At 35.3% G+C, this 72,089-nt stretch overlaps 1 long non-coding RNA gene across 1 annotated transcript; it reads left to right on the forward strand.

Moving 5' to 3' along the window:
* The first annotated feature begins 21,796 nt into the window (after positions 1-21,796).
* LOC140846110 (uncharacterized) lies at positions 21,797-40,979 on the forward strand. The gene is made up of 3 exons (XR_012125007.1): positions 21,797-21,877; positions 23,667-23,799; positions 40,904-40,979. It is a non-coding gene; the product is annotated as an uncharacterized lncRNA (long non-coding RNA).
* The last annotated feature ends 31,110 nt before the right edge of the window (positions 40,980-72,089 follow it).

Genomic DNA, 72,089 nt, shown 5'->3' on the forward strand with positions numbered 1-72,089 from the left:
TTATTTGCTCTCAGAGATGATGAGCTTCAAGAATGAGTAGTGTTTTGGGAGTTCAGAATTTAAACACTGAATTTAAGGTCTTTTTTCCTCTTATGTTAATCAGGGCTATACCTAAATATACAGACCCCATTTTAAAAATGCCTACACCTACAAAATCCAAACATACATGACATTTAGAGAGGCATGAAAAGTGCTATCTTAACCCATTTTTTTTTTTTTGTTCCAAAGATACCAATGAATAGGGCATCAGAAAGACTATCAAATGAGAGGAATCAGGCACTCAGGCCTCTCTAAAGTCACCAGCTTTGTATAAACCTAAATTGGCTGTCAAATGTGGAAGCTATCTTAAGGGATTTCTTATAGGCATGCATTATGAAACTAATAACAAAATGGTCTTGAGCAAGGCAGTAATGCTCTGGAGACTTAGAATTTTCCTTAGTAAAATGAAGTAAATGTAAGTATATGTAAAATAGTTCATTACTGTCCTAAATGTCCAGGATTCTATTCAGGAGAACTGTGATGGATTTTTTTTTCCAAATTGAAAATCTCTTTGCAAGGCAAATATTTGAAAACATTTAATTTATTATTTTTAACATACTTGCACTTACACTTTGTATTATAACTCTACTTCACCTATACAAATTTAAAATACACAATAAAAGTATGTTTTTTAAAAGCATCACTTATTAAAACTTGTAGTACTAGTTTAATGCATTTTAAAATATTAATTCTGGCACTTGGAGGAATATCTAGTCAGAATATTTTTTCCCATTTTTTAAAATCATACTATTTTAGAAACCCTGAATTAATATGAAAGGAAAAAAAAATTGAAATCTTCCTTTGATTTGACCTAAGCAGATTCCCAAAGATTTGCCTTAACATATACCAGGAAAGCATCTCATATTTTTCATACCAAAATTAATCAGGAAAAGATTAAGGTCATTGTATCTTCCATGAGCTATGAAAATGCTGAAAAATTAAATTTTACTTTGAACTGAAATGTTCTTGAAAAATTAATTTCCATTCTTTGTGTATTTTTATGTATAAAATAGTAATGGTAGACATTTTTCTGGTCTCTTCTGTTCATTTTGGCAAAGAAGGAAATTTAAGTTCATCCTCATAAATTTCCTCTGGGATCTAATATATAATCACTGTCAAGATATTTTGCTAGATGGCAGTTTGGAAAGATTAAGTGATTCATCTAATGTGACATAATGAAGTCCCTGGGCAGAGCTGAGAATGGAATTCAGATCACTGGGGTAATCATTAAGAAATCTTCTTTACCTTTTATTTTAAAATGGATTTTATTTCTCTCTCAGAATTAAACCATTTGCTGTAAGCCATTGGTTAAATGTGAGTTGTTTAGTTCATACATGGATCCGCCTTCCAGACTTCTCATAGAGGGTAAATTCTCATTCTCTTTCCTCAGTTACTTAAAACAAATTAACTTTCATTATAATGTTTTCTGAATATATACATATAGACACATTGCTGAGCAAATGCTATCCATGTCCTAAGAAATTCTTTTCCCCAGTCTCCTCCATGAACTTGCTGATACTGGCCATTTTACCAAATCCTAATAAAACATCCTGTCAGCATATTATCCATTCTCAGGACTTTAGCCATTGGAGCCTCAGGACGGTGTCTTGTTCATCTTTATGTCATCAGCCCCTGCTTAGTGTGGACATAAACTAAATGACAAATATATATTTGTTGAAAATCTAGAAATTGCAGGAAAACAATGAAAAGAGCAAAATATTTCACTAAGTGTATTACTAGGAAATCATCAACTTTAACGTTTTGTTTAATTCTAAACTACTTAGTGATTTTTTTTTTTGAGAGGGCATCTCTCATGTTTATTGATCAAATTGTTGTTAACAACAATAAAATTCTGTATAGGGGACTCAATGCACAGTCATTAATCAACCCGAAGCCTAATTCTCATCAGTCTCCGATCTTCTGAAGCATAACGAACAAGTTCTTACATGGTGAACAAATTCTTACATAGTGAATAGGTCCTTACCTGGTGAACAGTACAAGGGCAGTCATCACAGAAACTTTCGGTTTTGATCATGCATCATGAACTATAAACAATTAGGTCAAATATGAATATTTGTTTGATTTTTATACTTGATTTATATGTGAATCCCACATTTCTCCATTATTATTATTATTATTATTATTATTTTTAATAAAATGGTGAAGTGGTAGGTAGATGCAAGATAAAGGTAGAAAACATAGTTTAGTGCTGTAAGAGGGCAAATGTAGATGATCAGGTGTGTGCCTGTAGACTAAGTATTAATCCAAGCCAGACAAGGGCAACAAAACACCCACGGATGCAGAAGATTTCTCTCAAAACATCGGGGGGGGGTGAGGTTCTAAGCCTCACCTCTGTTGATCCCCAATTTCTCACCTGATGGCCCCGCTGCGACTGTGCCATCTTAGGTTGTTCCTCCCTTGAGGAATCTTACCCGTCTCTGACTAACCAGTCATCCTCCGGGGCCATACAGGGAAATGTAAAGTTGGTAAGTGAGAGAGAAGCAATATTGTTTGAAAAGGTTAGCTTTTTGCTTCTTTGCAGATTTATGCCCTGTGGCTTTAATGACCAGCATTTTTCTTGAGGTATCTTTACCACTTGGAAGAGTTATGATACTTGGTAAATTCGATATGAGGCACAAATTCTATTTAAGGGTTGTAATTAGGAAGGAAGAAGAAAAGCTATAGAATTAGCAGATGGAAGAAAACATGGGCAGATTGATTATTTCTTTGACATATCTTCTTGTAGAGAAACTTAAGCATGTGTAGGTTTTAAACTACTAATTAAACTGCGCACACACATCAACATAATAGGAATACAGTTACATAACCAAAGCAGACCTACAATTACCAGCCATCTCCAGTGAAACCAAGAAAACCAGTTAGGCACCCTAAGCATTTGTGAAAACTTATCAATGATATGATGGATATTGTCTAACTGAATTTAAATAATTTGAGAAAAATCAGACAAATTAAAACAACACATTCCTGGGAACTGTTCACATCCCATATGTTCTTTTAACAGTACATAGTCTGTAGTCTCAAGATTTTGGAGTGCTGCAACTTGTACTTCTCCTAATTCATGGTTGAGTTCCAACAGTATAGATCCAGTCAAGTTTGTTGTTTTACTGTATGCACAGGCCAGCTTAGATATCTCCTTCATTCCAATGGCAATTCCATGAACCAGTCGGATGAATACAGCTACAACTGCAACAGTGCCAGAATCTTTGTTGAAGTGTTTGATGATTATCTTCTGGAATGACTCTTCCAGAGTGTGTTGATGTTGGAACTTCTTCTTCATATCATATCTTAGTTTGTTTTCTGGGTAGCCAAATTAGACTTTAATCCTCTGTATAAACACAAACAGACCCTTTGCCCACACTTTGATATGCCCTTTATACCATTGTGAAGAACTTATTGGAGGTCACCACACAGGAACTGCTTTTTTTTTTAAGAGAAAGGAATATTATCAGAAAAATGTACTTCCATAGCTGATCATCTGACACCCTTTAAATTATCAAAATTCAGGATATTTAAAGCATGCATTAATCATTGATTTGCAGTTAGTTTTATCCTATCAGGGAGTAATCCCCATTTCCTATCTTTCTTTTTTTTTTGTTATCATCAATCTACAATTACATGAAGAATATTATGTTTACTAGGCTCTCCCCTGTAAACCCCTTTACAGTCACTGTCCATCAGCATAGCAAACTGCTGTAGAATCACTACTTGTCTTCTCCGTGTTGTACAGCCCTCCCCTTTCTCCCCCACATTATGCATGCTAATCTTAATACCCCCCTTCATCTTCCCCCACTTATCCCTCCCTACCCACCCATCCTCCCCAGTCCCTTTCCCTTTGGTACCTGTTAGTCCATTCTTGGGTTCCATGATTCTGCTGCTGTTTTGCTCCTTCAGTTTTCCTTTGTTCTTATACTCCACAGATGTGTGAAATCATTTGGTATTTCACTTTCTCCACTTGGCTTATTTCACTGAGCATAATACCCTCTAGCTCCATCCATGTTGTTGCAAATGGTAGGATTTGTTTTCTTCTTATGGCTGAGTAGTATTCCATTGTGTATATGTACCACATCTTCTTTATCCAATCACCTAATGATGGACACTTAAGTTGCTTCCAATTCTTGGCTATTGTAAATAGTGCTGCGATAAACATAGGGGTGCATCTGTCTTTTTCACACTTGAGTGCTGCATTCTTAGGGTAAACTCCTAGGAGTGGAATTCATGGGTCAAATGGTAAGTTTATTTTGAGAATTTTGATGAACCTCCATACTGCTTTCCACAATGGTTGAACTAATTTACATTCCCACCAGCAGTGTAGGAGGGTTCCCCTTACTCCACAGCCTCGCCAACATTTGGTGTTGTTTGTCTTTTGAATGGTAGCCATCCTTACTGGTGTGAGGTGATACCTCATTGTGGTTTTAATTTGCATTTCTTTGATAATTAGCACTGCGGAGCATCTTTTCATGTGTCTGTTGGCCATCTGTATTTCTTTTTTAGAGAACTGTCTGTTCAGTTCCTCTGCCCATTTTTTAATTGGATTGTTTGTTTTTTGTTTGTTGAGGTGTGTGAGCTCTTTATGTATTTTGGATGTCAAGTCTTTATTGGATCTGCCATTTTCAAATATATTCTCCCATACTGTAGGGTTCCTTTTTGTTCTATTGATGGTGTCTTTTGCTGTACAGAAGCTTTTCAGCTTAATATAGTCCCACTTGTTCATTTTTACTGTTGTTTTCCTTGCCTGGGGAGATACGTTCAAGAAGAGGTCACTCATGTTTAGGTCTAAGAGATTTTTGCCTATGTTTTTTTCTAAGAGTTTTATGGCTTTATGACTTACATTCAGGTCTTTGATCCATTTTGAATTTACTTTTGTGTAAGGGGGTACACAATGGTCCAGTTTCATTCTCCTACATGTAGCTGTCCAGTTTTGCCAGCACCATCTGTTGAAGAGACTGTCATTTTGCCATTGTATGTCCATGGCTTCTTTATCAAATATTAATTGACCATGTATTTTGGATTAATGTCTGGAGTCGCTAATCTGTTCCACTGGTCTGTGGTTCTGTTCTTGTGCCAGTACCAAATTGTCTTGATTACTATGGCTTTGTAGTAGAGCTTGAAGTTGGGGAGTGAGATCCCCCCTACGTTATTCTTCTTTCTCAGGATTGCTTTGGCTCTTCAGGGTCTATGGTGTTTCCATATGAATTTTTGAATTATTTTTTCCAGTTCATTGAAGAATGTTGCTGGTAATTTGATAGAGATTGCATCAAATCTGTATATTGCTTTGGGTAGGACAGCCATTTTGATTATATTAATTCTTCCTAGCCACGAGCATGGGATGAATTTCCATTTGTTAGTATCCCCTTTAATTTCTCTTAAGAGTAACTTGTAGTTTTCAGGGTATAGGTCTTTCACTTCTTTGGTTAGGTTTATTCCTAGGTATTTTATTCTTTTTGATGCAATTGTGAATGGAATTGTTTTCCTGATTTCTCTTTCTATTCGTTCATTGTTAGTGTATAGGAAAGCCACAGATTTCTGTGTGTTAATTTTGTATCCTGCAACTTTGCTGTATTCCAATATCAGTTCTAGTAGTTTTGGAGTGGAGTCTTTAGGGTTTTTTATGTACAATATCATGTCATCTGAAAATAGTGACAGTTTAACTTCTTCTTTACCAATCTGGGTTCCTTGTGTTTCTTTGTTTTGTCTAATTGCCATGGCTAGGACCTCCAGTACTCTGTTAAATAACAGTGGGGAGAGTGGGCATCCCTGTCTAGTTCCCGATCGCAGAGGAAAAGCTTTCAGCTTCTCGCTGTTCAGTATAATGTTGGCTGTGGGTTTATGATATATGGCCTTTATTATGTTGAGCAACTTGCCGTCTATTCCCATTTTGCTGAGAGTTTTTATCATTAATGGATGTTGAATTTTGTCAAATGCTTTTACAGCATCTATGGAGATGATCATGTGGTTTTTATCTTTCTTTTTTTGATGCGGTGGATGATGTTGATGGATTTTCGAATGTTGTACCATCCTTGCATCCCTGGGATGAATCCCACTTGGTCATGGTGTATGATCCTTTTGATATATTTTTGAATTCTGTTTGCTAATATTTTATTGAGTATTTTCGCATCTACATTCATCAGGGATATTGGTCTGTAATTTTCTTTTTTTGGTGGGGTCTTTGCCTGGTTTTGGTATTAGGGTGATGTTGGCTTCATAGAATGAGTTTGGGAGTATTCCCTCCTCTTCTATTTTTTGGAAAACTTTAAGGAGAATGGCTATTATATCTTCTCTGTGTGTCTGATAAAATTCCGAGGTATATCCATCCGGCCCGGGTGTTTTGTTCTTGGGTAGTTTTTTGATTACCGTTTCAATGTCTTTGCTCGTAATTGGTTTGTTTAACTTTTGTGTTTCTTCCTTGGTCAATCTGGGAAAGTTGTATTTTTCTAGGAAGTTGTCCATTTCTCCTAGGTTTTCCAGCTTGTTGGCATATAGGTTTTCATAGTACTCTAATAATTCTTTGTATTTCTGTGGGGTCCATCGTGATTTTTCCTTTCTCATTTCTTATTCTGTTGATTTGTGTTGACTCTCTTTTCCTCTTAACAAGTCCGGCTAGAGGCTTATCTATTTTGTTTATTATCTCGAAGAACCAGCTCTTGGTTTCATGGATTTTTGCTATTGTTTTATTCTTCTCAATTTTGTTTATTTCTTCTCTGATCTTTATTATGTCCCTCCTTCTGCTGACTTTAGGCCTCATTTGTTCTTCTTTTTCCAGTTTCGATAATTGTGATGTTAGACTATTCATTTGGGATTGTTCTTCCTTCTTCAAGTGTGCCTGGATCGCTATATACTTTCCTCTTAAGACTGCCTACACTGCGTCCTACAGAAGTTGGGGCTTTTTGTCGTTGTTGTCATTTGTTTCTATATATTCCTTGATCTCTGTTTTAATTTGTTCATTTTTCCATTGATAATTTAGGAGCATATTGTTAAGCCTCCATGTGTTTGTGAGCCTTTTTGTTTTCTTTGTAGAATTTATTTCTAGTTTTATACCTTTGTGGTCTGAAAAATTGACTGGTAGAATTTCAATATTTTGGAATTTACTGAGGCTCTTTTTGTGAGCTACTATGTGGTCTATCCTGGAGAATGTTCCATGTGCACTTGAGAAGAATGTATATCCTGTTGCTTTTGGATGTAGAGTTCTGTAGATGTCTATTAGGTCCATCTGTTCTAGTGTGTTGTTCAGTGCCTGTGTGTCCTTACTTATTTTCTGCCCGGTGGATCTATCCTTTGGGGTGAGTTGTGTGTTGAAGTCTCCTAAAATGAATGCATTGCAGTCTATTTCCCCCTTTAGTTCTGTTAGTATTTGTTTCACATATACTGGTGCTACTGTGTTGGGTGCACATATATTTAGAATGGTTATATCCTCTTGTTGGACTGAGCCCTTTATCATTATGTAGTGTCCTTCTTTATCTCTTGTTACTTTCTTTGTTTTGAAGTCTATTTTGTCTGACATTAGTACTACAACCCCTCCTTTCTTCTCGCTGTTGTTTGCCAGAAATATGTTTTTCCATCCCTTGATTTTTAGTCTGTGCATTTCTTTGGGTTTGAGGTGAGTTTCTTGTGAGCAGCATATAGATGGGTCTTGCGTTTTTAACCATTCTATTACTCTGTGACTTTTGATTGGTGCATTAAGTCCATTTACATATAGGGTGACTATTGAGAGATATGTACTTATTGCCATTGCAGGCTTTAAATTCGTGGTTACCAAAGGTTCAAGTTTAGCCTCTTTAGTAGTCTTACTGCCTAACTTAGCTCACTTATTGAGCTGTTATATACACTCTCCAGACCTTCTTTTCTTTTCTCCCTTGTTATTCCTCCTCCTCCATTCTTCATATGTTTGGAGTTTTGTTCTGTGCTCTTTTTAGGAGTGCTCCCATCTAGAGCAGTCCCTGTAAGATGCCCTGTAGAGGTGGTTTGTGGGAACCAAATTACCTCAGCTTTTGCTTGTCTGGGAATTGTTTAATCCCGCCATCATATTTAAATGATAGTCGTGCTGGATACAGTATCCTTGGTTCAAGGCCCTTCTGTTTCATTGCATTAAGTATATCATGCCATTCTCTTCTGGCCTGTAGGGTTTCTGTCGAGAAGTCTGATGTTAGCCTGATGGGTTTTCCTTTATAGGTGACCTTTTTCTCTCTAGCTGCCTTTAAAACTCTTTCCTTGTCCTTGATCTTTGCCATTTTAATTATTATGTGTCTTGGTGTTGTCCTCCTTGGATCCTTTCTGTTGCGGGTTCTGTGTATTTCCGTGGTCTGTTCGATTATTTCCTCCCCCAGTTTGGGGATGTTTTCAGCAATTATTTCTTCAAAGACACTTTCTATCCCTTTTCCTCTCTCTTCTTCTTCTGGTACACCTGTAATACAGATATTGTTCCGTTTGGATTGGTCACACAGTTCTCTTTATATTGTTTCTTTCCTGGAGATCCTTTTATCTCTCTCTATGTCAGCTTCTATGCGTTCCTGTTCTCTGGTTTCTATTCCATCAATGGCCTGTTGCATCTTATCCATTCTGCTTATAAATCCTTCCAGGGATTGTTTCACTTCTGTAATCTCCTTCCTGGCATCTGTGATGTCCTTTCAGACTTCATTCCATTGCTCTTGCATATTTCTCTGCATCTCTGTCAGCATGTTTGTGATTTTTATTTTGAATTCTTTTTCAGGAAGAGTGGTTAGGTCTTTCTCCTTCTCTGGTGTTGCCTCTGTGATCTTGGTTTGCCTGTAATTTTGCCTCTTCATGGTGATAGAAATAGTTTGCAGAGCTGGAACAAATGATGGCTGGAAGAACTTCCTTTCTTGTTGGTTTGTGGCCTTCCTCTCCTTGGAGAACAGTGACCTCTAGTGGCTTGTGCTGGGCAGCTGCACGCAGACAGGGCTTCTGATTTCTGCCCGGCTGCTATGGAGTTTATCTCTGCTGTAGCTTTGGGTGTGACCTGGCTGGGGCTGCTCCTCCAAAATGGTGGAGCTGCTTTGGAGCGGGAGCGGCCAGGAGGCTATTTATCTCCGTAAGGGGCCTCCGTGCTCCCTGCTGCCCTGGGGTTTAGAGTGCCCAGAGATCCCCAGATTCCCTACCTCTGGACTAAGTGTCCCGCCCTGACCCGTTAAGACTTCCAAAAAGCACTCGCCAAAACAAAACAAAAACAACAACAAAAAATTAAATAAATAATTTAAAAAAACCAAAACCACTCACTTTTCTTTGTCCTCAGGCACCAGCCTCAGGCACCTGCTCACCGGTCTTGCTGCCCTGTTTCCCTAGTATTGGGGTCCCAGTCCCTTTAAGACTTCCAAAAAGCACTCACCAAAAAAAAAGAAAAAATGGCCGCTTGCTTTTCTTTGTTCTCTGGCTCTGGCCTCAGGCACCCGCTCACCAGTCTTGCTGCCCTCTTTCCCTCGTATTGTGGTCCCTGTCCCTTTAAGATTTCCAAAAAGCACTCGCCAAAAAAAAAGAAAAGAAAAACAAAATGGCCGCTTGCTTTTCTTTGTTCTACAGCGCCGGCCTCAGGCACCCACTCATCGGTCTTGCTGGCCTGTTTCCCTAGTTTCCAGCACCCCACACATGCACTGTGTCTGCGCTCTGGTCCGGATGTGGCTGGGGCTGGGTGTTCACCCCCCCCCCCCCCGCTCCGACTTCTCTCCTCTTGCTGGGAGCTTGGGGGAGGGGCACTTGGGTCCCACAGGGCTGGGGCTCGTATCTTACCCCCTGCGCAAGATGCTGGGTTCTCGCAGGTGTGGATGTGGTCTGGATGTTGTCCTATATCCTCTGGTCTCTATTCTAGGAAGAGTTGTCTTTGTTATATTTTTATAGATATATGTGGTTTTGGGAGGAGATTTCCGCTGCTCTACTCACGCTGCCATCTTGGCCCCGCCCCTCTACTTAGTGAGTTTTTAAATCTAATCCATAAATACATGCATTCTGTTATCTAGCCATAGTATCTGTTTTGCTGTTTAGTTATATTGCTATTAAACTAATAAAGTAAAATATGAACAGACCCCATGTAGAATTTTTTCAATCCTCTCCATTAAAAATGAACAACTTATCATACATAATTACTTATCTATACAAATCCATATATAGATTTATATATATATATATATTTATATAAATTATGTACGTCTGTATTTCTCTACATCAATTTTAAATGTTTAACAGTTTCAGTTAGAGGGCATTTGTTTAAGCAATTTAATATTGTTTATTTAATATTTTAAATATTAAATTTTCAAATATTTGATATGATAAAGCTGTGACGAACATGGCTGTGAACGAATTGTCTTTTTTGGGTGGGTGGCACATAATTGGTGCATAATACATCTGTTGGATGCATTCATGAATGATCAAAAATCATAATGCTTATTTCTCTTGTTTTGTAAGATAATTAATTAAAGTCATATTGAAACTATTTAATAAACAGGAGCTAAAAAGCTCCTGGAAATATTTAATTGTATTTTCATGGTACAGTATTATTTAAATCTCACAGGAACCAGGAAAAAAAAAAGATTATTTGATTGAAATTTCTTTGATCATGTGTTCATATTTCATCAAAAAGCAAAAAACAGACTTCTCTATTTTAGATAGTTAAGTTTCTAGGTAGTCCCTAGGTTAGCTGTAATGATATAGCAAAAGATTTAAAGACATATAGTGTTTTTTCTATGTGTAACCATGTAGTAATTGATTTTTTCTCTCTCTGCTGGGTCAGTTAGTAACTAGGGAAAACATTTTCTCAACATCAATAATGCTATTTGAGAACAGAGACCTTTCTTGACCAACTTAAAGTCTTGGATTAGTGTTTAAAGCACTTTTGTTTAATTATTCAAATAATATTTCATTTCTTATATATGGAATTAATAGGTGGTATGATTACCTAAAACTATTCATTTACTTATTCAAACATGTTTAAGGAACACCTAAAAGGTGTCAAGCCCTCAGTGTCACCTGCTGAGTCCATAACTATTCCTTGAAAAATCTAGATAGTATCTATGCTATATTTTAATTGGGAAAAAGAGACAAAATTAGAATGTTGTGCAGTAATTTTATATTAAACAAATTAATATTACAATGCACATTAATCCTATAAGTATCATATTCACAAACAATTCTTTTGGGATGAGAAGACCATTCACATAAGCAGATGGCCTTACTTTAGCATGACTTATCTACTCCAACTTTCTGTTAACTACCTATTCGATATTTAAAAACAAAACAAGACAGAAAACAGAAACTGTAAGTGCATTGGATCTTTCTGGACATGTTATTACCTGTTTTTTTTAAGTGGTTTTGCCTTGAAAGGATTTTTCATAGATTTTAGTAGTTTTCCAGTAAATGGTCACATTTTTAGGAAATATTAGACATTTCAATAGGGTTGCAGATGAAATAGGATTGACCAGTTTCCATATAATGATGCACAAGAAAAAAGGAAAGAAAGAGGGCTCAAACCTCAGAAGATAAAAGCTAAGAGCTGCGATGATTGATGTCTCAAACATTTTGAAGGATGCATCCACAGCAACTTCACATCTCTTTATTTGATCTCTGATTACCAGAATGAGAGTTACCTTTCACACTTGAAAGGAATTATAAACATATAAAAGTCTTTTCCCAGAAAGGTGATGTTGTTGAAAGATAGAGATTCAGGAATAGTTCAGATAAATTAATTGATAGCAGATGCATGTCAGGCTGTCAAAGGAAGTTAAGTCTTCAGTGTAACATTTTGAGAAACCACTTACTGGAATGCTTAAATGATTGATCTGCTCCAGGATGACATTTTCCCATATTATTACACTTTTACTGGTAATAGAGACATTTAATGTTTCTTGTCAATTTTTCCAATAATTGTATGACTGCTAATTATTCGTTACTTTGCCAGCAAGTCATAACCCTAGTTTTTTCCTTCCTTAATCCCAAAGCGGTCTTTAAAGCAAGAACGACCCTGAATACTGCATCTGCAATGGTCTCTTTTTCAAATTTAATATGGGGCAGATAGCATCTGCCCTGTGCCATTAGCTTTTTGGGGAGTGGGTGCCTCCTCTGCTTAAAGAAAGCAAGGAGGTTTCCATAAAGAAGATGCTCCAAGCACACTGACCTATTGCTTGTTCGGAATGATTTTCTTTTTTCTCTCCAACTTTAACCTTCAGCCATCTCTTTTGCTTGTGTATTTCACGATGCTCATAGATACAGGATTTATAGTTGATGCCACACCATTTTTATATAGCATTTCTACTCTTAGTAATAGCGTTCTTCATATGTATATGCAGATGTACATATCACTATGGTGACACTGTACAGAAGAGCCTGTCATAACCAACTAAATGAGTTTATCTGTGTGTATATTTTCTTTCCATTCATATTGCAAATTCATCTATGGAGGAAAATCTCTTACAGTCCTACCATTGTCTTACCTGAATAGTTTTTGAAGGAAGATTAAATGTATCAGGAAACTGAAATCTAGATTTTGTTATGTTTCACTTCTGTGATTTTGACCAGGCTATACGTAATTTCAGTGTTTGAGCCTCAACATCTTTAAAATCACAATTTTGCAGTATAATCTCTGAAGCCCCCTTCTCCCCTAAAATTTTATGACACTGTTATTCTCAGGAAATTCCAAAAATATACATATTATATTGTGATCGGGAATGATAACTCTGGGAGGAGGAAAGCTGGTGGTACAGAGGGAAGTAGATTCATGTAGAATGACCATGTGTCATTGCATAACATGAAAATCAATGTGTCTTCAAAAGACTTTCATGCTCATAACTGTTGTTCAAGAAACGGAAAATAGAAAACTTTAGGAGGGATGGGATTTTGTGAACTTTAGTAACAAGAATATGAAACTGTCTCACAAGATCAATAAATTGAGGGTGGAACTGCCTTCTTTTTTATCACATTGCTTTTGGTTTTAGCTATGTTAGTTAATTAAACATCATTATGTATTTACTGATTAATTTAACATATAGATGATTATGGGGACAATTTTTTTCACTCCAAAATACACAAATGACATCAACTAATATTGAAAGCCAAAGTGTAAACATTTTTCATTTGCCAAATTTAAATTGATTCATGGGGAAACTGGTAAGGTGCAAAGAAAGTAGACAAGAAGGTTGGGGTCCTAACCAGGCTCTGTCAGATAATAGAGGCATCATCTTTGGCAAGTCAAAAGTTATTTCCTAGTGTTATTCTGAGAAGCAAATGCTGTATCAAAGAATTTAGCCATGTGCTCATCGTGTGGCAAATACACAGTATTTTACACAGATTATATTTAAAAGCAAATTTTAACTGAGTTCTGATGGGATTTTTGTGCTTACTTTTCTTGCGTTTGTGTAGTCTATGTATTAGTGGCATCTTGCTTCTGATAAAATGATGGACTGACGAAGCCAGAAGCAACTTGGGCTGATGTTGCCGACTTTTCAGTGAAATGGAAGAAATTTTGGAACACAGATTCAATCTGGAAGTTACATTTTTTATCAAAGCATGCAGAGGAAAATAACCTTCTTTAATGAATTTAGTGGGAAAATAAGGTATAATAATGACTAGCGGCTAAATATTTTGAGAATTTATCATATGACAGATACAATGCCAAGCTCTTTATATGTATATTATTTCAGCAAATCCTCACAATACTCTAATGAGTTCAGAATGAGCACTCTGCCTCTTACAATGATAAAGTTTAGAGAGTTTTAATAATTTCTTTTCACAAATCTAGCAAAGGAGTGGAGCCAGGATTTGAATGCAGACAGTTTGACACCAGAGTCTGCATAACTACTCAGTATTGTAATTCTGGAAACTAGCCGCTTGGCATCACTGATACCTAAAATTTTATTTTGCCTCTGCTGTGTATCTAATCTATTAAAACTTGGACAAACTAAGAGCCTGAATTTTCTAACCTATAAAGAACACATTATCACATCGATTTTATAGGTTTCTTGTGATAATTTAGAAAACAAAGAACATGAATATAAAATACTTAGCAATACAGCTGGTGTATAGAGTGTATAATAATTAAGACTATCATTTGAGAACCTGCACAGTGTCATATGCCCTTCAAAAGTGACAGAAATAGGGAAATGCAAGTGGGGGACAAAAGCAAGAACATAAATGGTTGTTATTGGGCATTAACCACAGCACTGGGGCAAGGAGCTACTTACCAATGTAGCTGATGTGTGTCTATTTAAGTATAATGTCTCTCTTTAAAATATAAAAGAATGTCCCTATGCAAATATAATGTCTCTATTTAAAAGCCGAGTTTTGAAAATAGAGGAAAGAGATGCCAACATTATGTAACAATGATTAAGGTACCTGACAAAAGGAAATTTCTAAACTACCAGAAGGGCATGAAATGTTTGAAACCCATACATAGAAGTTAGTCAACATGGAAAATGCAAGAAGAAAAATCTTTTCTCAGTTAAGAGATAAACATTTTTATAGCCACACTTCACCAAAGGTTTCTACCAAACTATCAAATGATAGTACAAAAATTCAGATCATAACTCCTTTGTGCTATCTGTAGCTCTGAAATATAATGCTATGTAAACTAACAGGTAGTGTGCACTCTCTGATTAATTTTCATTGTGCTCGTTCAGGACCCATTCAGGTATTACTGTAAATTGATATGTAACTATGTAGTAGCTTATGAAACCCTCAAGAATCTGTTATCCAGAATGGGCAAAACTTGATAGATGAAATCCCTAGATAATTTTGTTTGCCATGAAATCATTCCTACCAGTGTGTGCTTCAATGGGTTTACAAAAAGAAATGAATTAATTTTGAAATTTGAAGTCCCCAGGACTTTGTAGGCATTATACAAATGGAGGCAACTTAGTGTGTTCATTTTCTATATCACTTCTCAATGCTAACTATTATCCACAATATCCGCATCTATTATCCACAATAATCAATGCTCTTCATTATAAAGAAACCCAGGTGAAATAACATTCTGTATCTTGAAGTTCATTGAAGGGTATCATAGTCAGATGAACTAGAAAACTTGACTTCAGCAAGACAAGAACAAGTACCTTTAAAAAACGTTGATCTCTTGTTTTGGCTTTCAAAAGCAATGAATAACAATTACAGCCCATCGAGAGTGGCCAGTTAAAATTAGTAAGATATTCAACTTATATGTTTTGTTGCTTGTTTCACAAATACAAATAGTTTGGAGCATTCTCATAAATAATACACTTATTAAAAATTTAGTGATTATTTTCTCATTAAAATTAAAATTAAATCTATGGGTAATATGTTTGAAATATTGCTAACTTAAGCTCTTGTGATAACAGAGAAAAGTAAATTATAATATATTTTTATGAATGATAATCAATTCAGAAAAATAGGGTAGAAATCCAGGTTCCTTTAGAAGAGTAAAGAATTTGTTGTGTAGAGAAAGATAAGAAGAAGTATGATTTCTACATATTTTGTGATATGTGGCCTACTGAACATGTACAGATTTAAGTGAAGAAATAAGTTGTTCACTTTTAGGAGTGAAATGAGGAATGAGATTAGGGGTGACATTTGAAACCAGGAAAAAAGGAATTTAACATTTACTAGGTCTTCCCTTAGAGAAAAAATGTAGAAGAATCAAATACACATCTATTACAGAGAACATCTTTCTTTATTAGCATCCACATCATTAATTAGGGAGATACTAACTTCAGGATAGAAGTTAATTAACTGTGAGATCAATACAGAATGCTGATTTCACTTTTTACATCTCTCTAACAGAACCAAACCAATAAAAGCAGTCATGTTTATGAGTAGAACCTGTCTGACCAGAACCTCAAAGTGAATAGTTCCTGAGGCTTTCATTAAGAAGGAATAAATGGTTGAGTTAGTAAAACTTGAGTGTTCACTAATAGCTAAGAAAAGCTAGGAAGATTATATGATAAGCCAAATTATTAGAGTTATACAAATATTATATCCTTAAGACATTTGCCATAAATAAGATCATTCATTATTTCATCATGCATTTGTGTATGGATAGATAGTCAAATTCAGTCTGTTTATGTCATGCTCAGAATCCTTTTCATGGGTAGAGAGCTCACATCTTCCTCTCAGTAAGATGAGTTCTCTCATTTGAAGTTAGCACTTTAAGGTCCTTGAGGAAATTCTCATTTTATTGCAGGGAAAGATTTTGGTCCAACTTGGGTCTACATCAGAGGGGAGTATGATTATCCATTATACAGCATTTTTAAATGTACTTGGTAGAATTCTAATTATGGGAACTTCATTCTACAGGCAGTGGCATCAGGAAGTATCTGCTTATTGTTATCAACCACTACCCATGTCCCGATTGTCTTTTAAGGAATACTAATGTTAGAGGACAAACATTAACCATCCTGAAGCCTGGCATGTAACTGAAGTGCAGAACGTACTTAAAGTCATTCACTTGCTTTGTTTCTCTCTCTCTGAACCAAGGACTTGGCATTCTTCCCCCAAGGCACAGCGACTTTTCTTTTTTCCAAGCTAATTACTTTAGAATGCTCTGTTACATTTTGCATTTTTATGATCCTCTTGATACAGACCTAAGTTAATACATGGAAGGCACTTAGAAAACTGTCTTACATGTGGGAAGTATTTAATATGTGCATGCTGTTGTTATTATAATAAAAGCAATTATTATTATTTGAATTTTTTCACTGACTAGTTTGTGAGAATGTATGTAAAATGGGATATGTAACATAGGGTATATGGGGAATTGGACACGGGAAGAAGTACACACCAAAATGTAAGCAAACATAGGGGATCTGAGAAGATGGTGAGTACAGCAAGTGTATCTTCAGAATCCATCCATTAGAAAAACAGAGCACACAAATAGAAAAATCAAAGATATACAGACACCATTTAAAACAAAACTGGTTGGCAATGCAAGTTGGAGAGACATCCATATAAAGGTTGGTGTGGTTATTAAATATTAAATATTTATTTATATTTAGAACTAAGATGTTTCATTGGAGATCATGCAGAATGTGAAGGCTATATTCTCTAACGAGCTAGTGTGTATGGGAAAAAAGAAGAGGTGTTCATAGAAGGCAGAATACGCTTCCTAATTGCCTTGTGAATATATTCTAGTAACTAATCAAAATAAATGATAAAGTATAATCTATTTTCACAAACCATTTTACATAAATAGATAAAGGAAATGAATACTCGTGGCTGATAACCTCACAGAAAAGAATCAAACCAACATCACAGACCTTTTGATGAAAGAACACATAGGATTTCATCTTTGAAGCAGGCATATTGAAGTAGGTGAGGCTGTATAGTTTCTTTATCAAAAGGTCTGTGTGGCTCCTTCAGTCATTAGTTCAATAAATTATTATCAAGCCCCAACTATGTGCCAGGCACAATGATGGGTACTGAGCACAACGACTTACAAAACTAAACACAACAAACAAACAGTAACAAACCATCCTGTCCCTGTGCCCATGGAACGTACCATAAAATAGAAAATCTGGTCATTAATCACATGATCTTGCACAAAGGGGTCATACCACTTCTGTGATAAATGGAGAGTTTTGTGGTGCAAAGGAAATAAACAAATCACAAGAGGACTAATCACCTAGTCTAGGAGAAAAAGAATAGATTATCTGGAAAAAGTGATATTTGTACTATAATATGAATGATGAATAGCCTTAAGGAGGCATTAGCCTGGAGGAGGGAGACAGGCAGAGAAGAGTGTTTCAGAACAGAGAGGAAAGCCTACGAGCAGACCCTGCATAAAGAAGGAGATGGTATATTCTAGCATCTAAAGAAATCTATTATGTCTGATGGTGCGGAATAAAGAGGGTGCGGCAGGAGAAAAAGCCAGAACATGGAGGGGTAACTATGGAATTTATTGTCCAAACTGGATCACTTTTGAGAGTAAAAGGGAGGTACAATAATCACACCAGAACAACAGGTGGTAGGTAATTGGGACTCTGAGTCACCCTAATTAAAGGCTAAGTTAAGAAGACGTCTTTATGCAGAGAGTGATGGAATTGTTTGGGAAGATTTTAAGCAGAGGTTTATATTTTGGCTGTTGCAGTGTGAAGAGTGGATTATAATGAGGCAGACGTGCATATGGAGAGACTGCAAATTAGCATGCTTGTTTCCCAGAGATAGGCTGAGAAGCAGTTTCTGTTGCTGTTATTTTTTTGTTTGTTAGGTTATATTCCTTTTTGTTGCATGTTAAGAACCTGGCCAAAAATCATACTAGGTGTTTCCTTTTCTTTCAATAATTGAGGTTGAGTTGACAAGTGCTTGCTACTTTTTATGCCCATACTGAAGTATCTGGAGATAAAGAGGGCTAGCAAAACATGATTATGCTTAGAATTACAGCATAATCTCTTTGTGCTTCTCTCTCTGTCAACACATACACATTAGATAGACAGGCAGATAGATAGATAGATAGATAGATAGATAGATAGATAGATAGATAGATAGATAGATAGATAATCCATAAAGTATCAGCAATTCAGACATTCCTTACAGAATTTATCTTAAATCTAGTTCTTTCTAAAGTCCTACTTGAAATCTCAGATAGTTCAGTGAAGGAGATCTCTGGATATGTTAGATATATTTTACACATGTCAGATATATATTTCTCCAGGTTCCTTGTATTTTGTTCCTGTGCTCTGCTTATCAGCAAACAATCTGACATTTTACCTCAGTCTCCCTTTGTCTTCCCCTTTACCTTCCTTTCTCTTCCCCTTTGTCTTCTCTAAATTTTGCCCTTATGTTTGGCCTTCTGCATTTATAGAGTATCTATTCAATAAATGCCTTTCCAGTCTGTGTCTCTGAGACTTTCAAATGTTGACTTTCACATTTACTTGTTGGGTGACCTTAGTCAAACTATTTACCTTCTCTGAGCTTTGGTTTCTTTATCTTTAATAGTTACATGACAGGGTTTTGGTCATGACAAAATGAAAACTTTTGGGGGAAAACATTTAATGTGTCAGATACACAGTAAGTGCTCCGTATATTCCTAAGAATGCTGATGAAGACAAAGACTAATGGACTTGGGCAAAGCTCCCTAAGAGGTGTCCCCTTCCTCTCTGGATATGCAAGTCTTGATCCTAATCATCAGTTGGGGTCCACCTACCTGGCCTCAGGTTCTTCCTAAACATGGTTCTTACTAGACTTTGAACAGAGGAAAGATGGATTGATAATGACATTACTTCAGATAATGATTCCATTCAGCATGAACACTGGTCTAAGCATGAACACTGGTCTAGTTAATGAAAGCATACTTCAAGTGTGGTTCATGGTGGGCAAGTCAACACACTATAAGGGTGCTGAAATAAATTATCTGTTGTGATGCAGTTGGGGTCTTTAGACTTTGCTTATCATCTTCAGGGAATTTCATGAGGTTCTGGTATTGTGCTGATTATACTGACAAAGATGTTTAAATGTAACAAGGTTCATATTACAAGTAATAATTTATTACAAATAATAATTAAGTTTTATTGTCTCTAATTGATTGAATTTCACAAGAACACTGCATTTTCTTAAATGACCATCATTAGTTAATTATCTGGGAAGGGCTTCTCTGGTTTGTGTTTTTGTTTCTTGATGCGATAATTCTTTCTCTTGCTCATACTCTTAGTGCTCACTGGGGAGTATTCCACTAAGACTGTGGTGCTTATAAGAGTTTTATGAGCTTCTGGATTTTAGGCTGGAAGTATAACTTCCTGATTGTACCTGGGCAGAAAACAAGTCCCTCACTAGAGAACAGTTAAACACTTCCCTGATTACAGCAGTACCTCAGGATTTTACTGTTTAATTATCACTGTATACCATTGTCCTACAGGCCTCATTCTTATTGATCTACTCACATATCTATTCATTAATTATTAATCAATACATATTAAATTCCTCCCAGAGTTTAATGCCAAATAGAAGTAATGAATCTTTCAGTCAGAAAATGAGATCTACTATTCCTTAATATGCTTCTTGAAGCCACAGAAATAAATGAAGCATTGCAATATGGTAATTCACTTTTACCCAGACCACCTATTACTCAGCTCTTTTAAATGTATTTTTGTTAATGTCAGAAGTATTTATTTTAAAATGTTTACCTTTTAAAATGATTTTTGATCAGTGGTCTAGGACTTCAAATAAACAAATGAAATAAATTATATATCCCTTGAAAAATTACAACCCCCCACTGAAGGTTTAATTTATTGATTCATCATCTGCAGTTCAAGCCCAGGCACTGCTCTCTCTGGAAGCGTCTCCCTTGGATTCTTAGCATGATTTGTTTGCATCTCCACAGACTGCAGGTTAACTCACTGCTATGCAAAGGCTTTATCACTGGGTGGCACCCTGCCACTTACTTATATTTCCTTTCCTTCCTCTCCTCTGTCTCCTTCAGTAAAATTGCAGGGTGATCAAAAGCCAGTGTCTGAGCCCAGATGCCCATGTTTAGAATCCAGGCTGTGACATTTATTAGGCTCTGTAACAATGGACAACCTAGATAATGTCTGTTCATCAAAATGAAGATAACAGTAGTCACTACCTAATAGGATTTTTGCGAGAATTTAAAAAGTTAAAGGACTCAGAAGGATGCCTGACAAATAATAAATATCCAATAAGATTTATGGTATTTTTATGATCATACACAGGATGGTATAGCAGAACCCATAAATGAAAACATGAGTAAGTCACAGGATTTAAGGAAGAGCCAAAAAGCAGATTAATACAAACGTACAAAAGAGCTAATGCCCTAATGATAGAGGAAAGAGCCAGCACCGTGAGAGCAGCAGGCAGAGGATTTACAGCAGCGTTAGGGTCGTGGTCCATTAATAACTTCCAACCATTTGTTGAGAACTCCGAGTGTGTGTGTCTAGGTTTGTTATTTACAAATATTACCTCCTGTGTCCTCCACAGCAGCTCTATGATGTAAATATTTCATGCCCATTTTCCACATGAGGATGCTGAACTTAATAGAAGTTAGATGATTTGCTTAAGCAAAATGTTTATTTAAAATGTTTACATTTTAAAATTATTTTTGATCATGACCTAGGATTCCAAGTAAATAAATGAAATGCCCTTAAGGTCATTCATTCTGTAAGTGGAAGACCACAGATTTAAATCCAGATTGGTTTACCTCTCAAGTGTCTTAACAATTATGTGCTTTCTGCTGTGCCAACTCCCTATATTTTCTACCTCAGCTGTTACTGGTTAAAATTTTAATCTCCTTTTCTCAATATTGTTCCTATATTCCCAAAAGGGTTGTGCTGCCTGTGACACATAATAAGAAAATCATAAGCACGTCTGCAGATTGAGGTTCTTCTAATTTTCTGGGGTGAATGCTGAGCCGACAGAGCTGCCAGTCCCTCACTTAACTTCTTACAATTTCTGTGACATTTCCCTCCTCTCTGACAGGTGTCTCAGCATTTCCGCTGCTGCTTGTGCTGATAAAGCCTCCTGAACATACACACTAAATAGAAACCCCTTGGTGACATGTTCACTAGGGCGCTCTGAAGGAGGCCTAGACCGGAAGGACAGGGGCTCACAGATCATACCACTATCTAATAGATCAAGCAGACCTTTCAAACATGGCTGTAGAGATGTGGGAGCAAAATTTCTACCCAGAAATGTGTGGAGCAAGCTAGTATGCTCAAGAGTTTGTTACTGAAAGAAGTGAGTTTAAATGTAACTTACAATGAAATATTAAGTAATAAGGCTTAAAATTTTTTTTTCTGTTTCACACAAGAGATAGACCTGATGATATAAAATAAAGAAACCAGAAAGCATAATTGGTGGGAAAAGAAGTTGAAGGAAGATTTGAACATTGTACGCTTCAAGAAAAGTAAGTATTTACTTATCATCACCTTTTGGTATCTTTCCTAATGTAGACTGTTACTCAAAAACCTTTACTGTTTCTCAGCATGTATATGAAAACTGAAGTGTCTTCAAAGTACATAGTGTGATTGTAAGTGTTCAAGACCCTCTGTTCATGTTCACACACATCCCTCACACATCACAGCGCCAAACACACACACATAGGTGTGTATACGCTGACACACCGCACCCTTACATTCTCCAAACACTAACACTTGACTCACTCACCATTGAGGAGAAAGCAGATAGAAGGCCAAGGGATAATGGACCTAGAAGGGTAAGGATGACATTTCCTGAAAACTGAAGTACAACTGGAGGGATTTCAGAACCCAGTTGGTGTTTTGACTTTGGCCCATTTAAATTCAGAATGACTTGAAGTATCTCACATTTGAAACCGCTGTTTGTCAAATATTCTTTAGTGTGAATGTGCTTCTGATCATTTCTTGAGAGCAGGTTTTGCTGGACAAACTGCACATACTGAGGGCCTAGGGCTAATGGAGAAATAAAAACAGGGGCAAGAGAGAGGTTGCCAGGGTGTCCAAAACAAACCCAGCTGACGCAGTGATTTGTCCTGGGGTCAGTACTCAGTGAAAACCTGCAGACACCACTGCGAGCTGTCCATAGGCATAAACAAAGGGTTATACAAAGAATACTGTAGCCAAAGCATATGTTTTTCTGCTTACATCCATGTGCTACTTGAAAGGTGGCTACCATTATATTAAATGAGACATGTCAGACCCCAGGCCTAAGCAATCATGAATCTCAGATCCTAAACTCTTTTATCCAGTACAAAGCTTAACAGTTTTCACCTTTAAAAATAGGGAATGTGATTAGCTTGTCTTCATTTTAGTAAATGTTTTCATATGTGGGTAAAGAAATGTTTTAGAAATTACAAAAGGCTAGGATTAATGTTGACAGTCCCCCATGTTATAAATTTCAGTGTAGATTAGAAGGGTGCACTATCACTAGCCGATGAGTAGATGACTCAATATGGTATTTATGGATATTTTAACTGATGAAATCATCATTAAGGAACAGTATCTCCACTTCCTTTCTCTGGTTACAAATACTACAACCTGAGCTTCAGGCTGCTATTCTGCCCAACATTTTAAATGCTATTTCTGAAGAACAGTAGAAGGAAGGTATTTCTCTGAAGATCCATTAGCTTTAAACTTACTTCTTCTTATCCATTTGATAAAATCAACACAGTTAACCTAGAGAGCACTCCTGAAAGGGCTATTTTAACTTTTGTGTGTGGAAATGACTTATAAGGCAGATAGAGACCGAGTTTGTTTCCAAAGTGCTTAATATTAAGCTGTACCATCTGCATTCAGTGTGAACCAGTGTAAAGTAGTTTTTGAATAAGGAACAAAATAGCTATTATACCAAACCTGAGATCTATGAAATTATGTTGTTTTTGCAAGGTTGAGAACATTCTTATCCAATATTCTCTCAAAAATGCTTAGTGGGAAGTCAGTAAAAGAAAATAGTATGATGCGTAGCTAGACACAAAATTTGGTCAATGTACATACCTTTTTGATATTTTGGGTAAAACTGCCTTTATTCTTTGTGATTGTAAAATAACTTCACACCCAATTTTCTGGGTAATTCATATTATTCATCTAACTGTTTACAGTATAATGATGGCAACTAAAAAGAAAAATATAAAGAAGACACATCTAACTTAAAATGGCATCTAACCAATGATTACAGTATTTGATTGACTGACTCATTCATTCATTTATTTCTTCAATAAGCAAATATTTATTGAGGACTTACTCCATGCCAGCTTCTGTCCTGGGATTTGGAGATGGTGCTAAAAACAAGACTGACAGGAATTTTCTCCTTACTGGACCTTCTACTATAGCAGGAGAGACAATCAATAAACAAGTAAGTATATAGCTCCAAATTCCAATTAAAATACCGTGGAAGAATTAGAGAAGAACAATGAAAACTTGTAACTTAGAGAACTAAGACTACAGGGAAAACAGTTGCAGAAGAAATTTTGTTAACTCTGTTAGAAAAAGGTTGATTTTTATGTTTCACAGCTGGAAATAACAAGCTTGCCTGCCTATAAGAAGACATTAAAACATTTCCTGCCTCTCCCATATTGCTTGTCCCTTGGCCCAAAGATCTTAAGATCTCCAAGCCAGTGATCTGTGCAGGCATCTTCTCACCACCTAGACGATGTTTCCGCAAAATTCAACTTCCATTCAGTGACTGCCGCTATTCTGGAGTAATTTGTCATGCACAATAAAGGTGCTGAAAGTATATTATCAATAATTTGGAAAATGAGGTGAAAACAATGAGCAAAAAACTATACCAATAATACTAATTGCATATGTAATAAGAACAAGCCAGAAATCTACAAATATTCCAATCTTTCCTCTTCCTCTATCTTCTAATGAGGAACAATTCTTTGTTCCCCTGTTATTAGGTCTTGTTTGTTTGTGTTGGTTTGGAAAATGGATGATGATAAAACACTTGGAGAAGATCTAAGTATTAGATTATAGATTAATACCTTGTAACCAAGAGAGAGTAGCCTAACTGATATTTCTCCCTCATGTGCCAGTGCAGAGGTAAGTGCCCCAGGACTGGTGGGAGTCTTGCCATGCCCAACATGAGACTTCTATCTCATACTCTCAGGCAGTTGCTGCTATGCACATCATTTCTCAGCTGAAGGGTAGGCATAAATTTATTTTTAGAGGTATAACCAGGAAGTGGTATCATCACTTCTGCTTATACCTTATTGGATAGAGCTTAGTCACATGTCCACACAGAGCTGCAAGGGAATGAAAACTACCTGTGTGTTCATGAACCCGGTTAAACCTTCAAAGTTCTATTGTTAAAGAAGGGATGGATGCGTATCAAGGACAATTAGCAGTTTATACCTTAATCCATCCCTATGGCTACCCTAATATCAGTCGGTATTCCTCTTATGACACATAGAGCCCACACACTCACGTCCATGCATAACTATCAAAGCTACATCCAGTGATTACTTTTAAAGCATCAGATCTCTGAATGGTGACTGATTCTCTCCATTAAGACTGTATGTGGTTCCTGGTATTTTGGTGACCTATAAACTAACAGATAAGTTATCTGCTCCTTCCCTACACACATTAAACACTAATGGAGAAAGAACAAGAGAACTTCAATTAAAAATCTCATTCAGAATAGAAAATAAAGGGAAACACAGAGCAGTCACTTGCCCATAGCAATAATCAAATCCTGCTGAGCAAGTATTGGCACTGCAGAAATGTGCTTGGTTAGTTCTTGTCCTGGGGTCTGGAGGAACTCCTTTGTCCATTTGCATCTCTGGTCCTTTTGTCTATTTTCTTTTAAGACCATATTTGAAGTGTGCACTGGAAAATGTGCTCTCCTTGAGGGGTGCACAGCTTGTGCAATTTGGAGGCACTCGAGCTGCTTTAGGAGTCAAACGATTGTAGGCATTTCAACCCAGGCTGTGTGTTCCCTGGCAGTAGAAGCTCTCCATGACTTAGCAGGTGCGTTCCACTTGCTTTGCAGTCAGTTCCTTGGGAAAGGAGTCATCAACACAAATTGTGTCTAAGTATAGTTTTTTGTTAGTGTTAATTTTTTTAATGCTATGATTGCCTTTGGATGATTTATTGTTGAGTGTTGTTAAGACTTCAAACATGTTAGGAAATTGTATTTTTATTATATTTTAGAAAGTGGACTTATCTGAGTAATATGTTAGCCTTGCAGAATAGAATTCTTGTCCAGGCTGCTATCCTTTCCCCAGCCCACCCCTGCCCCAGATTTATTGATGTAACTGACATACAACATTGTATAAATTTAAGGTGCACACTGTTGATCTGATACACTTGTATACAGTGAAATGATTACCACACAAGTGTTAAACACCTCCATTACCTCATATAATTACCATTTCTTTTTGTTGAAAACATTTAAGATTTACTCTCTTAGCAACTTTCAATTATATAGTACAGTATTGTTAAGTATAATTACTGTGCTGTATATTAAACCCTCAGAACTTATTCATCTTATAACTTGATGTTTGTACCTTTTGACCAACATCTCCCTCTCTCTTCCCAGATAGCCCTAAAGCTGAAGTCTCTTATTTATTGGTCCCTGTGTTCAGTTTCACCCTTTCTTCAGCACCTTAATATGGTTTCCTTTTGTCCTTATGAAAAACCAGGCTTGTTCTCCTCTTATTTGCTTTATTGGCCTACAGTGGGCTTCCCACGTCATCACAACCATCTTTCAACATACAACAGTGCATGTTCTCCTCATCCACTGCTAGGCCAGTGCCATGTATTTTAGGGTTTTGAGAAGCAGCAGGTGACTTCCAGTACAAATTTCCGAATTGGTTTCACACAGTCTAAATTTTTGTAATATAAAAACCTGAAAGACAATGGTGTAAGATAGTTCTCTTTTTTTTCCTTTCTCAATAGTCCAGAAGGAGGTAATTCAGAGCTTTTAGAGACATTTTTCTTCTTCCACATGAAGTCTCCATTCTGAGGAACAGTGTGTTTGGACCAGCTCTCATTGACTCCTGGACAGAGGGAAATGGACCAGGATGGGGGAGGTCTTACCCTCTCCTTTCAGAACATGACCAAGAAGCAGTGTATGTGCTTCTGCCTCAGTGGGTAGAGCTGAGTCACATGACCCCATTGGGCTGTAAGGAGAATGCCAGATACGGTCCTCAGGGCCGTAGTAAGGTGGCTGGCTGAAATACGGGAATTCTGTTACTAAAGTGGAGATGAAAGTTGGTGGAAATATAGAGCACAACCAGACTTCACACACACACAAAAATACTGAGTTACCGTAAAAGAAATGACACCAAAAAGTTAATTGTTTTTGGTCTCTGATGGGGGAATCTTGCATGATTTTCATTTTATTCTGTATTATTCGTTTAGACTTTATCACTTATTTTACCTCTATTTTTTTGATGTTTTATAATCTATCACTTGCATGATCTAAAACTATTTTCATAAATAAATTAAACCCCATGCTATGCATTGGTAAGAGATGGCATAATAAAAGTTATCTGAACATTTAGAGCATAAGCTAAGCCTTCAAAGGATTCTGGAAGAGAAATTTTGGCAGAGGGGAAAGACAAGTGGAGACATAGGAGAATACAGAGAGAGAAATCTTGTTTGCCACTGATGAAATTACTTCTTCCTCTTGAGAAATGGGACAGATTTAAAGAGTCAGGCTGAGAGTGAGAGAGAGAGAGAGAGGAAGGGAGGGAGAACATCACACAAGAAAGCTTTAAGCTTCATAATCTGGAGAAAGGGATTTTGCTTCCTTCACATAGGAAGCTGCATACAGTGCAGGTGCTAGGGTCCCTACTGCTACAGGAACAGGGATGTAGAGACACAACATTTATTACGCTGCCTTTAAGGAGCCTGAGATCTTATTACCTTCAGTTTTTTTTCTCTCCTTTTGAAGATTCAAATATCCAAGGAAAAGAGCATAATCGTTTTAGGTTGGGTCGGGCATCTACTCTAGTATCGATCACGATGGTCAGAGTGTCAAAGCCAATTCACCAGCAGGGCTTGTGTATCATTGACATTGAATCATTGACGGAAAAACAATGGTGTGCTAGCCATGCCATATAATGGAAAAGAGGATAATATTACTGATCCTGTGATTAATTATTAATCCCTTTATTTAGATTTGCAAAATAATTAGGAATAATTGCTAAATACTACAAATGGAAGCATATAAATTTCTAGCAAATCATTACTGGAACTTCTTTGCTGTTTTTCTTAAATTGTATGCACAGTTAAGAAGGGCTTATCTGATTTATTTAACCTGTTTGTTAGATTTTTCTTATGTTTTAGAATGGTGGAAAGTAAGGGAAGAGATAGAAGAATATTTATGAATTTAGGTATTCTCATATTTGATGAAGGGAGGATTATTTTTTAATGAATTGACACAACCAGTAAAATTAGAGATTTCACTGCAACATAACTCCTTGCATATTTCTTAAGTTTGAATGTGAAAGTTCTCATCTGGTACCTGTATAAGCCATTTATAGCACTTAGAATGTTACTTCTGAAATGGAAAATTTCCGTTTATATAAAATCTTTATATCCTGCTGAAGAAACTTGGAAATGTCAATTTCATGCAGTACATCTGGGGAAAATCTGTCTAGGGCATAACATCTTAACTGTCACATAGAGATTAAAACTTATCTGTGTAAATAGAGACTAAAACTTTGCAGAGATGCATTGTCTGTTAAGACAGTAGGTATTTAGGCATATGGTTATAGAGTCACTATATTTAAAGTCCACTTGGATGGATGAAATTACCTGGATAGATGTTGTCTGAGAGATCAGTGGAGTTACATTTCTAATAACAAGATTTTTAAAAAGACATTAAAATTATGTGGTATGTTCAAAAATACTTTTCCTTCTACCACATATTTGGTCATAGGAGAGTAGAGTGCACTAAATATAGTAACCTTAATAAATATTTGTAAAAGGAATTGTAAACCCATGATAATATAAAAGGAAAAATTTAGAAGGGTCTGTTAGTAGATAATTCTCTCTTCCAAGTAAAATTGTACTGCTGCAGTGATGTCAAAAATAGGACCACTGGGATGATGAAGTGGGTTCAGTGATCATATATCCTCTTTAATAATTTGTGCACTATATAAATGTGTATGGTTATATACATTAAAAACAACAGTGACAACTATGGTTGGGTCATTGTATCAGGTGGCAAGTAACTTTACTTTGATTGCATTTTGATCCTAAAGGGAAGAATTAAGATTTGGATAGTAACACAGCTTAGCTTCAATGATAACAGTCTTTCTCTTCCTTGGATTTAATTTGGGATGCTTTCAAATATGGTAGTTATTTTAGCAAACACGAAACAAGAGTGTTACATACACATACTTTTTCAATGTATAGGGATGTGCATATATGAAATAGCTCTTGAGATTGACATAAAAGTACTGTAGAAAATACATGAGTTTTAAAAAAACCTGGCAAGCTCTAGCATTGTATCTATGAAATATAAACATTTACATATTGAAATATGTATAACATTAAATATTTATTAAAATATATATTATCTTATTAAATAAATTTATATTAAATATATTAAATATATAATATATCAAAATGTGTATTAGATATATAGAAACAAAATATTTACAGAAATATTAAATATTCATTAAATGTCTTATGTAGATAGATAAATATAAAATATTAAAATAAAATGTTAAATTATATTATTAAAATATAACATACTTATTAAAATTTATATTAAGTATATATTAATATATAATATAGATCATTAATATATATTAATTTAAATTTTGGTTATACCTGTAAGTGTGTTTTCATATATAAATAGAGAACTGAATCTCTCTCTTCTGCTTGATGGATGATTTATGAATAATTTCTGCTGAAATACATCTTGTATTTATTTGTGCTTCTTTGTCTGAAAACAAATTAGTATGGGTTCCAAGGTAAAGAGAGTGCTATTGGAATCCAAAGAAGGGTATATTCAGCCTTTAAAAAATGCAGCCAGTAGAGGTTAAATGACCTTCCTATCTATCCTCCCAGAATTGGGTAACGGTAGATTACGCATTTTATCTTGGGTCACTCTGGCTCAAAAATCCATCATCTGACCCATCCCCTGACATGGAAAGTTCATAAGGGCAAAAGGACAACACTTTCTGTGTTCAGCTTTCCATCCCCAGCACCTACCATAGTGTGATAGGTGACCCTTAATTAGTACACATAAAATTAAGAATGACTAAATAAATAGTCTAAATGCTAATTTTGGTTTAAATCTCATTGAAACAAATTGATAAAATATCCCAAAGGAAGTTTAAAAATGACCAGGATTTGATGTTTAATTGATTGATGTACAAAAATTTTGGATAGCAAGTAAAGGATAGAAGGAATTACACTCATGTCCTGGGCAGTGTGAAAATACTGAGAACTGACCAGCTGTTGTCCTCTTCCCTGTTGGGATTCTCTACCCACAGGATTCCTCTGCTCCAAGTTTCTGGAGTCATTACAGATTTGGAGAATGGTAAACATAACTAGTTTCTGCTTTACCTTTGGAACTGTACTGGCAGCCACTCTTCTTTTGATGTTCATAAATATAGGGTACTTACTAAGGGGTGCCTCTCATACAGCCACCTATTTATTTGTGTCTATATATTTCTTCATTTATTAGGCCAGGTACATTCTTAGGCTCTGGTAGTACAAAGACCTTTAAAGAGTCACTGAAGACATTCACAGTCTATAGGTGAGTGGAGTGTTATATGAATATTAGTTTTATATCCTCAGTACAGAAATGGCTTCATTTATCATTATCTGATTTATAAACATTCACCAGCTACTGTTTTTAAGAAACAGTATACATTTAGAGATTTTGGCTAGGCAGAGGGGTATGTTGGGTTTAAATCATGAAAGTTTTATGATGCTGAGTTTAGATTATATTCATTTGATAATGAGTCAATGAAGACTTTAAAGATGGGAGGAACTTGCTTAAAATTGATCTTTAAGGAACATTGGCTTTGACAGAAATTAGGAGACTGGGAAGGGGTACAACCTGATTGGAAAGGAACAAGGCTCCAATAATAGTAAAGATGCTGGGAGTAAGAGTCTTCTAAAGCAGAATCAGTATTATGCAGTTAGGTACAGAATTGTGGGATAAGGAGAGAAATGAGTCAGGTGTCTTTGTAGTTATTTTATTGTCTGGCTATTTAGAAAATAACCAACCTAGGAAGGGAATATAAAAGAACAGTTTATGTTCTTTTGAAAAGCCCATCTGACTCGTATTATTTTTGTGGAACTACAGATCTATTTATTAATCTATCTTTCATCTATCTTTATCTGTATATGTGTATGTATTAGAAATAGACTTCAGCTTGTAAAGCAAAGTTATTGGTGCGGTTATCTGGAATAATGTGTGGGCAAGGATGATGAGGCTGGACGCAGGATCAGCAGGGAAGAGCACAGGATCTATTACCAATGTCGACCACATGGAGAAGGTGGAATAGGCAGCACGGATGTCACTTTGTTTTACATCCTTGGTAGAGATAGTAGCCTCAGTCATGAGAGTAAATGGCATCTCCTAGGCAGATGACACAGCTGTTCCACGTACCCTATTTCTTTCACATTGGTCACAGTCCCAAGTTCTTGACCTGAATATTTTCTCATCCATATGTGCTTAAAATTAAAAAAACATTCCTTCCTTTGAATTTCTATTTAAGCTATCTTGTACCATAGTTTCTTACATACATTAATTTTTTCCTGTCCCTTTCTTGAGGGCTAAAGTTCTGCCCTTGAAATCCAGTCCAATAATAGAAACGTCCACCTGCCTGTATACCTCCGAAATACTTAACTGTGTGCTTGTATCCATTTTGAACATATTGAATATGTGTTCTATTTGGCTATTATAACACTTTGCTATTTTACTTAGTCTACCCCATTTCCAGCTTTGTGTTTGAATGAAATTGGAATTGGCCATGTTTTAGGGCACTGTGCATAAACATTCATTATCAGCATTTGCAGCTGGGGCATCTCATTCATTGTCCAGCCCAGTTACAAGGATGATGTCAAATGCCTCTCTACCCATAATTTCTCTTTTAGTAAATTGGCTTTTCCTGTGGAATCTGAGATCCAAGAATAACTTTATGTGAAAAACAAGTATTAACAGCTATTGAACAACTCCTGCCCTAATGTTTAAACAAATAAGATGTTTTATTAGGATCTGTATCTTTATAGCTGCTTTTTAACAGCTGTAATAAACTCTTTCAAAGCAATATGCTACAGGAGATCAAAGAGCTATGCTCAATAAGAGTTGCTCCTTATTAGCCATAGTCAGAAAAGAAGTAGGAAATAAATCAAAGTGTGTCCGACGTGTCCTTTAGCAGACTGGGAGAGTATTGTGTCACTGTGATATGTAGCTTTAAACCAAATTAAAAGTCCTGTGAAGCACTGAAGCTCCCTAAGCTAGGAACTGCTATGGAGATCATGTCTGTTTCTGATTTCATTGCCACCTACGAGCTCTTCCTAAGAATCAAGAGATCAAAGACGAAAAGCACATCAACAAAGACCCAGAATGCAGCCAGGTTACTGTCACTGAAGAGAAAACAGAGCATAAGTTGACTGTACTGATTTCAGCTTGAACAAAATAACAGCAGGTTTCTAAACAGCTGTTGTGTATTAGATGAACTGGGTTATCAAAAGAAGTAAGGGCAGAAAATGAATTAAAACTGCAATTTACTGAAAAACAAGCTCACATCCCATGGATGGTGTGAAGCCACGCAGCAGAGCAGTGCAGTATGTGGTCTTCATGGGTAGAGTTAGTATCTTTAAAAGGAGTCAGAAAGCCATGTTAATTGTGCCACCATTCTCTCATGACCCTAGGTTCAAATGTCCAGTCATCTCTGACTATTTGCACTCTTTTGGGACATATATTCAGGCACTACATCTATTGATTTTTCCCTTATATGTTAGTATGTATCTATCTGCCTAGGATTTTATCTATGTACCTATCATTCCCTCTTTCTCTCAGTAGAGCTGTGAATTAATTTTATCGTGATTTATGGTGCAAGAACTGTTAGATAAATTAATGAACTCTTAAGGAGAAACTCTAATAAGCAGAGGTAATCAGGTTTCTTTCCTGGGTGGAAAATTTCACAACTACTCTTCCCCATATCTTAATAAACAAAGGCAATATTACTCTTTATTTTAAATCACATCTATGACTTCATAATTCCCAAACACCAGCTCCCTCTCCCATGTTCCCGTAGATATGACCACCTTGGGGTTTCATTTTGTGAAGACAAAGGTCAGTTTAACTTGTGGATTCCTGGGAGGTTACCTTTTCCACAAAGTGTCAGCTGTTAGCAAAAGGGTTAAAACTGAAATGTCTCCATCTCACTTTAATAATGTAAGAATTTTCAGAAGCCTATGTAGCTTAGGTCCTTTTCCATATTATAATAATATTTCTGATTTCCTCTTAATTCAGCCCCCCCCACTTACATAACAAAGGGAGTTCTATCAAGAAAGAAAGAATGCTCTATTTCAGTGTCCACATCTCCACCTTGGGCTCTTCTCATTTTCACTATCCAACAATTTAATTTGCTCTATAATGCTTCCCAGATTGATCTGGATACTTTTGGTAACTTTAAAATCAAAGATACCACTTAAATTATTTTCAAGAATATATCAGAATGACATTTGTATAAACCTCACATGATAGAAGCATGAGGAAGCACTGACATTCTAGTATGTTACATTAACCAAGAAGGGAAGTTATATGATATTTTGATACTAAAAGAGGGTCACAGAATATCTTCATATAATTGTTTTCATAGACATTACTTATAAAATGAAAGTGTTCTAACTAGCACACCTCAAAAGAAGTGGTATGCATTTTAAACCCAGGGTATTTATTTAATTTACATTGTCTAGGTGTGAAGGAAATGAACAATGTCAGAGTAAATGTACCTAACCTCGAAAATAAAGACAAGAAGAATACATGCCAGGGCAGGTGTCAGATGTCAGTAAATGCCAGCAACTGTTTTCTAAACAGGTGTTCAGTGTAGATTAATCCAATTAATACTAATTTAATTTAATAACCAACTTAATTGGTTGTGTGCATATGTATCTTCCCTTCAAGATCATATACATCCTGTGAGGTTATAAATATTTCCTAAATACTTTCAGAACTTAGCATATTGCTTAAAACAGAGTAAACACTTGAAAAGCACTTGTTAAATGAATGTAGCTCACCTTAGCCACCTTACTCCTTAAAACAAACCAGTTTCATTCTGACCAGGTTCCTTCTTTCCCAATTTCTATGTTTTGTTCTTATTGTTATTCCAACTTCAAAAACATTCTTCCACTCCATGTGTACACACCTTTGCTTTCCTTTCTTAAAAATACTTTTTATTGTAATACTGAAGTGGGCAGATTTTTCAGTAACGGGCAGTAAGTGTTTTAGGCTTTCTGGGCCATGTGGTCTCCATCGCACTTACTTAGCACGGTTGTGATGTGAAAGTAGCTATAGAAGTGAGCAAATGGACCCTGTCAATGTTCCAATGAAGTTTCATTTGTTGAACACATGGTTGAATTTTAGATCATTTTCTCACATCCAGAAATTGTCTTCTTTTCAGCTATTTAAAACTGTAAATATCATCTTTATTTCACAGGCTCTACAATAACAGGCAATCGGCCATTTGTGACCTATTGGCCATAGTTTGCTGATGATCATTATAGAGTCAAATTTTTGTTTATTTCCCTCAGTCCTGATTGAATATCTCTGGATTTTTTACCCAATATCTAAATATTCTGATTTTTCTGAATTACTTATGTTGACTTATTTATTTATATCTGTATGTTCCTTCTTGACAGTTTTATTAACACATTTCATTTTTACCTAGTTGGTTGTAAATTCTTGAAGAGAAGAGTCTATCTTTATATTTCTCTTTTTAATCTTCTAAGATACGTATCACCAGGCCTTGACTAAAGAAGCCACTTATAAATGCCATTGAGTGAGTGGGGAATATTCTAAGAAGCCTTTTCTTCACAGGGCTGAACTGGAGACGCAGACCTTTCAGAAGCAGATTACAGTCAAAGGCTGTGCTTCACAAAATCCCTGTGGAAAGGAGTGCTCAGGCACGGGTTCTTTTTACCAAAACAGAAATAAATGGAATTGATCTCTGCTTCCAGAGTTCCTGGAAGTGGCACTCTCTTAGCAGTAATTTTTACAGCTTCACAGTGGTTCTATTGTGTAACTAAGTTTGGGGACCCCTACCCTAGACCCTTTTGCAAAATGCAATCCTTTCTCTGAAGAGGTAACAAATTACTCTCATTTTAATCTAATGACTTAATCCTTTCGATGTCCATGAGGGGAAACATCAAAACATAAATCGCATGCCCCAAGGAAGTGGTCCCTAAAACATGGAAGAAAAAAGACATGGCTAAGAGGGAGAAATGACGAATGTTGAATGTGCCTCCTATAAGCTTTGTTTTGAGTTAGTCATTTAGGACTTCTCTGAAAACAGAAAAAAAATATGTTTATGTAAAATTGAGTTGTCCTCCCATGTTGCATTTATCATACTTTTAATTTCTGTAAATGGATGCTTTAACATCTACCAAATGGTCACTAGCTGTTCTCAAGTAAATCCTGACTCACCCCAAGTCATCTGGAGACTTTAGACAGCCCTAAACCGTAGGGTTTACAGTCACAGTGAACATGAACTTCACCACATTCAAACATAGCTAGCCAATCCTAAACCTACTTAGCCTGCCTCACTATTGCTTCCCATAGAAACTATAAAAAAACACTTACCCACCCTTGGGCTTCCTTCCTCTGCCACCTACAGACCCTAGTGTTTCCCTTGAGCAATGCTGTGTGGCTACTGTTTTCTCCCCAGGGAACTGTGAATATAGCAAAATTGTAAAACTGATTTATTTTTCTTGAAGTGCTTCTGGCCTCATCATACCTCAGTCAAGGTAATATGTTTAAAACACATAGAAATAATGGGATTTGAGAAAATAGTACCAATTCAGACATAAATCCCTACACTTCAGAAAATCTACCAGGCTCATGAAAGTGTCATCAGAGTATACAGATTCTAGATTAACGTGTCATTGTTAATTGTGATTATGCTTTTTCTTTTTAGAACTATTTTAAAATTAGTTTTGCTTTTTTAAAAATTGTATTTCCTGACAACCCCATCTGCTTGTTGAATTCTGATATTAACATGTTTTACATTTCACTTCTTTCAGGTGGAAACTTCAAGTCAGCAAGTAGAAGGGGTAACAGCTCTAAGTTCCCTTAATGGGAACTGACACCACTGTTGATTAGGATTTATTGCTATTTTACTTCGAAAAATGCTTGAGAGGCTATTATATTTCTTTGTTGCTTCATTTGAACACATTTTCTTTCTGATTTATTGTGACCATTGTTTTTCAGCCATGGTTGTCTGAAAGTTAAATATTAGGGTTTAATATTAGGGTTCAATCAACCCATCAGTTTTTGAAAGATGTACATGCAAACACAACAGTTGCCCCCAATTTTTAACAGATATTGAACAAATGAACTTGTCTTTTATATAGAATTATAACAATATGAACTTGTAAATGCTATCTCTTAATACTTTTTTTTGAAAAAAATTTACAACATTGTAAAAGATGACATATTGCTATAAAGTTATACCTTTTTCAATTATTGCAGGATTTTTATAATAATAAAGCATATGGTAGATTGGAGCAATAATAATGATAGCTGACATTTTTTGAATATTTACTATCTGCTTGGAGTGATTTTAAGGTCTTCACATGGTTTAATCCATTGAAGCCGAAAGTTATATTTTGAAGCGGATGAAATGGGAACACAAGAATTTAAAGTGACTTTCAAATGTCAGCACCTAATTAGAACTTCAGGAATTGCCAGTTAAGTTTGACTCCAGCCCAAACTTTTAAATAGGACAAAATACTCCCTTCGGGAATAAATCATTAACAGTGGTTATAATACCACATCTGATTCAGTAAAACAGGCAGAAGTACTTAAATAAAGAAGAAAATTTTAGGCATTTTTGGTTCATATAATACAGACCGCAGGATAATAGCTGAGATTTCTCCTTTCCTGGTATAGGCAGTCAGCATTAAGCATATAAGATATTGCCTTTGAACATATTCAAGACTTGAATTTGTATGCAAATAAGACATAGAGCTTCCAATAAGTAATAGGTTGTAAATTGACTTATGAATTCAAGGATAAAGATAGCGGCATTTGCATTTAGGATACTTTGATATCTAAATAATTGTTAGTTCTCTATTTCTCTTGCATGGGTTGAAAAAAGTCTCAGCAAACATCTGTTTAATTTATGCAAGATGCAGACTTAAGAACTTTGGAAATACAGAATTTGACATTTCACACTGGGAAACTGTATAGTCCCAATGCAGAATTTTGCTTTATAGGCTGAAGTACTAGAAAGTGCTCTTATTAAGTTGTAATGTTCCCTTGTAAAACATAAATATTAGGCAACCGAGGCCCATCAGACTTAGCAGTGACATGGACAAGGTTAAGGAGTTAATAGTGGGGATGGGAATGATGTTAAGGTCTCAACTGTTTGAATTATGATGCAAGTCTTCTGTACATCGATTACACCAAAAAATTAAAATTAAAAAAAAATTCAAATGAAAGAAATGGAGTGAAACATGTTAGGAATAGTGTTAGGAATAACCATATTTTATAATAAGGAATATTAAGACTCCAAAGTTCTGCTACAGTCACTTTTTGTTGTTATTTGTTTTGAATGCAGTGATTAATTTTGAGAGCCTCGTCTGTACCAGGAAGGACCCTAGAAAATCCTCTGCTTTGAAACACAATTGCTCTTAATTTTATCTAAATACAATTGGGAAGTATTTTGTGCAAGATTAATTAGTATGCTAATATAACGATAGTTTTGTTAGTTTGATGTTCTTTGTAAATTTTCTTTTTAATTTTTGATGAGGATTCAATGTTAATAACTACTTGAAACTATTTTTTTCTTGCAGTATTTGAGTAGATCCAATAACGATGTCATAAACATTTTATTGAACTGAGTCATGACAAAATCTTTTTTTTTATTGGCTGTTAACATTCTTGTCATATTAATGTTTCACCTGGGAGTTGACTTTTTGTCAGAGTTCACTCTTCTGTGTGTCTACCTTTCAACCTTCATGCAAAACTAATGACTTCTTATTATCTCAGTCATAAATGAATCTTCAAAAGACATTAGGGACTTTTTGTAATCCTGTTAAGGACTTCTATTGGCTATGCATTAACTGAGGAAGATATATTGAGTTTAATAGCTTAAAACATTATTTTGATCATACACACCATTTTTGCTAAAAAATCTTAGAATTCCTCATTAATAGCCTTTCAGTATTATTTAAAGTATGATGGTTCATATAATTGAAGCATCTTATTTGTGGTTCTGGACTTGAAGGAAACATTTTTGAAGATCCTCATTGCTCTCAGAGCTGCAAACATCCATGAGGAAACCTCTGCTCAATAGGAGGTAATTTAAGATATATATGCCTTTGTTTTTTAGGGTGTGCTTCAAGATTTTAAGTAAATGTTATTGGTTTTACTTACATTTAACTGAAGGAATTGCATTTTTCCAATATCCCTGATGCTTTATAGTTATGTAAATAAAATATAACATTTGTGTGGGAATGAAATACATCAGCTTTATTTATTTAAAGAAAGCCCTGAAACAAATATGGCAAAATATTAACAGATATTAAATCTAACTGTAGATACATGGTGTTCAATTATATTTTGTTTATTGGGAAAATGAAAGACATGAAATTAAATGAAGATACATATTTTAAGTTTCTTCCTTCACATTGATTCTTCTGTGCTTTTCTTAACACTTTCTATGCACCATACCTTTTACTACTTTTTCCTAAAATTTCTTGTTAATAATTTCACTCACCTTCTTAAAAGACAATGTCTTTACCGTTCTCATATATCTCATATTGATTCTTTTGGGACTAATTTGTTATGTTTTTACAATTTTATTAATTAATGTAGCTGAATGCAAATCCAAATTCCAACTATAATTTTGAAAGATTTATTTTACCACTTAAGATTTTACCTAGTCAAATTTTTATGCTGCACATCTCCTTGAATCCTAAATGACTATCATACTTGAGACTATTAGTTCTTATTCGTAGTTGTTATCATCTCTAATTTATTTTAGCTCATAAATATACATAAAAATAGGTCTGACCATTGGCAAAGGATAGACAAGTTTGGAAGTTTACCTTTGTACCCTTTCCATATTCTTACAGAATTTTGTCTTACTGGCAATCACTCAATGCCTTATCTCAGTTGGTTTGCGTTTCATTGCCAACCCTAATTTTTTACTTTCATGGAATCTGTGAAATAACTTGCAATGAGAAAGTTATATGTTGGTGTACAGGCCAACCTTGGAGATATTAAGGGTTCAGTTGCACACTGTTGTAATAGAGTGACCCTTGCCGCAAAATGAGTCAAATGAATTTTTTGCTTTTCCAGTGACTATATGTTATGTTTGCACTATAAGGTAGTTCTGTGGTCTATTAAGTGTGCAAGAGCATTATGTCTAAAAAAGTACATGCCTTCATTAAACAATATTTCGTTTCTAAAAAACGCTAACCATCACCTAAGCTTTCAGCAGATTATAGTCACTGACACAGATCACCATAGCAAATATAAGGATAATGAAAAAGTTTGAAATATTGCAAGAATTACCAAAACGTGACACAGAGACGTGAAGCGAGCGAATGCTGTTGGAAAAATGGTGCCAGTAGATTTGCTCAGCGCAAGGTTGCCACAAACCTTCAGTTTGTAAAAAGCACAATATCTGCAAGGTGCAATAAAATGAGGTTTGCCTCTACAAACGAAAGGCCTGGGATTATTCTAGGAGCTGGAATCATAACTGAAATGAAGATGTGTCAGTGTCCTTAAGAATCTTACAATCCTGAATATTTATATTTGTTATAAGGGTATCTCTGGCCTTTACCCTCCACATCCATGCCCTGCTCCAGATTTTCCTTACAGGGAACTTTGTGCCCACACCCAGTTAGGTGACTGGAGGATGGCCAGAGCTTAGGAGAAGACTGGGTGTTGTGGGTATATTCTGATTCCTGAGAAGAACTGACATTTGCGCAGGCATGTTTATGATCCTAGTTACACTGTAGAAGGGAGTTTATGGTTATGATATGAAAGCAGCAGCCAATTTTACCCCACACAAACTAGGAGAATTCTGATCTAATGATTATCCTTGTGTAGACTTATGTTAAGATTGTCCTCCCATCCAGATGCGGATACTTGGTCTCACACATCAGAAGCCCTTCATCACATTGTTTCCTGGTCACTTACTCAGGCACTTCATCAGCTCAGAAATGCTCTCAAACTAGCATCAAAACAGGTTAGGGTTTCCAGTCTCCAAGAAGATGAGCCCCTTGTCCTAGTCTCCTTCCCCTATATTTATCTCTCAATCTAGTTTCCATCTTGGTCAAACTTAAATGTTCCAGGAAAATTTTGGCATCAAGTGGGAACTTTTAAAAAGTAGACCCTACATATACCAAGTTCTACTTTTAAGAAGTTATGGGAGAGTGTCATTGGTTAAATAAATCGCTCCAATTAAGAAGTCTTTCCATTTTAGGAGGGATTAATTCCCTAAAGGTATTTCCATAGTAGTTTTTAAAGCTTCAGTGATAGGACAAGGGGAGAGCTTTGTTTACATAGGCCTTTCTTCACCCAGGTATTCCTTAAGGTATATCACAAAGACGTTCTGTAACTCACAGGGAATGTAAGTTATGCCTCTAGATCTAGTATTGAGCACCTACTATGCGCTAAGCACTTTGGGAGGCACTGGGATACAGAAGCAGAGTAGGGGTGGTTGTGGCAGTCAGTATACCTATGTTCAAACTTTGTTATTTGCTTGTTGTGATACCCTTAATATCCTCTGCTGAAAGAGAAAAAACACTATAACCCTAATGTACCTGAAAGTACTTGGTAATTGTAATGTGCTAAACTGTAAATATTTATATTTTCTTTGACATTGTAGTAAAACACTTTCTTAAGATACATTTACTAAGAAAGAAAATTTGAAACTTCACTGTTTAAAGTTGAAACAGGATAGTAATGAAGAGCTTCTCCCGCTTTTACCTACCTATTCCTACAATATACGTTAGACTTGACATCACTGTTATAAAATGTTTCTTACAGTTGTTGTATGTAAATTATATTCCTATGCTACCTAAGAATGTACTTCCAGAATTGAATGGGCTAAGTCTCAAGAAAGAATTCACGACTCATGGAGACAAAGTGAGCAGAAATGCTAAAATAATTAACAGATGTAAGAATTCGGATTTTGTTAAAAGAAGCCTTAAAAAATAGATTAAAGGAATTTAATAGCATGTATGTACCAAGTGCCTCAAGATTTATATAAAATGCATGATTATCCCGGTTTCTGTTACAGGAAATGACACCTTTATCCAAGGGATGACTTAACATTTATTGCACAGCCTGGGTCTGAGAGTTATCAATGACATAAGGTAACTAGATAAACACCAAACACAGCTGATGAAGACAATTTTAATGACCTCACTAGGGGGTTTGAACTAGTTCATTATGGGATTTTTTTTCCTAAGTAAACTTTACATTTTAAGATGCCTAGCTCATCTCAAAGGAATTTAAAAATAACTTGTCTGAAAGGCACAAACAGTGGCAATTTTGGAATGTAAATCAAATTGCACATACAGATACATTTTGTCTATCTGAGAGTATTTTTGGATTCTTTTGTGTTCTTTTTATAGATAACCTGCCATTTGTATTCAAGGGCATTTCAGATCATCCTTGTGTGGGTGGCAAAATTACACAGAATACTTCATCTAAAAACTCTTTATATAGATGTTAAATTACAATCAGAACTTGATGTCACCTATGGTCAGAGCTTCATGAACACACTTATATTAAATATCAAAAATAGGATATAATGTTCTATTTCTAAAAAAAGGACCTGAAAGGTAAAATGATTAAGCTTGTAATTAAGAGCCCAGGTACTCCTCATTCTTGGTTTCCTTACTGGGCAACTAAGTCAAGTGATACTTAAAAGTCTTGAAAAATATGTTTTGAAGGTTGCCCCTTTTTTCTCATTGGGGGCATAAAATAAATGGGTGCTGTTACAAAGAATACTTAGAAAGAAACAATGTCTTTTTTTAGCCTCCAGTACCTTCTTTGATAGCCATTTGATTTCACATGCTCTGTGCTTAACTTTCACTTCTCTGTTGCAAATATACTCTTCTTTCTGTTGAAAGGACTTTTTCATGTCCCCAAACGTAAATGTTTAATTTCCTTTTTTATTGTCTGATTGTCTGATTTTTTATCTGATCCCTTTATAGTCAAGGAAGGCATCATGGATGACACAAAAACTATAGGACAGTTTTGCCCTCAAAAGTTCTCTGAAGAAAGAAATTCTATCTTGCACTTGTCTGAACTAGTGCTTAGTTAATATATATTGATTTGACTTGACATGAAAATGAGATGTAAGAATGTATCAGTGCCAAATGTGATGCTGTTTCATGATGAGATGTATTAGAAATTGTATTATGCATTAGAAATTGTGTTGATGAGATTACATTCACATATTTTCTTATTTTTCTAATACAGAAGCAATGCATATTCCTTTGAGAACATCTCCAAATTAAAGAGGAGTATAAAAATGGAAAAGAAATCCAATTACAGCATATAATTACAATCATTGGTAACAATTGCTAGCATTTTGGTGTATTGTCTCTTATTTTTCCATCCATATGTTAACATTATAATCACTCAATATACAATGTTGCTTTTCTAAAATACTGCTTCAGTTAACATGCTATGTAAATATTTTTCACATTATTGTCTCCTTTAGTCACTAATTCTTTAATGCAATTAGTCTTTGATGATTATGGGTAATTTAGTATGTGCCAGGCTCCAAGGTCCAGGTTTAGTCTGTGTCCAAAAGGAGCTTTTAGGCCGGGCTGGTAGGCAGACAAGTAAGCAGGCAGTTTCAGTCCAGAAGGATAGGTTGTAAGGACATTAAGTATATTTCAGCAATGACTTTAGAGGCATTCAAGCTGACTTTTGAATGTCACATGGTATCTGTAATTGCCTACCATTTTCTAATGTTTTGCCACATCTAGTACTATTGGTGGCCTATTAGCTACTTTTATAGTGACTTTTGTTAACTAATGTCACTTGGAATTGCCTCACTTTGGGATTACCTCCTCTTTACCCTTACCTTTTTTTATCTTCCATTTTACTGGGCTTAGCTTCTTGAATAATTATTTCCTCTGAAATCTTTTGAATTGATCAGATCATTTTGAATATTTACAGACTCTTCAGACTGAAGGAAATTTGAGTCTTAAGCATGTTAATGGCCAGCACCTGGTGTAACTGATAGTTGGTATAGATTCCTCTGTCAGCATGTCAGTTTTCAGACTATTTTAGACAGTTATATCAACTATGCCTATGTGGGGTATTTAGTATCCTATGGACATGGAATTGCTACAGAACCTATCCAAATTTATTTGTCCCATCATGAATGAAGATGGGGTAGTTGTATGAACATAAGAGATTATAAAATCTACCACTTCAGCATGGGACAGTCAGTGAGAAAGACGTTTCTGTACATTTTACTCAATCCCTATGAAAACCCTTATCTGTTAGGGATTTATCTTTTTATAAATGAGGAAACTGAGAGTCCAAAAGTATAAGTAACTTGCTCAACATCACAAATTATTCAGTGGAAGTGCCCGTTCTGCTTGATTCTATGAATCTGTGCATTGGAATATTACATAAGTTCTAGAATTCTTGCCTATTATTCTTGAAATACTGCCTCAGGCACATTTTCTCTTTTCTTTCTTTCTGAATACCAGTGAAAACTATGTCAGGACTTCTCATGGTGCATTCTGTGTCCCTTAGCCTCTGATTTATAGTTCCACCTGTCTTCCCCCTTATAATATATTCTGGTTCCTTTCTTCTAATCTCTAGCTGAATAATTCTCTATTTTTTTCCTTTTGCTGCCATTTGTGTCCCATATGGTTTTAATATTGATTATTATACATTTTATTTCCAGAATTCATTTTGTTTCTTTTTGAGATCACCTGTGATTTAGTTTAGTTTCCTGTTACCTATAATTTCAATCATGTCATTTACTTGAACTGAATAAGACGATAATTTTGTAGTGTTTGATACAAATTTTGTAATGTTTGATTCCAATATCTCTTCGTGTTAGTCTGCGTCTAATGCATATTTTTGTATTATTCTTGCTCATAGTGACTTGGGTGCATGGTTATCTTTAAGTATTCTCATATTTGCCCTAGGGAAAAAGTGTGGGGATTTTTCAAAGGATAAGATGAAAAGTATGTCCCAGAGAAGAGTTGGATTGTCTTCTGCCAGAAACTTGGGGGCACTATAAGGTTGCAACCCCCTTCAAGCAAGTTCAGGGCTTGTACATCTGTGGGTCCCTGAGCCTTGTGTATCCAGGCTGCATATTCTTCTGTAGTACTCTCTATTGGCACAGTTCATCAAAGATGGGTTACATGTCTCATTTCCTTTGGTTTTACATGCTTTTTAAAGAGCCAATCAAGTGTCTCTACCTGTCATGCACCAAAATTATGGTAGTGGTGGGGGACACCAATTCTAGTTTACTTTTCTTCTGATGGTATAGGTTTTTGGGAGTTGCTACTTGCTGTGCAGCAGGGTCCTCTCTCTGGTTCCCACGTGGAGTGTCCCAAGGAGGTGACAGGCCAAAGCCCAAGTTTGCCAGATTGACAGATTGATACCCTGAGAACAAAAGCAGTGTTAGCACTTCCTACTCTGGATTTAGGTTTCATTTCTCAAAATTTGGACAGGCAGTCTTTCACTATCTTTTTAGCTCTTCCATGCTTTACTATTCATGAAAAGTATATACTTATCTAGTATATTAGTTGTTTTCATATAACCTAATTCTTCACATCAGAAAAGAAACTGTCCTACCTGACTCCAAGGCTGGAACTCATAACTGACTTGCCTTTAGGTTACAATGAATATCCTATTATTTTCCTTTAATATTGCATTTCACCCACTTGAATTGTTTGATCTATTTTACTGGTAAATCTACATGTTCTTCTTGTAAGAGTCAATTAAAAACAAAAATCTACAAGAAGTTAGGATGAATAATGCTTTCTCAAACAAACCTATTTAAAACTTAATGTTCAAACTCTTTGTAAGTTGTACAGAAGCAAGGCTTCACACTTGTAAATTTAAGACTGCAATGTGTTCCAACCTTACAGGACCTTGCATTCCTTTTAAATCACAAGATGCAGGAATTTATTAGAGTTTGATGTGCAAGTGATGGTGTGCTTAATATGGTATATGAGTATGGTGTCCTCTAATGCTCCCTGGACCAACATAAAAACAAAGAGTTGCATCTCATTGGAGCTATTGAAACACAAAAAAATTTAATAAATAAGAATTATGGCACAATAAAATTCATCATTATGTGAGCAATTGGGATAGCACTAAATGTCTTTGGAAACTCATATTATTCTTTTGCTCTTCCTGTTTCTATTCCATGCTACCATTGCAATGAATTCTTTAGATATTTCTTAGGGGGATTTTAAAATCTAAACTACCCTCAAATCCCCTTTTCTCTAAAACCATTCCAGGATTAAATTTTAAGATTGTTTTTCTCTTTCACGGTAGACACCTACACATTCTCCCTAGATGATGTTACAGTGTGCAGAAATTTATAAATGCTATTCTGGTTTTGATCTCTCTTTCTTCTGTATGTATTCTGTAGCAGATGGCTGCCAGAGCCCTGTCCACAGCCCCTTTGGCAATGATCATTTCCACATGCACTGGTGATATTACCAACTGTTAGGACCTGTGCCTGTATCTGAGGATGTCCCTGTGAGCCCGCTCTTTCCTAAACCAGGATGGAAGTGCCAAGGAACTTCTACCACTCAGAAGCAGCCCCTAACCAGTGATTTCTGGATAAGGTGGGTAAATGCTCTTGCATTCCTGCTCTCAGACAGGATAACTGAGGTTCATGTGTTACCCTGGTTCCCAGATGTCACCAGCTGGGATTAAGCTGCACTTGGCCATGGTGGCAATTTGCTTGATAACACACCTTTTTTTTTTGACTTTCATATCTTCCTTTTTATCTCTTTTCTACTCCACTCCTGAAGTTTCCTGGAATCAACTTCAAATAAACAAGCTGTACCTAAATCCTTGGAATAGAGTCAGGTTTTGTGGCAACCTATATAAAGAACTACTCCTTGCTTCTCCCTCTAACTACATTAGCATGGAAAAGGCACTGATTAACTAAAAAAGAATTTAATTTAATGCTGAATTTATCTTCAGCTCTCCTGAATCATTAATAGTCACATACATTTTGTGAGAAATTTACAAATATTCAAATTCACATATGTTTTATAAGAAAACCTAATAGAAAATAATTTCCCTAAATGCTTGTCTAGTCTATTTAAATTTGTAGGTAAGAATGGGAGTAGCAGCTGCTAGCTGCTATGGAACTCTTACAAAAATATGTATTTCATATGTATTAATACCTCACAGTATCCCTACCAGATTAGAGCTATTATTATCAACATTTTCAGTGAAGAAACAGAAAGAAGAAAAGAAGAAATGGGTAAATAAGCTGTGTAAGTGTTAAAGCATCTAAGTCTCTAAGTGTTAGAGAGGTGTTTATAACCAGGCAGACCCACCCCAGAGGCTAAACACCGTGTTCTGGATGACTAAAGTATAGCTTTATTTCCAGGCAGGGGCTGACAGTAAACCATGCATTCTTTGTAAGTCTCTGTAAATAGCCTTTAAATCTATGATACAACACAAGTGAATCTGAGAAGACACTATTGTTTTCATAGGCAATCTGGAAGGAAGTAAACAATATTAACTGTGAATTAGACCTTATTGTCTGTTTACAAAGGTATCAGCACTGGGAAACTGAAGTTAGTATTATGATTCTCAGGCCCTGGTTCCATTGGTCTCTTTTTTGAGACCAAAAGCTTGCCTTGAAAATATCCCTTCCAAGACTGCATATGTGACATTTGCTCTTTTTTTTATCTAAAGTGGAAATGATCCTCCAGCTTTCATGGTTGTCTTCTGTTCAATAGCATCAATGTGTAACTTTGTTTATCTTTAGGGACTTGTGGATGTTGTGGTTCCATTTAATAATGATGCTTTAACATCAAGATCACATATTTTTAAAGCAAACATACACTTTTTCCTAAAATGTATTTGTTAAACAGTATATGGATATGTAATTCTCCTATGTGGTACAGTACCACTTATGAGAAAATTATCTTTCTATGGCTAATTAATTAAATATCATCCATTGGCTGTTACACAAGTTAGCCTTAAAACTAAGAGAAGACCTGACAAAAGAGAACTGAGGAGGAAATAGAATTGATGATAATAAAGAACAGAAGATAATATTTGTTATTATGTTGAAGCCACTGTTTGGAAACATTGCAAAATAATTGAAGATCATGCACAGGTTATGCTTTGATATGTTCTTGAGGGTCATGGGAAGAACTTAGATTTTTTCTCTGAGTGAGATGGGGAGCTGCTGGAGGAATATAAGCAAAAGAATAAGATGACTCCGTTTGCTTTTTAAGAGAATGACTTTGGGTGCTAGGTTGGGAGTAGAGTATTAGGGGGCAAGACAGAGTCAGATCATTTGGGAGATTGCCCAATAATCCACATAAGAGATACCATGGCTTGGACCAGGTCAGTCACAGCAGGTGTGGTGAGAGGAAGTTGATTTCTGGGCATATTTTGTGGTTAGATTTAACAGCACTTGCTGACAGATTGGTTGTAGGGTATGGGAGAAAGAGGAATCAAGGATGACACCAAATTTTGATGCCTGTGCAAAAGCAGGAGGGTGAAGGCACCATGACAGAGATAAAGGTCCCAGAAAAGAGTTGATTTGGGGGCACAGACCAATAGAGAGCACTGTTTTGGCTGTGTTGAATCTGAGATGCTTTCTGTAGCATACTGAGAAATTTTAGAGAATTGCTCTGAAATACATCCATAAACCAACTCTTGCGGACTGTATGACCCTGGTAGCGAGCATTTTATTTTTTTAAAGTTAAACCAATTTTCTTTCGTCGTGTGTTAAAAGTTTCTGAATGAAAGCTCCTAAGCAGTCCAATAGGCTATTTTCTGAGGTTTTGTGTGTGTGTGTAAAAGTCTCTCTATGAGGTAATCGAATCCATTTTTCCATAGGCTTCTCTAACTCTAACAGCAACCACAAAGTTGTCCTTATTTGAATCCCCTTGGCTGGCATTTATTCTACATCTATCACTTGATCTAAAAATCAATGCTCAGGTCTCTAGTCACCTGCTCAGAGATGCTATTCATTAATTTTTAACATGTGAAATCTAACTTGTTCTCATTACAAATGGATGAGCATAGATGTACATTGCTGTTCAATTTTTTTTTTACTTTTCTCTCATAGAGAGCTGTCCTGGCATGTTTAAAAAGAAAATGGCCAAATGAAACTTAAGCTTCTCATTTCTGGCATGCTTAAAACCCAGCATGTAAATATGGCCCCTGAGAGAAGCAAAGACAAGCTTACAAACAGATGTTTTCACAGGTAAACCATTGATTTTTAACCTTGAGGAGATAATAAAGCAATGTCAACTTCTCTTTACCAGCATGAAAGGGAAGTAATCTATCACCCCCAGGGGCTTACGATGCTGATAAATGAATGGTGGTGGCGAAGTCAGTGTGACACTTTTGATACTGCAAAGTCTTAGATCTCTGTGCTTGTACTGAGCAACCCAGCTAGAAGCAATGTATTTATAAAGCTCTTCCTTAGCTGTGGATATTGAACAGATCTTTCTACATAACCTCAAACTATCGGCCAGCACACCTCCTATAGCTCTGAAATCATAGAGCACATTTCAAACTTTCCAAAGCTATTTAAACGGGACTTTAAAAATTGTCTTTTTTCTTGCAAAAATGTGTTCTCTAAAAATAATCAGGAAATATTAATAAACAATCAAAAAGCAACAACAAAATGAAAGCACCTCTAATCTCATACTCAGAGGGAAGTACCCTCCATTGTACATATTCCTCTAAGCTGAGATCTTAATATGTGTTTATGTCTTTACAAAATACTCATTTGGCATGTACTCTTTTAAGCTCCTTTTTAAAGATTATCTTATTTATATCTTCCCATATAAGTACATATTTTTTCACAAGATTATTGTTTTATAGTTTATGTAACCAAATCTATTATTGGACTGTTAGATTTATTCTGATTTTTATCTATTTTAAATAACGCTATGGTGAATATCTTTGCATGTGTTAATTATTGTGTTAGGTGTATATGTGTTCATTATTGTGGAGATGTATCGATATTTTTCTAAATTTTGTTAAAAGTATAAATATAGGTTAAGCAAAGAAAAGCATTCAATATCATAAGTGTACATACAGTTCACGGGATTCCTACCAAGTGAAGTATTTCCACCAGCTGTGTAACCAATGCGTAGGAACAACAAGGCGCGGACCTCTCTTGTGCTCTTTGCAGGACTAATTCCTCCAAGGGAAATGCTACCCTAACTTCTGATGTCATAGCTGAGTTCTGCCTGTTTTTGAACTTTTAAAAAGGAGTTATATTTTATATTCTCTTTTATGCCTGGCACCTTCTTCTCAACACTGTATTATTCATCCATTGCTGTTACATGCAGTTGTAGCTGTTTACTGTCACTGCTGTGTAACAAGGATCAGTAGATATTTTCTTTAAAGGGACAGATAGGCTTCATCCATGTACAGATCCACAGCCTCTTCTTCTGTGTGTGTGCGTCTTTTACAATTTTGTAAAAATATAAAAACTGTTCTTAGTTTTCAAGCCATACAAAACAGGCTTCCCTCCAGAATTGGCTAATAGGCCATATTTTGCCAACCCCTGATATAGTATTCATTCCTATAGATTCAATTTATGTATCCCTGATATATAGATTATTTGAATACATCACATTTTACTTTTCCATTTTACTCTGGCTGGACTTTGCTTCTAGCTTTTGTCTTTTTAAGGATAGTTCAAATGTGAATATTCTTATACATGTCTTTGATGAGTTGTTTATAACCCTATCTGTGAGGAAAATACATAAAATTTCCAGTGATGTGGTATGTGTATGTTCTACTTCAGTAGATTCTGCCAAATGTTTTCCAAAGTAATTATAGCAAGTTACACTCTTACATTCAGTGCCTGATAGTTTCTACTACTTCACAGTCTTGCTAGGAATTGAAATTGCATGTCATTTTCTTTCTAAATTTTATCCAACCAAATATGTGTGCAGTGGTGTTACATGTGGTTTTAATATTCATTTCTTAATGACCTATGAAATTGAGCTCCTCTTCTTTTATCAACTGTCCATTTTGATTGGTGTTATGAAGGTTCTGTATAAAACTTTGACAATTATTTTTTAGATTCTATGCCATTTTATGATTAATTTGTAGGAGCTGTTTATATACTGTGGAATTACTGGATATATGTATTGCAACTATTTCTCACATTCTGTGGATTGTCTTTTTACTTATTAGTATCTGGATGAAAAGAATTTAAAAAATTTTAATGTAGTCTTTGATCAAAAATTTTGTTTGCAGTTAGTGCTTTTAGGATCCTGCTTAAGAAATCTTTGGCTATCTCAAGATAATGAAGATATTTGCCTTTTTTCCCCAAAAAACACTATTGTTTTACCACTCATATTTATCTATGATACATTTGGAGTTGTTTTTTGGGTACAGTATAAGATAGGAATCAAGACACTATTTTTTCTATACTGGTAACCAAGTTTGACCAAGCAAGCACTATTTGGTGAAAAGACCATGTTCTTTCCTAATTACTTCAGTGCACTATAGTTATTAACCACATATATCTGGGTCATTTGTTGGATTCTCTATTCCATTGAGCTTACTTGTCTGGGATAATTTTAGGGATCTTTAAAAAAAATTCAAGATTTCCTGGAGAAATAAATACTTCCAATCTCACATTGTACAGGAGAGGGCATTTGTGAAATGTGCCAAAATCCAAAGAATGTAAAAGGTGTGTTTATATTCTTAATCAACAAGTACAAAACTGGATGTTAAAGAGATATTAGGAATGATAGAAAAGAAAATGGTAAAGATAAAAATGGGACATAATCATTTGGGAACAAAATTAAGTTGGTTTTTCTCTCCAAGTTGAGCTCCCTTCTTAAATGACACCTTTCTAGCAAGACCTTCCTTGATTCAGTCGCTTGTTCTTGTATCACCCTTAATTATCTGATTATGATTTCTCACTAATATTTTCTTTGTTGATTTATTATTTTCTATCTCTCTACTCTAGAACATAAACTTCCTGAGAGCAGAGACCCTATAGAACTTTTTCAATAATTTTTCCCCCATGCTTAAAAGAATGCTTCCCCTATGATAAGTGTTCAAAAAATATTTGGTGAATGACTGGACCTGGGACAATGAAAGAGCATTTTTGTAACCACTAAAAAAATTAAATAGCTAAAATCAACCATTCTCAGGCTACTTTATGGGCAGATGTTTTGTTGAAATAGAGCAGCTTTTGAAGATAACTAAAACTAAAAAAATTGGAACGTTGATACCCTGCCTTTGCATCTAATGACAAAGGGAACCCTTATTACACAATGGTTAAATGTTTTTTGTCAGAATGAGTTTATAAAATGCAAGAAGATTTAACATTTTCATTTGCTGAAAAGAATATACTTCTTTATGACAACACCATCATCAGTGCTTAATCAGTCATTTTAAACTCTGTCCCTCTTCATGAATTAGTATGAATTTGCTCCTTAGGTAAGGCATAACCCAGTAATTCTCAAAAAAAAAAACAGGAAACATTTTATAGGGAGTGTTCATGGAAGTGCATTTCGAGGTAGGAAAGAAGAATCTAGTTGAGGATACATAGCATAGAGGTGGCAGTTTGAATTGTACATAAAGATCATCCCTAACCAGTTCAAAGGGCATTGTAGAAGATTTATTTTAAATTAAAGAATTTAACATAGTTAAAAAACACATGTTCCTGGCCTCAACAGGTTGCCCAAATTTCCCTGACTCACAGGCCACATTTGCTTATATAGAAGGAAGTGGTATGATTGGATTTTTTCTCAAATTGATGGAAATGTTATGCTGATGCGTTAAAGGACTGCCAACCTGTTGCACTATGTAAGTGTGATGGCTGGATGTCCGCGGTGTTCCTGGGACAGGCCTTCCTTAAAGCTCTTGCGTAATTGTTCACTGGACTCTCATTTTCAAAAGAGTTCCAGTTTGCTAACCAACGTCTTACCGCAGCTATAGTGTGGTAGCCTCCCTAGTGATGGGAAGCCCCTTTTGGTAGGGGCCCCAATGAAGAAAATCCCCAGGAAGAGCTTCAACCACAAAGAAAAGCTGCTCAGCGGTTGGTCTTTCTCCCCATAGCTTCTAGCAAAGTCTGCAGGATTTTTATAAGTTAAAAGCAAAGGCTCATAACAAAGGTCAATATTAGAGTTCACCAAGCCATGTAAGATAGTTGATTTCATTTCTGGGTTGTTTTCTCAGCTCTGGTGGGAGCTTGACTATCCCCCATCTTATTTTGGCAGCCAACCCAACAGAGCTGCTCACAGGCCAGTGTATTTAAAAGCTCCAGGAAAAAAAAAGTTCATTTTCCTTTCTCTCTACCACATACCACACTTCTGGGAGTCTAAAATATCTTACCAAGCACTTTATTCAATCTAAATTTAAATAGAACTTTCCACCACTTCCCAAGAGAGGAACAACAATGAACTAGACGACAATGAGAGGAGCTGGAAGAAGGTAATGCTCCACATCATTTGGCCAATCTATTCTTGTTTATTAATTTATTACATGGAACAGTAAGTTTAATGGCTTTAACTTTGAAGTGGAAGAGAAGCCCCTAAAGTATACTTTCAAAAAATGCAATAATGACTTTAGGAAGATCTAGGACAAGGAATGCATTTAATATTTTAAGTTATTTTTCAAGGACTGCTTTAACCTTAGCCTTCAGATTTATCATTTTCCATCAGCCAAAATAAACGACCACCATAAGAAACTATGTATTATTAAAAATCAGAACAGTTTCCCATATTTATTAGTTTTAGTCATAAAATTGCTATTAGAAATAGCATACAGATGAGTTTGATGCCCATAAAATCACTGAAACATAACATGACATTTACTACCTGTGGTACATAATTACACTCACATGCTCTTAGATGCATTTATTTCTGTCACTGAATAATTATTTTCAGCAAGTTGTGCTGCATTTCAGAAGTAGAATTTCAATTTTCTGGTTCATTTTATAGTTCCAATTTTGAACAGCGATGATTTCAAGAGTCTTCATAGAGAAATGTCTTCTTAGAGTAACATCATTTTTTATTATTTTGATTTTTCAGTAATTTTACTCCTTTTTTGTTCATGCTATGAAATCTACCAAAATTTACAATAGTGGTTAATTACAGATATTGGTTTATTCATATATCTGCTTCTGCAGCCTAATTTTGAACACAAAATGCTATAAACTGCAAAGTCACATATTTTGAAAACAAAAGTTTAAAATGTACTTTTATGATTTGTATCTGCCTTTTGAATTATTTTTTCTAATTTGTTTCCTCACTCTTCTTATGGACACATGATATATTCTTCACATTAACAATTTGAGTCTCCTAAATGCACAGAACATGTATTCTCATGTAAGTGTGCTGAGCTATTTATTTTTAATAATGCATTGAGGGTGGTTTGAATGAGTGTTCCTGTAAGCTAATGAGTGAGCCTAGCCAGCCATTCAGTATCCAAATCCAGTGGGCTTCACAATTTGCCCCTTCTCTTCAACTATATATTTTATAGGAATAATTATATGACCCAATTTGGAAGTTTAAGAACTTTTAAAACACTCTCCTTGCCCCCATGAAAAGTCCATGTGTTTTACGACATTCAGATATTTGCATGTTTTGTCTGAGGAAAAGTATACATATGAGACTAGCAAGAGGGTGTAGATTTAATGGAAGAAAAATTTTATAAATAAACACCCAAGTCAGGGTAGCTTTCTCTTGGATTATTTATGTAGTGGAATACTGCTTTTCTAGGTGAAGCTTCTCCATTTATAAAAAGCCAGGGAATATTTGAATAAGGAATAGGCATAGCTTACCCAACACTGCTTACTAAAAGTATGTCTCGAAATTGTCAGATACAAATTAATTTAAAGGAAAATAACCTGTAGCTAGCACAGAGTCATAAAAAAAAGATACTTAGGAATTAAAATCCCTGCAGAAATTCCAGTTACTTATATGCTCTCCACGTATATACCAGTGACTATAGTAGAAGGGAATCTTTTTGGTTAGACAGTCTCATTGCTTGTTTCATGCCCTCCAAAACATTGTTTCAGATTCTCTGGTTTTATGGTGATATATCTCACTTGAGTTATAACACAATAATATTTTGAAGTTGTGGTTGGTGTACAGATTTAAGTTTTACCCTGTGAAATGGATAGCAGATGCAAAGGCTGGAGGAAGACTGAAGGAAAATATCACATGGACAAGAAAATGAGATGGATAAAGTGGAGTCTCAGTGGCCCTTTGCCAGTGGTAGCTAAAGACCCACACATCAATGCCCAGTGGTCTTCTGCCGTCTGGGAGGGAAACTAACAAACATTTCCCAGGAAGAGCGATGCTTGATTTGCCCAAGAATTTACTCACCCTTCCCCAAAATACCTTTTTGAATCATTCAGGATATCCATCCAACCTTCCAGGGGCAGAAAGCTGATGGAATGAAGGGAAAGTGGCTGCAGCAGAACAGTGTGGGGCAAATTGAAATCAACTCAAAAGCACCAAGATAGGACAGAGGGTGTGATGTATCCCCTGTGACTGTCATACCAAACCACACTATACTGACAACTATTACTCTAGGCCAAGCCAACTGATGCAAGCTTCATTGTGAAGAGAATTCTTTGTTAATGTAGTATGTATTTTCTGTCCCTTTTTGGCAATATTGACTTTTGAACATTGGACACTTTTCTTACTTGATACTGAATGGTAACCTCTTCTGCATCATTTGGAAAAGCTACCTAAATGGTAACATCTTCAGAATCTCAACTGCATAGATTATACAATCTATTCTTTGAAATGGATGACATAATTTTAAAAACTTCTCTGTTATTAAAACTCACCACAGAGCAATAAAATTCAAGCACATTTTTAGGGAAAAGTAAAGATCAAGTGTTTGGGAAATAATTTTAGGAAATGTTGCAAAGCTTTTTTTGTATCTTCAATACTTAATGAACTCATCTAAGCCAATAAAAAAATACTAAAATTCTAATAGATGATCACTGAACAGGTTTCTCCCAAAAGGCAGAATGAATAGGACATATGTCTATATACTAACTGTAGAACCAGAAGATGAGAATGAAAGTGAAACATCCTGAAAATACATGAATGGCATCCATAAGAAAGAGAAATGAAAAGTGAAGACCTTTTGAACTGTCCCATTTCATTCCATTTTTGTTCTCCTTGAGTCACACACACACACACACACACACACACACACACACACACACACACACACAGAAAGAGGTTGTCTGACAGATTTATTATAGGATTGGCTCATGTAATTGTGGAGGTCAAGGAGCCCCACAGTATGGGTTCTGCAGGCTGTAGAATCAGGAAAGCCAATGGTGGAATTCAGTTCGAGCCTGAAAGCCTGAGACCAGAAGTGCTGATGTCCCGGGACAGGAGGAAATGGACGGCCCAACTCAAGCAAAGGGCAAATCGGCCCTTCCTCTCTTTTCTGTGCTATTCAGGAGCTCAGCAGATTGGCTGATGCAGTCCGCTTTGATGAGGGCTGTCTTCATTCATTCTTCAAATTCAAGTGCTAACCTATTCTGGAAATAGAAATAATGTTTCATCAACACTGTCAGCATCCCTTAGGCCACTCAGGTTGATACATAAAATTTACCATGACAGATATTTATTAGGTCCTTAATTATTATTATTTAAGTGTAATATATATTTAATGTAAGCAATGTAAACATAGTTATACATACAACAAATACATTATTGTTTTAAATTATAAGCTATATATAAAACTATACATATTATTTTAAACTATGAGCTACATATATATAATTTAAAACAATAGCATAGTTTAAAAAATACTATTATTTAACTAGTACAATTGTAAAGATTAAAAAATACAGCTAGTGCTGTAGCAAAGGAAAGGTCAATTAAGCAGGGCTAATTCACAAAATGTTAATTTAGCACTGCATTTAAGTGAATGGATCATGGATGATAATTTTTCTTTTAACTGTTATCTTCTAAAACTTTTTGTGAATTGTATTTTTGTTTTGATAATAAAGGTACTATTTTGTTAACTAGTATGAGCCTAATTTATTCCAAAAAAGAGTAGCTATGGGCTCAAGTAAATTTTAAAAGTCATTTTGTTACACTACAAGAGAAAAATAGGTAAATATCAAAAACACTAAAATTATATTAATACAGCATTATGGTCACACATCTGTTTTAAATAGTAAGGCACATATGTATTTTTGCAAAGACAGATGATGTAGTATCATTTATCATGATTTCAATTTGTGATTTTGTATCTGCATGCACTTTCTTACTATTGTAACATTTAATATCAAGTTATTTTCTGGACACAGGGACTGTGCTTCTTTATTGGTAGAAAGTAGGTATTTCTCTCTAGCCTTTCACTTCTGTTTCTCACTCTTATTCCAGTATGAAGAAAAGCTTTTTGCTTTTGTATTTGTGGTTTGTAAAATGCAACAATGAAATCTGAGAAGCTTAACTTTAGCAATGTAGGTATAAATTGTGCCATCAAGATTAGAATGAAAGTCAAATGTCCTGTAAGTATATGAATAGCATCCATAATAGAGGGAAATGAAAAGTGAAGACCTGTTTGAACTATCCCATTTCGTTCATTTTAATATGTCCTTCCTGGGTCACAAAAGAGGGTGTTACAGCTATTTTTCTTAAACTGATGGAAATGAAGAGTTTCAGGTATTTTGAATATTGTTTGTGTGTGTGTGCATATGTTTCCTTGACATATAACTTGTACATTAAATACATTATTTTCTCTGAATTTCTTTCAAGAAAATACTACTTTTTTAAAAGCTCAGATTAAAACAATTAGACTAATGATTTAAAATGAAGGAACTTAAAATGTTCTTTTATGCTCTACCCAAGTTAAAGATCAAAATAAAATATTTCTTATTGCACTTGAACAGCATCAGGATATACATACAGACATAATATGGACTAGACTTCTAAATGATTTGCTGTTACGAAAGCACTTTCATCTGGTGCAAAAGTATGTGCTCCAATCTGTAAGGATTTCTGGATGAGTTAAAGCTGTAACAATAACCTATTGAAGCACTGGGATTTTTACCTCCTCTGTGCGTGATCCTGGTTTAGACTCTGAGAGGAACTTGAAATGTGATGGCTGAGAAAGTGAAATGTACAGCCCACAGGCATTCAGCAAGGATGTACTGAATGCTTACTAGGCTGTAGACACTGGAGTTCTGTCATGAGTTAAACCTGGTTTCCGCCTAGGGAAGTTTAGCTAGATAATTTCAGATGATACATTCTAATATATGAGTATATTCAGCAACCCTCGAGAGAAAGCCTGTCGTGGGAGCCACTGAGACCAACCAGGCACTTTTACTTGAGATCAGTAAGAGGGACCTTTACCTAAAGGGTGAGCAATATAGGTATTTTCTCTGCTAACCTAATTTCAAAACCGATTGAAATGCCTTTCTGTTGTGCCACCTTCCTGATTAAAGACTTTATTCTGGGTGATATGATATGGTCCAACATGGGTTTCTTATCTTCCTTACAAGACTTTTTATCTTTTCTTGGGATTAAGTGAAAGTTGGCATGTAACTGTCAGTGTAAGTGTCTGAAGGGATTTCAAAATTCTTGTTATCTGTGAAAGTGTAACTGGTTGTCTGGAGTATATAGAGGAGGCCAAAGAAATGATCTCTTTCTCAATCTCTCTCATTTTGCAGAGGTGACCTTGAGGTCTCTAATTATTGTTGATAGAATAGGAAGATTCTTTTTGTTTTATATTATACAGTTTTCTAATTTTTCACATGGTAGTAACACCCTGTTGACCCTGATTTCTAATCAAGTGTTGTTACTATCATTACAGTTTAAAGTCAATCCTGGAAAAGGTATTTAGCAGTGATCTGTTGTTCCATGCCACTTAGAAATACGAGCCAGCTAAATCCTTTTATTTTTAATCAATTGGAATTTTACTTTGAGGAAGGGAAAAGATTTTTCAATGCACACAAAATATGTTCAGCCAAACAAAAATGCTTTTAGACAAGGCTCAAAGGGTTATTTCTCATTATTCTTGGCATCTCTCTTTCCACTGAAACAAGTCATAGGCACATCTACTGTTGATCAGTTGACAGATCAGCAATTCTATTAAGATGAAAACTAACCTTGGAAATGTTTAGAAGGAAAAGGGTGTCCTTTGATTTATTATACCATTTTATGCTTGTGCCATTATTTCCCTTTCAGCTATTCAGGCTATGTTAAGTGGAAACATCTAGCATTTTTAATAAAGTGCTTCATTCACACTAAATATTAACCAGAAGCATTTCAGAAGAGACTTCTGATTAAAGTAAATGAAATAAAGATACTCCAGTTCTGTTCAATAATAAAGAGTAAGGCATAATGGACTGAATACAGCAACAATCTTGTGATGACAAACTATGTTGTCATTTCTGTTCAGTGTCAGCTGAGGTCTGGGTGTTTTCCCCAGGAATTATAGGGACATTTACATTTTATTTACTAGGTGGCAATGCATTCTAGTTATCTTGCATCTTGATAAAAAAAAGTTACTCTGAGTGATATGAGCTTCAGTTGTTCAGAATTATTTTGAAAATGATTATTTGTTTTAGGCCAAAGTCAAGACTGATAGCTACTTAAGCTTTGAAGTTCAGTCAAAACTTAAATATTCAGATTTCCTTAAAATTCAAATTATCCTCATCAATTTCTATCTCTATGGCATATCTGAGATCTCATAATCCACTTTCCTTACCAAATATTTCTTCAGGCTCTAAATATTTCTTTTGTAATCCAAAATTCTTTTGGAATCAATATTTTTTTAAAGAAAGATGTAAGATATGGGGGAAAAGTTTATCAGGCAGGAATGCCTAGAAGTTGAAAGGAAAAACTGGTAGTATTAAATATACCTTGGCATAGAATAATCTTAAAATTCCATAGTTCTCAGTTAAACTATAATTTTGTATGTTCCACTGATTAATTCAAACATAGTATTTAATGATATTCTTGATTCAAATAGATTTAACTAGTAAAAACGGTATAGCACTTTTGAAATTATGTATTGTAATATTAAAATCATAACTGGATTTCCATTACTCCCTACCTTATAAATAATATATTCAATGTGGTTTTTTTTGTAATAAAGTAGTTATTTCAAAATCTGTTAGCCCTTCTAGAAATTAATAATTTTAATCATTAATATTTAGAACTATTAAGAAAAATTACTGGGTCAGAAAAGGAACAATTTCACAGTCCCATTAGGCAAAATGAAGAGAACTTTAAAAGAGGAGAGAATTTGCTAAGATTGATAAAAATAGCTGAGCTCAGCACTTATGCAAATAATCAAGCCAACTGTTAATTATTTTCTTAATCTGGCTACTTCTAATAAAAATGAGGGTGATTTTAGAGGAAAAAAAATAGCTGAGCTCAGAAATCATCCCATTGGGACAATATGACAAAATGTATGGAGATGCTATAATGGATAATAAGCCAGAAAAAAATGTTAAAGTTGTGTTTTCATCATTTGTTAAGTGGGAATAAAGTACACAAGCCAATTTATTTGATATAATCTATAATAATCCGTATATTTAACCAAATAACTGGAAAGAAATGGAATTTTGTTGGCATTAAGCTAATCCCAGATAAAACACATCATTTCAATTATTAATTGTTTTTGGACTTAATATATTTTATTTTATTTGTTATTGTGATTTACATGTTTTAAATAGAGAATTATAAATATATTAATTATTTCAGAGGTTTGTATCCCTGGGATTGCTGGATTTTTCTGTAACAACATTGCCAAACACACATTGGTGTCAATGTTATGAAAACTGAAGTCATTTTTTTACCTGAAGTTAGTATGCAAAGAGATAACACAAAAATACTAAATGAAAATTAACAGAATATTTAGATTGTGCTTCAACTTTTCATAAAATTCAACTTTTAGTTATTTATCACTTTAGGAATAAGAAAAATATTCTAAAACATTCTAACTTTCAATAAATGAAAAAACATTACCACAAAGATGCCTTGGATATATTGATCAAGAAATATCTCTTCGTGTGATTGAAGGTGGTAAAAAAATATTGCAATACTGATGACTGTAAACTAAAATCGGATCTTTTTTCCATCCATACATGAATATTTTTACCTGTGTTTGGTATAACATAGAGCTGAAGAAATAAATAAGCAGTCTGTCAAATTTGCAATTGAAATTAACTTCTGTTAAAACAGAAGAAATAAGGAAATTGCTAAGATAAAATGACCATCTCCTTGATATTTCCATGACTAGGTCCATCAATCTTTATTTATATAATCTATTTCATCTAAATTATATAGCTACATTTATAAGCTATATCCATATACATATCATAAATGAAATACTTTTCCAAAACCCAGCTGCATGTGTATGTTGTGCATACACACATGATTTTTGAAAGAAAAAAAATTATAGCTTTTATATTTGTGCTTTGTTCACTAATTTTTACACCAAAAAATGGGACAATATATGACCTAGTTTTCACATAACTACAATTAGCAATTAGTTTTCTCTCTTTGGGAGAAGTTTACATTTCTCTAGAGATTTGTTCCAGCGAGGTATGATTTTCCAAAATGTGCCTCACTTGCATTTATTTTTCTTTATTAGCATCTCTCAAAATCAATAAAATGATGTAGCTTAGCTTCAGAAAACAATGGCAGATTAAGAATGGGAAGGATCTAGAACCAAATATAAGATGCTAAGAAAACAAATTATGATAATTTAAAATGCTGAAGACATTAGGCAATAAATTGCTCTAATGTTAAAGTAGTATAGTGCTAAATATCAAAACCCATTTATTTCACACATGCCATCAAATATAAAATTCAGAAACAATTTAAAATTTTCCTCCTATCACACAGATTGTGAAATACATCTGTGAATGGAATATGGAAAAATGCAAACATCAATTCCTCACCTAAGTGATACTTGATAGTCTCCTAAAATTTCTCATGGTTTGACTTTTAAACTTACACTTTCTCTTTCTTTTTAATACAACTTACAGTGGCATTTTCCTTTGAGAGAAAAATCATTTGACATGAGCTGAATTGTCAAGCAATGTCATATGTTGAGAGATGCAGTGATAAATGAGAAATGGCTGAGTCACTTAAAAAATGTCATGCATACAGCCAGGAGTAACAAGCATTACATTGAAGAAAAGAGTGGTTGGTTTAAATGGGTCAAAACAGCCCAGTGAAATGTAGCCATTGTATGACAAAATGACCGGTGGCTGTGTTTACATTCTTGGTAGGTAGTCTGTTTATTATGAGAGGCTTGATGTTGATAATCTTCAAACTAGGTGCTTTAATTTTGTCAGATGTTTTGGTGGTATAGTATTTCCTTCTGCTTAATTTCAACCTGTTGTTATTTATGAAGACCTTGATATTATTTATGCTAAATTTCTAATGCAGCCCAAAATTGTTGTGTGAATACAGTGCCAGCTCAAAAAATGCATTCCTTGCATTTTTCATGAGGCATAATTAGGGAAATTCTAAAAATATCAATTGTGTCTAAAATTGAAACCTTTGGAAATAGGACTACAAGAAATTCAAACACTTTTCTAGTTCAAAGAATGTAAATATCTGATAGTAATATTATAATGAATGAAATATTATATAGGGTATTAGTATGTATTCATCATGAACTAAGTTAAATTGGTGGTTTTCTTAAACATAACACATAATTGTTCATACATGTTATCATATGAGTCTACATAAAGTGATTAATTATGGGACAAAATATATTTTTCACAGGATCAAACAGCTTATTGGGGGAGATATTTTGGAATAGAGAATGTTCTATATATTTTTAGAGATAATGGTTTTGATATCACTGAGCTCAGAGTGAAGTCAACTGACAAGGGTGCTAGATGAAGAAACAGCGTACTATACCTGCTCAAATGCTATTGGGCTGCATCTTTACTGGAATTTAATATGCATTTTCATAAACCTCCCTGGCCTCCCACATTCTCTTTCCCAGTAATGGGGATAATATATTTAATAAAATACTTATTATTAGTTTTTTTTCCATGCACGTGGGGAAAGGATGCCCAAGGATTTAGGATATTTTTACAATGCATGCACCAATGAATGTAAAAGAGTCTTCATCCCACTGGAATATAGAGATCAGATTATGGAGTTATGTCCGAATTTCTCCTTTGCCAACCTTCATATGTGTATATATATTCCCTAGTCTTTGGGAGAAGTTTGCATTTCTCTAGAGATTTGCTCCAGTGAGGTCTAATTTTCCAAAATGTGCCTCAAATAACCATGCTATAAGGACTCCTGCACGTGTCCTTTCAATTTTATGCTGTGTGAAGTGACCAACTCCCATCCTTCCTGCTTATATGTGATCAAAAATTTGACATTTGCATCCTGATAAATTAAACATTTTGCAAAATTCTCATTCAAATTCTGTCAAACAGCTTGCCGCAGACCTCAAGGAATTTTTGGACTTTTTAAATTTGTTATTATTTTTTCTCCAAGCCTGGCATCCCTAAAGAAGTGGCTGTAATTTCTCAAAATATTAGTCATCTGTGAAGGTTACCTAAACCCAAATATCCAGCCTGTTTCTTAGCTATAGTCACATCCAGAAAATTTATCTGATGCCTCATAAGCCTGTACATCCTTTCTCTGAAGCATTCAATTTTCAGCAATTAATCTCTTCTCTGCTGGTGACTCGGATATCAAAACAGTTTCCATTACTTCTAACTGAAAGAGAGGATATTCTGATAACTCTTAATGCTTAGATCAGGACTGCCTTTATCACTAGGTGTATGGGCTTAGAAGTTTCTTACTATGAGTTCAATTTATTTAAAAGATGTCATTAACCCAAACATATATGGTCAATTAATATTTGATAAAGGAGCCATGGACATACAATGGGGAAATGATAGTCTCTTCAACAGATGGTGCTGGCAAAACTGGACAGCTACATGTAGGAGAATGAAACTGGACCACTGTCTAACCCCATACACAAAAGTAAATTCGAAATGGATCAAAGACCTGAATGTAAGTCATGAAACCATAAAACTCTTAGAAAAAAACAGCAAAAATCTCTTAGACATAAACATGAGTGAGCTCTTCTTGAACATATCTCCCCGGGCAAGGAAAACAACAGCAAAAATGAACAAGTGGGACTATATTAAGCTGAAAAGCTTCTCTACAGCAAAAGACACCATCAATAGAACAAAAAGGTACCCTACAGTATGGGAGAATTTATTTGTAAATGACAGATCCGATAAAGGCTTGACATCCAAAATATATAAAGAGCTCACATGCCGCAACAAACAAAAAACAAATAATCCAATTAAAAAATGGGCAGAGGAACTGAACAGACAGTTCTCCAAAAAAGAAATACAGATGGCCAACAGACACATGAAAAGATGCTCCACATTGCTAGTTATCAGAGAAATGCAAATTAAAACCACAATGAGGTATCACCTCACATCAGTAAGGAGAGCTGCCATCCAAAAGACAAACAACAGCAAATGTTGGTGAGGTTGTGGAGATAGGGGAACCCTCCTACACTGCTGGTGGGAATGTAAATTAGTTCAACCATTGTGGAAAGCAGTATGGAGGTTCCTCAAAATGCTCAAAATAGACTTACCATTTGACCCAGGAATTCCACTCCTAGGAATTTACCCTAAGAATGCAGCACTCAAGTTTGAAAAAGATAGATGCACCCCTATGTTTATCGCAGCACTATTTACAATAGCCAAGAACTGGAAGCAACCTAAATGTCCATCAATAGATGAATGGATAAAGAAGATGTGGTACATATACACAATGGAATACTACTCAGCCATAAGAAGAAAACAAATCCTACCATTTGCAACAACAAGGGTATTACACTGGGTGAAATAAGCCAAGCGGAGAAAGAGAAATACCAAATGATTTCACTTATCTGAGGAGTATAAGAATAAAGGAAAACTGAAGGAACAAAACAGCAGCAGAATCACAGAACCCAAGAATGGACTAACAGGTACCAAAGGGAAAGGGACTGGGGAGGATGGGTGGGTAGGGAGGGATAAGGTGGGGAGATGAAGCGGGGCATTAAGATTAGCATGCATAATGGGGGTGGGGGTGGGAGAAAGGGGAGGGCTGTACAACACAGAGAAGACAAGTAGTGATTCTACAACATTTTGCTATGTTGATGGACAGTGACTGTAAAAGGGTTTGTAGGGGGGACCTGGTATAGGGGAGAGCATAGTAAACATAATATTCTTCATGTAATTGTAGATTAATGATAACAAAAAAAAAAGAAAGAAAAGGGGGATTACTCCCTGATAGGATAAAACTAACTGCAAGTCACCGATTAATGCATGCTTTAAATATCCTTAATTTTGATCATTTAAAGGGTGTCAGATGATCAGCTGTGGAAGTACATTTTTCTGATAATATTCCTTTCTCTTAAAAAAAAAAAGCAGTTCCTGTGTGGTGACCTCCAATGAGTTCTTCACAATGGTATAAAGGTCATATCAAAGTGTGGGCAAAGGGTTTGTTTGTGTTTATTCAGAGGATCAAAGCCAAATTCGGCTACCCAGAAAAACAATTAAGATACGATATGAAGAAGAACTTCCAACATAACATCCTCTGGAAGAGTCTTTCCAGAAGATGGTCATCAAAAAACTTCAACAAAGATTCTGGTGCTGTTGCAGTTCTAGCTGCATTCATCCCACCGGTTCCTGGACTTGCCATTGAAATGAAGAAGGAGATATCTAAGCTGGCCTGTGCATACAGTAAAACAACAAATTTGACTGGATTTATACTGTTGGAACTCAACCAAGAATTAGGAGAAGTGCAAGTTGCAGCCCTCCAAAATCTTGCGACTATAGACTATTACTGTTAAAAGAACATATGGGATGTGAACAGTTCCCAGGAATGTGTTGTTTTAATTTGTCTGATTTTTCTCAAACTATTCAAATTCAGTTAGACAATATCCATCATATCATTGATAAGTTTTCACAAATGCCTAGGGTGCCTAACTGGTTTTCTTGGTTTCACTGGATATGGCTGGTAATTGTAGGTCTCCTTTGGTTATGTAGCTGTATCCCTATTATGTTAATGTGTGTACGCAATTTAATTAGTAGTTTAAAACCTATACATGCTTATGTTACTCTACAAGAAGATATGTCAAAGAAATAATCAATCTTCCCATGTTTTCTTCTGTCTGTTACTTGTATAGCTTTTCTTCTTCCCCCCTAATTACAACCTTTAGTAGAATTCGTGCCTCATATCGAAAATTACCGAGTATCATAATTCTTCCAAGTGATAAAGATACCTCAAGACAAATGCTGGACATAGAAGCCACAGGGCATAAATCTGCAAAGAAGTAAAAAGCTAACCTTTTCAAACAATATTGCTTCTCTCTCACTTACCAACTTTACATTTCCCTGTATGGCCCCGGAAGATGACTGGTTAGCCAGAGACGGGTAAGATTCCTCAAGGGAGGAACAACCTAAGACGGCACAGTCACAGGGGGGCCATCATGTGAGAAATTGGGTATCAACAGAGGTGAGACTTAGAACCTCACCCCCCCCTGTTTTGAGAGAAATCTTCTGCATCTGTGGGTGTTTTGTTGCCCTTGTCTAGCTTGGATTAATACTTAGTCTATAGGCACACACCTGATCATCTACATTTACCCTCTTAGAGCACTAAACTATGTTTTTCACCTTTATCTTGCATCTATCTACCACTTCAGCATTTTATTTAAAAAAAATAATAATAATAATAATGGAGAAATGTGGGATTCACATATAAATCAAGTATAAAAATCAAACGAATAATCATATTTGACCTGATTGTTTAGAGTTCATGATGCGTGATCAAAACCGAACGTTTCTGTGATGAATGCCCTTGCACTGTTCACCATGTAAGAACTTATTCACTATGTAAGAACTTGTTCACCATATAAGAACTTGTTCATTATGCTTCAGAAGATTGGAGACTGTTGAGAATCAGGCTTGTGGTTGATTAATGATTGTGCATTGAGTCCCCTATACAGAATTTCATTGTTGTTAACAACCATTTGATCAATAAATATGAGAGATGCCCTCTCAAAAAAAAAAATAGATGTCAGCCCATTCAGTTATCTGTTTGTTCTTGAGTGTGATATGATAGTTTATAAATTTTGAGGAATTTGCCCATTTCATCTAAATTTTTGAATTTATGGGAATTATATAGTTCATAATATTCCTTTACTACTTTTACAGTGTCAATGTGCCTATAGTGATGTTTCCTTTTCCATATCTGATGTAGTTCATTTATATATTCTCTTTGTCTCTCTCTCATTGGTTGGTCAGTCTAGATGGAGGTGTATTAACTATTGTTTTTCAAGGTGAATATGCATTTCAAGTTGTTATGATTTTGGAAGATTGGTTCCTTTTAGTATCTAAATTCCCCTTTTTGTCTGGTAGTAATACTCATTCTGAAATCTACTTTGTCCAGTAGAAATATAGCTACTAAACCTTACTTTTTTTAAATTAAAGTACCATTGATATACTATCTTAGGTTGGTTTCAAATATACAGCCCAGTGGTTCAACACTTACGCATATTATTAAATCCTTACCCCCTTTAGTGTGGTTACTGTCTCTTAACATAGTATGATGTTACAGAATCATTGACTATATTTTCTATGCTGTACTATGGTTCCCATGGCCATTGTGATTGTCAATCATAGTGCCCCTTTACTGCCTTCACCCTCCCCACCACACCCACCCCAGCCCCTCCCCCTTGGTAATGAGTAGTCCCTTCTTTGTGCCTGTGAGTCTAATGCTGTTTTGTTCTTTCTGTTTTGCTTTGTTTTTATACTCCACAAATAAGTGAAACCATATAGTATTTGTCTTTCTCTGCCTGTCTTTTTTCACTGAGCATAATGGTCTCTAGCTCCATCCATGTTGTTGCAAATGGCAGGATTTCTTTTATTTTTACGGCTGAATCATATTCCATTGTGTACATGTACCACATCTTCTTTATCCATTCATCTACTGGTGGACACTTAGGTTGCTTCCATGTTTTGGCTCATGCAAATAGTGCAGCAATAAACATAGGGGTGCGTATGTCTTCTTGAATCAGGGATTTTGTTTTCTTTGGGAAAACTCCTAGGAGTGGAATTCCTGGGTCAAGTGGTATTTTTATTTTCAGTTTTTTGAGGAACCTCCATATTGCTTTCCACAATGGTTGCACCAATTTACATTTCCACCAACAGTGTAGGAGGGTTCCCCTTTCTCTGCATCCATGCCAGCATTTGTTATTTCTTGCTTTTTGGACAGTGACCATCTTGACTGGTGTGAGCAGATATCTATCTCATTGTGGTTTTAATTTGCATTTCCCTGATGATTAGAGATGTGGAACATATTTTCATGAGCCTATTGGCCATTTTACACCTTACTTTTGAATAATCTTTGGATGATATGCCTCTTTCTATCCTTCTACTTATTTATTTTTCACCTTTTATTTTAACCTATCTATGTCTTTATAGTTAACTTAGTTTCTTATGATACCATATAGTTAGTTGTTGGGTCTCTTTTTATTCAAATTGACAATCTCTGTCTTTTAAGTGTTTTTTTCGTTGTCATATATCACCTTAAGATGTCTTCAGAATTTTATGTTTTGTCTCTGGATGTTATCAGTTTGAATATTATGCACCTGGCCAACTTTGTTTGTTTTTTAATCTTCATGATCCATATTGTACTCTCTGGGCTTCTTTGATCTGTCATTTCCTGTCAATAATTTAAAAATTCTCAGCTATTGTTGCCTCAAATAGTTATAATGTCCTCTTCTGATTCTTTTCTCCTTCATACTGAGATTCTAACTATGCAAAACTTTGACCATTTGATATTGGCCCACCCTTCTTGTTTAAATTTTTTTCTCTTTTTCATGTGTGTTTCACTTTAGGTAATTTTTATTGACCTAGCTTCATGTTCACGGCTTTCCTTTGCTGTGTTGGGTCAAAGGCTTTTTGATGTTTCTCATTTCTCAAATTTTTACTTGATTATTTCTTTTAGTTTCCATCTCTTTTGAAATTTACCATCTGTTCTTGCATGTTGTTTATTATTTGCTAAGTATGTTTCATGCTCAGTTTTATGTCTTCCATTTGCACTGCACCTTAGAAAGGGTCTCTATCCATACTAATTTCCTGTTCCAAAAGTATTTCCATATTACTCAGCATGCAACACTTCTTAGTCTGATGACAAGATCTGGAGGAAGTAAATGTTCCTTGTTTCTCTGGTTATGTTATAGACTTAGTCCATGTTCCAGGTTCTCAGAAGTATGGCCTTCACATAATTCCTGCTACTCTCCATTTCTAGTTCTGGGATCAGTACATTTTCCTGCCCTCTCCCTGGACAGAAGGTATTTTTCTATTTTTAATTCCTGCTGAAATATGTTTTCACCAGTGACCTAGAAGTGACAGTATTTGTTGCCTTTCCAGGACTTTGAGGCTTTTGTTCTGTAGGGGAGAGAGTCATGGAGCATAAGTCTGAGGTTTCACATCTTCACCACAGCTGGCACTTATGCTGCACAGGACTTCACCAAGAGATGCAATTCCTCAGGACCTTCCCCAGTCTCATTTGTAAGTATCTCTGAGGTCTTGGAGATGATCCTTCCAGTGGGTGTGATTTCCCCTGCGTCAACAGCCCCTCACAGGTTTCATGTTCTCTTGGTAGCCCACATTTTACTAATTTTTAACAATTTTAGCTGAATTGTTCCTTTGTATGACCCATCTCAGCTAAAAGAGTGCTTGCTTCCTATCTATCTTCATGGATGCCTGATTTTCCTTAGATTTATGGTTAGTTTATTGATCTCTGATGGATTAAAAAAAACTCGTGAATCTGCAGATTTTCTGCTGTTTTCTTGTAAGTATAAGAACAGCGCTCTTTCCAACATTCCACATCCTAATCGAAGCCTGGAGTACATCATTTTGCTTCTGAATTTTTATCCACAAAAAGGTTTTAAAGTCCTTCTGTAAGGAGAATATTCAATAAGTATGCATTCATTCAACAAATACCTACTGAACTTTTCTATGTGGGAAGTACTATTTGGGAGACAGAAATGAATAAAAATATATTGTTAGGATTTGGAGCTCATATTCTCAATGGGATGGGGAGGACAGAAAATAAACAATACACATACTATATACACTATATTGATAAATTTTACAGTATTCTAAAAGTTAAATTCTGTAAGAAACTAATAAAATAGAGGAGAATGAGGGATCAGTAGTGACATTAAGGTTTGCCTTCAATTTTAATAAAATGGTTAGGAAAAGTCTAGTTGAGAATATATTATTTGATTAGAGACTTAAAGGAGTTCACTCTGTGGATATCTGGGATGGAAAAACAGCATCTCTAGGGAATGAAAATAGTCCATATTTAAGGCCCTAAGCTTGGGATGTCCGAGAGAGCAGGACGGCCAGTGTGGCTGCGGTAACGTGGACAAGGAGCAGAGTAATACAGCATGATTTCAGAGACGCGGGTAATGGGGACCAGATCATGTATGTTCTGGTAGGCTATTATAATGGCTTTGGCTTTTATGCAGAGGGAAATATGGAGGCATGGTTGTGTGCTGAGTACAGGAGAAATATGATCTGACTTTCGTTTTAAAAAGCATCACTCTAGCCACTGTGTTGGGAATAGAGTGGGGTATTGAGCATGAATGGCATAATCAAATTGTCATGCCATTTAATAAGGGTGACCTTTAAAGAAGATTTCTCCTTTGAGTCCAATTCAGAGTCCTTTCTCCCTTCCAGTAAAATTGTATTTAATTGTCAAAAATGAAGCACGGCTTTATTGTACAATTAATGGGACTTAAAATGCTAAACTGCAAATCATAATGACTCAAACTATACACCAGTAAAATTTGAGTAATATTCTGGTATATTTCATGCAATCACCTTTGTGAGGTCCCTGGTTTGTCATTAATCACATACATTTGGAATGTCCTGAAAGCAATATATGCTAAACTTATAATTTTTTCAATCCTTTTAAAATTTCTTCAACTTCTATTTCCTATAATTCTCACTCAATCAGACAGTACTTAACCTTAAATACTGAAGGTTGGTATTCTGTAGTTTGAAGAAAACGGACTTTTTAACCGAAACATTCTGCTACTCATTTCCCCACCTCAGCTCTCAAAGTAGACTCACTGCGTATAAAACTTACTGTAACTCAAATTTTCCACTTTGCTATTTGCAGTTTGTCTGCATGGTGGTACAATTACAGAAAGTGGCTCTACTTGTGGATGTTGCAGGAGCAAACCAAAAGTTACAGCTTTAAGTATTTTGAAAATAATGTGAATAAATAATATGCACATATTCTTGTTAGTATATTTTAATGTGTTCAATGGTACTATTCTAAAGAAAATCTCATTTCATAATTAATCACAATTTAAAAAATTGAAACATCAAATTCAATTCTGGTATTTATTTTTATTTTTAGTTTTTTTTCCTTGACTGTGTATCACTTCTGTCATTTAAAAAAAAAACAGTGCAGGCGTGTATTGAGCATCTTATTCATTTCTAAATTCTGAATACCAAAATAGTGCCTAGTGTAACAGGCTCTTAATTTTCTTATTGAAATATTCTCTTATCTCCTATATGTACAACTGTTTCCTTGAACTCTCTACCTACATAATTTACAAATACCTCCTATTCAATGTGTCTGTAATTTAACAAATTTCTCCCAATTTCCAATTTCCAATTTGGTCTTTTTGTAATGTTTTATTGCAATTACTATCCGTTAGGTTCGCCAAGCTAGAAACCTGGGAATCAGGTTTGAATCTTTCTTCTCCTTTACTCCCTACATCCAACCACTCACCAAATGGCACAACTTTATATCTTATTAGCTTTCAAATGCTTTTCATTCTTTGCATCTCCATTATCACCCCCACCGTTGAAGCACCATCTCTTTCCCAGACGATGCAATAGGCCTTTGAAACTCTTGCCCTGGCTGTATGCTATTCAACCTCCATTCTCCAGTCAGAGAGATCGCTCCTAAGCTTAAATCTATCATATCACTTCCTTGTGTAAATCATTTTGGTAGTTGTTTGCTGCTCTTAAGGGCAAAATTTCATGTATGGTCTATGAAGTCAGGCCTGATCTATCCTCACACCTCATAACTCACGCCATATTCCACTTCATTTTTTACGTTCCAGCATTGTTACTTCTTCCAGTCCCTGGAAGAGATCATGAATTTTCCCCATTTCATGTCTTTTTTAGTTCCTAGAATGATCCCATATGCACCTTCCCTTACCCTCCATACCACTTTACTCTGGCCCCTCCATAACTTCTCTTTTGAACTGAGATATATTCACTTTGCAGATCTTACCTTAAACATCTTGCTTATGTTTATGTGGCATTTTTGGGTTTTTATCTTTGTTTTACTTTACAAACTAGGTTTGTTTTTCCCATGCTCACTTTCAGAGGACTATGTATCTTTTCTTGCCACACTCTTTACTTCTAATTATTATATTTTTAATATAGACTCCACTGTAAGCATCAAGAGGTTCTGGACAGCATCTGCTATGTTCAGTGATTTATCCCAGCTCTCAGCACAGTTTGGCATCCAATGTGCAATCAATAGATAGTTGTTGAATGAATGAATGGTTTAATTTCAAATGAACCAATTGAATACAGTGACATTTTTATGAAATAAACTGTGAATAATATAAATCCTATTCATCCTATAATGATAATTCAAATTCATTCTAAATATCATACTTCTCTGAACATATATTTTCATAAGAAATTTGACTACATTCTCAAAGAATTTGTGTTCATATTTACAGAAAGTATCTAATCAGAATTCATATTATAATAACATAGTTAACATTCTATTTTTAAAAGATTCAAATTATTCTCTAGATAGATATAATTTGTTTTGGGGGAAAAATCTATTAGCCCTAAGAATCATCTAATTGGTAATTAGGAAATAGGGCTCTTCATATAAAAGAATATTTCTAAGGATTTTTATTGGTCCTTACAAATTTTGTGTTTTAAAAATTGTTTAAAACTCTTCCCCAACATTTGATATTTGAGTGTTGTTTCATTTTTTTAATATTGAAACTTACTGTGCATGCATTCAGATTTCTATATAACTTAAGATACTAAGGGAAAAGTACATGAGTAGTGTCAGAGAAAAATGAGTTAAAAGTTGCAGAAATTAACAAATAAACATATTCAAGTAATTAAAAATATTTTAATGTCTATACCCAAGGCAAAACATCATATTTAAGTATTTGTACCATAAATAAGATTTATAGTGTGC

This window comes from Manis javanica, chromosome 14 (assembly GCF_040802235.1).
Source record: "Manis javanica isolate MJ-LG chromosome 14, MJ_LKY, whole genome shotgun sequence".
Taxonomy (NCBI): Eukaryota; Metazoa; Chordata; class Mammalia; order Pholidota; family Manidae; genus Manis; species Manis javanica.